General features: G+C 32.1%; 3 protein-coding genes across 3 annotated transcripts; all 3 read left to right on the top strand.

The window, feature by feature from the left end:
- The first annotated feature begins 17,612 nt into the window (after nt 1-17,612).
- On the top strand, nt 17,613-20,526 carry LOC131614090 (glucomannan 4-beta-mannosyltransferase 9-like). The gene is made up of 9 exons (XM_058885721.1): nt 17,613-17,926; nt 18,192-18,290; nt 18,383-18,635; nt 18,733-18,843; nt 18,942-19,078; nt 19,364-19,477; nt 19,553-19,752; nt 19,838-20,032; nt 20,124-20,526. Exons 1-9 carry the CDS (start codon nt 17,618-17,620, stop codon nt 20,284-20,286), a joined length of 1,581 nt encoding a protein of 526 aa, XP_058741704.1. The 5' UTR covers nt 17,613-17,617; the 3' UTR covers nt 20,287-20,526.
- A 2,669-nt stretch (nt 20,527-23,195) lies between these two features.
- On the top strand, nt 23,196-25,942 carry LOC131651114 (uncharacterized). The gene is made up of 5 exons (XM_058920785.1): nt 23,196-23,581; nt 23,701-24,103; nt 24,305-24,697; nt 24,803-24,887; nt 25,047-25,942. The coding sequence occupies exons 1-5, from the start codon at nt 23,196-23,198 to the stop codon at nt 25,940-25,942; spliced, it is 2,163 nt and encodes a 720-aa protein (XP_058776768.1).
- A 251-nt stretch (nt 25,943-26,193) lies between these two features.
- LOC131643800 (conserved oligomeric Golgi complex subunit 1-like) lies at nt 26,194-36,235 on the top strand. The gene is made up of 7 exons (XM_058914121.1): nt 26,194-27,028; nt 27,487-28,980; nt 30,324-30,518; nt 31,247-31,527; nt 31,810-31,989; nt 32,445-32,619; nt 35,480-36,235. Exons 1-7 carry the CDS (start codon nt 26,348-26,350, stop codon nt 35,651-35,653), a joined length of 3,180 nt encoding a protein of 1,059 aa, XP_058770104.1. The 5' UTR covers nt 26,194-26,347; the 3' UTR covers nt 35,654-36,235.
- The last annotated feature ends 35,854 nt before the right edge of the window (nt 36,236-72,089 follow it).

Genomic DNA, 72,089 nt, shown 5'->3' on the forward strand with positions numbered 1-72,089 from the left:
GAAAAGCTACCTTGGGGGAGAGTTTGATAGAGAAGTGTGCACAATCTCACTGTTGAACTCCTAGTCAAAGGAGTTTAACCGTCGAGCCATGCGACGTTAAACGAAGCGCTTATTGGGAGGCAACCCAATAGAATGAATCCTGCCAAGAGAGTACGCACCAAGTCCACAAGCTCTGGTCCTAGAGGATCCCGTGCTACCGCAAGCCAAGCTGATAGGTTTTTAGGTCGGGCCCAAGCAGACAGGTTCAAGAATCTAGGTTCCCGCACCATTTTAACTGAGAAAGTGGTTGTCCCCTTAGGACAAGGAGGGGGTCCTTATGCTGCTATGTGGGATTTTCTGGAGAATAGGAACTGGCAGCGTGTATTTGAACCACACACTTCCTATGTGAGAGGAAAAACTGTGGCGTTCGACAGAGAGTCAATCAGTGAATTCTTGGGGGAACCACTCCAATTGTCGGAGAATGAAAGATGCTTCTACCGGCAGAATGTCAACAATTGTGCCAACATGGTGGAGATGATATCTGAAACAATTTGTATCCCAGGGAGAGGACCAGAGCTTAGCCGGCAAGGGAACCCAACCCACTACAACAGGAAGGATCTGAGCATTCATGCAAGGGGCATTTTATCTGTGATCCTGTACAACATCCGGCCAAGGACTCATGTCACCACCATTCCTCTTGATGTGGCTTTCTTAATAACCGCGATCATGACGGAAAATACTGTTGATGTCGCCTTCATTCTCTCGAATGAACTGCGCCGAGCTGCATTGAGTGACACACAGCATGGCATTAATGCCAAATGTGTGCTACCCCTACCCGGTCTGATTATGGGATTATGCAAAGAGGCAGGGGTAGAAATTCCAGGACAGGGACACCATGTGATTAACACTTTCATTGATGATGTTTTTATTGACAGGTTTTGTGCAAAGCCATACTACAGGGATCAAGCATCCGGTCCTCCTCCAGCTGGACCTTCTGTTTCTGCAGCACCCCCTCAAGGTAGTGCAGCCCCTTTTGACCCTCTGGTAGCCCATCATTATTATTCTGCTATGTTTGAAGCAAATCAGAGGTCCCAGATCTTTCTGCACGATGCTATGCAGCAACAATTCAGGAACCTGTCTGTAACCCCTGAAGAGAGAACTTTCCCAACCAGGGAAAGCTATTTCACTTACTGTGGTTGGCCGGAGACCAACCCTTTTCCTGTTGGGGGGGATGCAGGTACAAGTGCAGGTGGTGCTGGGAATAATAACCCAGAGCAAGAGGATGAAGATATTGAGGCTGATATTGATGCCATGTTTGTATGAGGTGATGAGAGGTGATGTAAGAGTCAGTGAAAAATTGTTTTGTGTTGGAAATTGAGGTGATGATAAGACTTCTGCTATTCTGTTTATCTAATCTATACTCTGGTGAACCTTAGGGTCACTATGACTTGTTTATTTCTTTAAAGTATTTGTTAAGTATTGCAATTAGTTTGTTTCTTTTCTATCCATTTCGATTTAGAGTAAGTAGTCCCACAACAGAATGAGAATCTCAAGCAAAGTACCAACAATGGAGCAACATGCGTGAAAGTGGTAGTGAGTGAAATTTTTTTTTGAAAAAAAAAATTAAGTTTTCACTCTCTTTTTCAATAAGTGACAAGGCAGGTATGAATTTTCGAACTCAAACTCCTAATGTGTGCATGAAATTTAGGTTGTTAGTAAATACTTGACAGAAGCTCTTTATGGTACACTATTTTATTGGATCAGCTTAGCCTTAACCATTGTGAGGAAAGCCTTCCAGTGTTTACTATATGCAGGAGACCATCAATTATTTTGACTTGTTTGTATCATGCTAAACCGGTTGTTGCATCGTCTGTGGAAATCTGTGGAAGTGATTTAGGCAATTGTTTGAATTTGAGAGTTCTTTGAGCCGACTCCACCGTAAAAATTATTTTCTTCTGTGAGAGTGTGATCCTTTGCTAACCATTCTTTGAGCCTGAGGTCAAGGTAAGCATCATAATATGCACCAAGGAAAATACCTGGTGAGTTTTGATCTCAATAAAAAGTTTTGTTTTAGACCATCAACCATAAAATTTGGTGATGTGTTTTCTCTTTGACCTTTTTAGAAAGTAGGGGAGCATTCATATAATCTGAATACAGGTTGATCTCCAAGTTGGGGAGAGTCACATTCAAAAGAAGAGTAAGTACTTATGGTAATCGGTGAAAGATAAAAGAAGTCGTAGCTTGAAAAAAAAAAAAAAAAGAAGAGTTTATGGAAAAAGAACAACGTTTGAATATAACGGTTGTTGAAAAAAAAAGAGTGAAAAAGAAAAACCGAGCTACGAATGAGAAAAGATGGACAGGTAAAAGAATTAGAGTTTTAGAGAAAAAGAAATAAGTTATGAATTGGATGCTTCCCTATATTAGGAACAACCCTTGATTATCTTCTTTTCTTTGAATCTAAACCACATTACAACCATAGAAAGACCTTTTGATTCTCAGATTCCACAAGACTTGATGCTAGCAATTTGGTGAACGTATGATATGGATCTTTGTTGATTTAATTGTTTGGATGAGTGTTTAACCCCTCTTTTAGTCATCATACTTTTTGATGAGAGTGATTAGTGCTGATGCAATTACAATTGTGTAGTGTTTTGAACTTCTGGAGGTAATTTGCTTTCAAAATTTGTTTCGTGTGTATGTTCTGACTTTGCAGGAAGAGGAGGAGTATTTTGACTTGGTTACTAAATTGAACCACTTGAGAAATTTTTTTTTTGAAAAACTTGTTGCATGACTGTTGGTATGTTTTATTGGAGGTAAGTGATTTTGTTTAGGGACAAACAAAGCTCTAAGTTGGGGAGAGTTTGTTAGAGTAAATTAATGGTAAATTCATGTGTTAATATAAGTAAATTTTGGTTTAAACTAATGCAAATTGTGATAGATCCATAGGTTTTTATGAAGAATTGAACTGAATAAGTTTAGTTCGTGTATAAAGCAAATCGAATCACTTGTGGGTGTTATTGTTGCAGGTTTAGAGCTGAACTGGAGCTTTAGGAGAACATGAAGAGGAAAAGAAGCTAGAAGTATCAAAGGCAAAGCAAAAAGATGAAGTTTGACAAGGGCGCGCCGCGGGAGTTCTAGCCAGCGCCGCGCCAAAGTTTCTGTTTTGAAGCGCGCCGCGCCAATCCGATGCCGCGCCGCGGCCTCGGCGTTAAAAGCCCAAAACTTCTATTTAAGAAGCCCTAGCTTCCAAGAGAAAAAACAACTTGGTAGAGATCTTTTGTGAGCGAAATTCAGAGAGCAATCCTAATCCAGAACAGCAAACAACATCCGACGGAGAATTCAACATCAATTGAAGATATTCCCTTGATGAAGATGAATCCATCCATGAAACCTTGTGTGTTCTTCATGTCTATGGAGAGCTAAATCCCTCTTGTTGAGTTTAAGGTAGTAGTTAACCTATGAATATACAACACCATTGATTCTTTCCTATGAACAATTGTTTGAATTTTATTATCAATAAGAAACCTTGCTTTTAATTTACATCATTGTTGAATCCTTGATCGAAAGAGAGGATTTTTACTTTTGCCCTAGGTTACTATATTGATTCAATTGCAATTTGCAGAGATGGAATTGTGATTGGGTTTTCATAATTATCGTTCCTAATTACTATTATCGTTATTGATATTTGGAGAGATCGAATCTCATACCAGTAAAAGTTATCTAATTTGGTTTGCAGACATGGAATCATATTTGAGGATAAGTGAAGATAATAGTTCAAATGATTGTTCAATTGTGAATTAATCCATAAGTTGTATAGGAATAGGTTGATGAACCCTAAAGCTCAACATATTTCCTTAATCGTTAACAAATTCTCATTATTTGCATTCTTATTGTTATTTATATTTTACAATATTAGAATCATAACACAAATCCAATTACTTTTTCTAACTCAAAATAATTAACTATAGAACGGCAGTGATATTAACCAATCCCTGTGGATACGATATATTACCGAAAATATTTACCCACAAATACTTTCAACAGTCCCCCCTTACCTTAGACAAATTCTTGATTCTTGGTCTCTCCCTCTACCGTTCTCCTTCACGTTCCTCGTTCCTCAGATTTCTGTTCTTTCACGTTCTTTCTTTCTTCCCAATTCCAATTATTTTATGAAAAATAATAATAATATTAGTAAAGGGCCTTCTTATCTCACACCCCCCTTTTACTATTTCTCACATGGCCCAAATGCCATAAACCATTATTTACTTATTATTTTCACAAAATTCTTAATAATTCTAATTATTAATTCAATATTCTTGATTAAATTAATATTAAAATTATACGGGCGTTACAACTCTCCCCCACTAAAAGAGTTTTCGTCCTCGAAAACATACCTCAGGCAAAGAGCTCTGGATACGAATCCTTCATCTGGCTCTCTAGCTCCCAGGTAACATTTCCATCAGCTGGTCCTCCCCAGGCTACTTTTACTAAAGCTATTTCCTTGCCCCGCAATTGCTTCAGTCTTCTATCTTCAATCCTCACAGGTAACGTTTCAGCCGTTAAGTTGTCTTTCACCTGTAGATCATCCACTTGGATCACGTGGGACGGATCCGAAATGTATTTCCTCAATTGAGACACATGAAATACATCATGCAAGTTTTCAAGCATCGGCGGTAAAGCGACACGATATGCCACTTCTCCCACTCTTTCAGAAATTTGGAATGGTCCAATAAAACGCGGAGTCAGCTTCTTTGACTTCAATGCCTGCCCAATACCTGTCATAGGAGTAACTCTCATAAACACATGGTCTCCCTCTTGAAACTCAAGTGTTTTCCTCCTCTTGTCATGATAACTTTTCTGACGACTCTGAGAAGCTTTCATCTTCTCTTGAATCATCTTAATCTTCTTCGTAGTCTGTTGTACAATTTCTGGTCCAATCACAGCACTCTCACCAGCTTCGTACCAACACAATGGAGTTCTACACCTCCTACCATACAAAGCCTCAAACGGAGCCATACCAATACTCGAATGATAACTGTTGTTGTAGGTAAATTCAATCAAAGGCAGATAACTATCCCAAGTACCTCCTTTTTCCAACACACAAGCACGTAACAAATCTTCTAACGACTGAATCGTCCTCTCCGTCTGTCCATCAGTCTGCGGATGATAAGCAGAACTCAATCTCAGCTTAGTACCCAAACCCTTTTGCAAACCTTCCCAGAACTTAGACGTAAATCTCAGATCTCTGTCTGACACGATACTTGAAGGAATACCATGAAGGCTAACTATCTTCTCAATATATAATTGAGCCAGCTTCTCCATCGGATAATCCATTCTCACCGGTATAAAATGTGCAGACTTCGTCAACCTATCTACTACGACCCAGATAGCTTCACAATTCTTGACAGTTCTCGGCAAACCCGACACAAAATCCATTGATATGCTATCCCACTTCCACTCAGGAATAAACATCGGTTGCATTAACCCAGACGGTTTCTGATGCTCAATCTTTGACTTCTGACAAATCAAACAAGAGTACACAAACTCAGCAATTTCCCTCTTCATTCCCGGCCACCAAAACAACTTTTTCAAGTCATGATACATTTTGGTAGCACCAGGATGAATACTCAATCTACTACGGTGTCCTTATTCTAAAATACGTTTTCGGAGTTCAGCAATATCAGGGACACAAACTCGGTCACCAAACCTCAGTATACCATTCTCATCAATTCTGAATTCACCACTCATGCCTTGGGTAATCAGAGTCAACTTATCTATCAACTCAACATCATCTTTCTGACCCTCTCTGATCTCTTCAAGAATGCCACTAGTCAGCTTCAACATACCCAATTTAACACTAGTAGGAGTACCTTCGCATACCAAACTCAAGTCTCTGAATTGTTCAATCAAATTCAATTCCTTCACCATTAGCATAGACATGTGCAAGGTTTTCCTACTCAATGCATCAACCACAACGTTTGCTTTACCCGGATGGTAATTCAAACCAAAATCATAATCTTTCAGAAATTCTAACCATCTTCTCTGCCTCATATTCAACTCTTTCTGGTCAAAGAGATACTTCAGACTCTTATGATCACTGAATACCTCAAATCTCGAACCATACAAATAGTGTCGCCACAACTTTAAAACAAAGACTACAGCTGCCAGCTCCAAATCATGAGTCGGATAATTCCTCTCATGCACTTTAAGTTGTCTCGACGCATAAGCGACTACTTGTTGATTTTGCATCAATACACCACCTAAGCCCATCAGTGATGCATCACAATAAACCACAAATGATTCTGTCGGATTCGGCAAAATCAAGATAGGAGCACTAGTCAACCTCCTCTTCAACTCTTGGAATCCCTCTTCACATTTTGCATCCCAAATAAAAGCTTGTCCCTTCCTGGTTAGTTTAGTTAACGGCAATGCTAACTTTGCAAATCCTTCAATAAACTTTCTGTAGTAACTTGCAAGACCAAGAAAACTACGAATCTCTGACACTGACTTCATAGCTTCCCACTGAGACACAACTTCTATCTTTGTAGGATCAACAACAATACCATTCTTAGAAATCACATGTCCCAGAAAACTAACTTCCTCTAACCAGAATTCACACTTCGACAGTTTGGCAAAAAGTTGCTTCTCTTTCAACAGCTCTAACACAGTTCTGAGGTGTTCAGCATGTTCTTCCTCATTCTTAGAATATATCAGGATATCGTCTATAAATACCACCACAAACTTGTCGAGATAAGGATGAAATATCCTGTTCATATACTCCATAAAAACACCAGGTGCATTAGTAACTCCAAATGGCATTACAGAATACTCATAATGTCCATACCTGTTCTAAAAGCAGTCTTCTGAATGTTATCATCTTTCACACGTATCTGATGATACCCAGACCTCAGATCAATTTTACTAAATACCCGCGCTCCAACCAACTGATCCATCAAATCATCAATCCTCGGTAATGGATACCGATTCTTGATAGTAACCTTGTTCAATTGTCTGTAATCTACGCACAGCCTCATCGAATCCTCTTTCTTCTTTACTAGTAACACAGGCGCACCCCAAGGAGAAACACTAGGACGAATGAATTTCTTCTCCAGCAATTATTCTAACTGCTTCTTCAGCTCAGCCAACTCAGACGGCGACATACGATATGGTGCCATCGACACTGGACTAGTTCCCGGAATTAAATCAATAGAAAACTCCACTTCTCTTTCCGGCGGTAATTCATTCACATCTTCTGGAAAAACTTCTGGAAATTCACACACCACAGGTAATTCGCTACTCGCCACTTTTTCTTTCACATTCATCAATGCGAACAACATAAATACTGTTGCACCATCTCCGATAGCCTCATTCACCTGTCTAGCTGTCATCTCCAGATTATCAGTACTAACCTCTTCAGGAAAAATTACCGTCTTCGCAAAACAGTTGATATGAACACGGTTGAATTCCAACCAGTTCATTCCCAGGATTACATCAAGTTGTTTCAATGGAAGGCACACTAAGTCCATCCCGAATTCTCTGCCAAAAATGTCAACCAGACAATTCAAGCATGCAGACGAAGTAGTTACTGAAACCGACGCAGGAGTGTCAATAACCATACTTCCATTTATGTCAGATATCTCAAGATTTAACCTCGTAGCACAGTCCAAAGAAATAAAAGAATGAGTTGCTCCAGTATCAATAATCGCAACTAAAGGTGTGCCATGAATGAAACACGTACCTTTGATCAATCTGTCCTCTGGAGTAGTCTCTGACCCGGTCAAAGCAAAAACCTTTCCTCCCGATTGGTTCTTCTTTGGCTTGGGACAATTAGGACTGATGTGACCCTCTTCACCACAGTTGTAGCAAGTTACAACCCTCTTCTTGCAGTCAGCAGCAATATGGCCCACTTGGTCACACTTGTAACACTTCTTCTGATCAAGCTTGCACTCGTTCCTACGATGCCCAATCTCTCCACAGTTATAGCATCTGATGCGAGCACTGGAATCTCCACCACTGGGTTTCTTCCAATCAACAGGTTTACCTCTACCATATGGTTTACCTTTGTCCATAGGCTTCTTACCCTTTCTGTCAACTAACTCGCGAGAGTGAGATGACTTCAGCTTGATGCTATCTTCCTCAAAAATCCTGCTACAATCCACTAATTCAACGAACCTCCGAATCCTCTGGTACCTAATACCCTGCTTGATCTCATCACGAAGACCATTCTCAAACTTGACACATTTTGAGAATTCACTGGCTTCGTCGTTGTTGTAGTGCACATAGTACTTTGCCAATTCCCCAAACTTGGCAGCATACTCTGGTACAGTCATGTTACCTTGAACCAACTCCAAAAATTCCACTTCCTTTCTGCCCCTGACATCCTCAGGAAAATACCTCCTCAGGAATTCCCTTTTGAATATAGCCCAAGTAACAGCTATACCACCGGCATCCAGTTCAGCTTTGGTTGTCAACCACCAGTCATCCGCCTCTTCAGACAACATGTGAGTACCATATCTCACCTTCAGATCCTCAGCGCAATCGATGACTCTGAAGATTCTCTCGATCTCCTTAAGCCACTTCTGAGCACCTTCAGGATCATGCGTGCCCTTGAACAATGGAGGATTGTTCCTATGAAAACTGTTCAGCTGCCTGTCAGCACCAATCACAGCTCCATTGGCATTTCCTCCCAGCACACCAGCAATCATGCCCAGAGCCTCAGCGATAGCATCATCGTTTCTTCCTCCTCTTCCAGCCATTGTTCTGCTTAAATCACAACCAATTTAATCAGAACAGAAGTATCGACAGTTAACTCTTACTAGTCGCATACACAGGAAAGCAAAACTGACACTAAGACTCTGGTCATAACGACCGACTATGCTCTGATACCACTATTGTAACACCCCTCTAATAACCCGCGGCAAATAAACAATTATTAAATCAGAGTAACATGTAGAGAGGCATCACAATTCATAAATAATGAAAAACACACGTCAGAATAAGTCATGCATTTACTGAAAACACCTGAAGTCATAACTCATTAATCAAATCCATGTTTTACACAGCGGAAATACTTCATCAAGTCAACATTATGTCGCTAATGTATCAGACTTCAACCAAAACAATTTAAATATAGAGTTACAATCAAAACTCCAAAACAAACGTTCCCAGTGTTACAACTACCAGAGCATGACACCTGACGCTAACTAAAACACTGACTCATGAGCTAATCCTCACCGAGTCAAACAGCCGCTATCCTCAATCTGAAAATGACAACATGTAAGGGTGAGTCTCATCATAATTAACAAATGTTATAAGGTTATAAAGCAATAACACGTCACAGTTGCATCATTCACCCAATTGTTTCATAATCAGATATTCAAAACAAGTTAACCAACAATCAACACATCATTCAACATTTACAACACTAGAATACATCCAATCATGTTATAAATTATGCATATGAATGAACTGACTCTATGCATGTGGTACCAACATCGTCCAATGGGACTAACCCATGACCGATCCAACATCATCCAGATACGGCCCTGCCAGCACAGATTCCACACAATGGGAATCATGCCCTTCACTGATCCAACACCCCTTATGGATACAGTATCATCAATGAATATGAATGAATGCAACATATATAACATACTTATACCATCATCATCATCATCACCAATATCATCATCATCATCAAGTATGTTCATATATATTAACATCATTCAATCACTATTCTATCATCATCACATAGAAAATATACATGTATTTTGCACCAATCATCACAGTCAATAAGGAATAGCACACATGTATTCTCATCATTCTAAAACCAATCATTCATCATCATATAGATTATTCTATAAGGTTCATTTAGCCCGAAACGGCGCATCAAATGGACCAACGGTTAAAAAGTTATGCCTCTTTGAACTTTTAAAAATATCCCAAAAAAAAACACCAACAGCACGCGGCGCCATCACCAGTTCGCGGCGCGAACTGAGCGCCCCAAAATTCATTGGCTCTCTGCCAAGCTGTTCGCGGCGCAAACATCCACACGCGGCGCGAAGCGAGAAAAACTTACGCCTTCGCGGCACGAATACAGGTACGCGGCGCGACCTGAGCGTAATCACAACTTCCTAACATTCTGCCCACCTGTTCGCGGCGCCACCCTGTGCACGCGGCGCGAACCGGTAATTTCTGAAACCCCAACCTGCAGAAAACAACATTCTATGCATTCCAAACACACCTAATTCATACCAGTACGAACCTAGAGAAATAGGATGCACAAACAACACAAAATACGTCTCATAATACACCAATTACACATCAATTGAGACCATAACAACGCAGACATCACGGATTCAAACATAGAAATCAAACATCATATAATTGACTCAACCCCTAAACCTATCATATGACTCAATCGGCCCGAATTCCACACTATTCAGTATTATCAACCCCTAACCCGATAATAGATGATAATCAGATAAGTCCCCCCTTACCTTAGACAAATTCTTGATTCTTGGTCTCTCCCTCTACCGTTCTCCTTCACGTTCCTCGTTCCTCAGATTTCTGTTCTTTCACGTTCTTTCTTTCTTTCCAATTCCAATTATTTTATGAAAAATAATAATAATATTAGTAAAGGGCCTTCTTATCTCACACCCCCCTTTTACTATTTCTCACATGGCCCAAATGCCATAAACCATTATTTACTTATTATTTTCACAAAATTCTTAATAATTCTAATTATTAATTCAATATTCTTGATTAAATTAATATTAAAATTATACGGGCGTTACATATCATGTATTTTACAGTACCATACTATGTATTTTACATATACTACATACTAGATTACTAATATAACTTCAGTTATTCATACTACATACTATATAAAGTTTTTCATACTAATAAACTACATACTAACTAATAAACTACATACTACTTATACAAGCATCAAATAACTTCAGTTCTAAATATTAATACAACATTACATTTTCAGGACTAAATATTATCAGTACTACATATACACCAAATGCTTCTCTAGAATGAGTGAGAGAGAAATCAGAGAATGAAGTTGAAATGTTGAATAGGAAGGAAGAATGAAGGAATAGTGAGTCACGTGACGTGAGTGTACAGTATTGCAATTGGACTGGAAATATAATAAATTAATTATAGAAATTCAAAAGTTTAGTTAAATATGCGGTTCGGTTGGGTTTGGTTCGGTTTTGTAAAATGAAAACCGCAAACCAAACCGAACCGTGCGGTTCAGTCTAAAAATCATCCAAAACTATCCAAACCAAACGCGGTTTTTGCGGTTTTCGGTTAGGATTGGTTCGGTTTGCGGTTTTCCTTTTGGATTGGTTCGGATACGATCACCCCTACTTAAAATAATATCAATTGTATTATTCACATTGGGCTTACTCTTGGCACACCTCCACACTACTAACACTAACTAAACCAGCTCAATTAAATAAAATACTCCAATATAATAATATTATTTCTAATATTATTTATCCGATTAAACCGACTAATTTAATCCGACTTTATACTTAACAGCTCCAATCGACATATTAATCCCATTACGCCTCTTAGAATCACACCGATTAATCCCAACTTCGATAATTTCCAATTAATTAAATCCTTAATTAATTTAATTAACCAATTAATTAAATTCGGGGCGTTACATCTCCAATTCTAAAGAAACCTAAGCTTATTAAATAAATTTCTATGACCAAATTTAAAACTAAGCATGCATGTTCTACTAAGTTTAAATTCAAGAGTAAGGGATGGAGAGATGACATCGAGATTTATAGTGGTTTGACTCCGTCGTCCGCGCATGAGCCTACATCCACTTTAATAGTTTTTCCTTTTATTTTGAAAAATATCTTGAGAGTATATACAATTACCAATCCAAAATAACGCTGAAGAAAAATAACGAATAGAATCTTCAATTTGGATCTTGTCTTGTATATGGATTAATGCCAAACCTTTCTATATAATCTTTACTGGATCAACTCTTCAAATCTTCCAATATCATCATTTCTTCTCCAAGCCTTCACGTGTATAAATCAACCCCTTGATCGCACTGATTCCTAGAGTGGTGAAATGTCTAAAGATGTAAAAAGAACTCTGTCTTATTTATAACCTTCCACACACTCACTACTAAGGTAATTTTGGAGAGAATACCTTCTTCTTTTCACTGGAATTTGTCAGCATCAATGACAACAACCCTAACATTACAAGAACATGGAAATCTTTTACCAAATATATAAGGACAATTAGTTTCAAGAGAGCGTCACCCTTAATCAATTATCAATCACGGGTGATTAAGATATGAAATTGAAACTAAGGTTGAAGATGAAAGAAATTTAATGAAAGGGTTTCAAAAGAGGTAGTTTATTTTTCACCTAAGTTCACAAAATGATTATAAAAATATTACATGAAAAAATGTTGACAAAAGGTTTTATAAGTGCTTGAGATAAAGCACAAAAAGAGTGAAAAAAGTTAGTTAGATTCAAATCAAAGAAATTTCAGTTTTGAGTCAAGTGAGCAATTGAAGTGGAATAAAAGAAAATCAGATTTTGACCAATTTTTTAGTTGATTTAAATTGAGCACAAAGTGTGATTTGAATCATGGACCCTGTCATTCAAATCATGTTCAGAATTTGATTCGAATCAAATCAAACTGTCCCAACTAGAAAATGCAGAAAAGTATCTGATTCGAATCATGTTTAAAATTTGATTCAAATCAAATTGAGCACAAGGTCATAGGAAGAGTGTGATTGGAATCATGTTGAAAATTTGATTCAAATCAAGCAGCTAAAAAATTATTGGAAATCTTCTGTCCAATGTAATTCAAATCAGAAATTATGTTTAAATCTCATGATTCGAATCAAACGTGTAAAATCCTAAATTTTCAAGTTTTCAAAAGGCTTCTGAGGTTTTACATTTCACTTTCTTCAAATAAAAAACACATAATGTTTTTATTCCATCAACTCATGCAAATGACCAAGAACCTTATGTTCAAGTTCGAAAAAAACCAAATATTTATGCATGCTAAAAAGATTTATGAATCCATTGCAAACTTGATTCACGGTGTGCAGTTTATGAGGCAAATTCAATAAAAGATAATAAACGAAAACGATAAGACAAAAAACACAATAACCGCATTGGGGGGGGGGGGGTGCTCCCCTGCATATGATAAGGACATGCAACCAACTCCTCATAGGGGTGTGTAGCTACACAACACAGTACTAGTCAGCTTCAGCATACCCAACCTCACACTCTGAGGCGTACCTCACACACTAACTAAGATATCTGAAATGCTTAATCAAATCCAACTCTCGAACCATAAGTGCCGACATATGTAGGGACTTCCTATTCAAAGCATATGCTACCATATTCGCTTTACCCGGATGGTAATTTAACCCAAAATCATAGTCCTTCAGAAATTTAAACATCTCATCTACCTCATATTCAGCTCCTTCTAATCAAAGAGATACTTCAAGCTCTTATGATCAATGAAAACCTCGAACCTATATCCATACAAATAATGTCTCCAAAATTTAAGCACAAACATTATAGCTGCGAACTCCAAATCATGGGTAGGATAATTCTTCTCATGACTCTTCAACTATCTCGACGCATAAACCATAACTGACCATTCTGCATAAGTATACCACCAAAGTCCATCTTCGATGCATCATGATACATAATGAAATATTCTTTCGTATTTCGTAAAACCGAAATTGGCGCCGACGTCTACTTCATATTCATCTCTTGAAAACTTTCCTCGCACCGAACACTCCACACAAAAGCTTGATCCTTTCAAGTCAAAGGCAACTCTAATTTTGAAAATCCTTTGATAAACCTCCTATAGTAACCAACCGAACCCGGAAACTTTTGATCGCAATAACCGACTTTAGAGTCTCTCATTGCAACAATGCGTCTACCTTAGACGGATCAATTGCTATACCACCACTGGAAATCACATGACCAAGGAAACTCACTTCTCATAACTAGAACTCACATTGGAAAATTTGGCATATAGTTGTTTCTCTCGCAAAACTTCTAGCACAACTCGCAGATGTCCCACATGCTCTTTGTGTGTTTTAGAAGATACCAAAATATCATCGATGAACACAACCACAAACTTATCCGAGTACGAATGGAAGATCCTATTCATATACTCCATAAACACACCTGGCACATTAGACACACTGAATGACATCACTGAATACTCATAATAACCATATCAAGTTCTAAACACAATTATAGTGGAGGGCATAAACCGCTTTCAAACTTCACTCTCTTCGACCCTTCAGCTTCTACATCAGCTCCTCAAAATTAGCTGTATAGTCAACCACAATCATATTTCCTTGATTCAGCTGCAAGAACTCAATCTCTTTCTTACTGTGAACATCATTTAGAAAGTACTTTTATTTAAACTCTTGAAGTTTTCCTAAGTGATCTCAGTACCCTCCTCTTCCAGACTCTGACGAGCATTACGCTGTCAATACTCATCTTCCTTAGATATCATGTGTGTCCCAAACTATAGTTTTTTCTCATCAGTTCAAACCATAACCCAAAAGTTCTTCTCAATCTCCTGAAGCCAACTTTGAGCGCCTTCGGGATCGTACCTTCCCTTGAACATAGGCAAATTGTTTCTTTGAAACTTACCCAACCCACATAATGGACCATCTCCATCATTGTGGTTTTCCTGATTATATTCTGATTCACCTGCAATGCCTTATTTGCTTGCACCATCACTTGAGCTAGTGCTCCTAGAGTATCAGCAATCACTTCATTGTTTCTACCTCCAACCATTTATTTGCACACCTACAATAGCCACTAGGAGAAACATCCATCAACAATGTTTATACACATGCCGCATACTAGGGAACATATAAAATCACAAAAACCAGGCCGGATGAAACGACCTACTCTAACACTGACTATGTAACACCATAAATCCCGACTCATAATTTCAAAAAGATAAATGAATAATTATCACACATAAGGTGTTACAAATACTCGGCACAACACCTCATTCCAATTTATTTAGAAAATAAACAACGAAATCATCTAGTATAACATACTTCAAAATAGTTCAACAAAATAATGTGTCTGAAATAATACATCATTTAGAAAAACATTAACTCAACAAAATAATAATGATCGACTTGTATCTCAGTGTTACAGATCAGAGTAACGAAACTAAATGCATAAAATAATAAACAGATGAAGTAAAGTCTCTATTCCTCCTTCTAACTCACAACAGTTACACGACGTACATCAACGCACAAACAAAACAACAAAAAGGTGAGAATACACTCATATATGTTAGTGGTGCATAATATCATAAAGGGTAGCATAACAACAACAACATTCATCAAACAGGTAATTCATTCGCACAATAATCATCAACCACACAATCAATTTACAATAGTACAACTCAACAATCAACTCACATAGCCTTTATGTATGCAATGTGACTCACGTCTCGACTCTATGCATATGATACCAATTATGGACATCAGAGGTTTTTTCTGATCTCGTCCACTCAATGATGGTCCCTCTTCGAACCAGATCCCTCTTCGAACCCGAAACTCATCACTGATCACCTCTTCTGAATCAGCAACTCTACGTCACAACAAAGAAATATATGATGCAATGAATATGCAACCACAATATTCAGGTATAACAATCACCATTGGTTCCACCTCAAACCGTACACAACCCACTTCAACAACTCACCCATCCACAGACACTTCTCCATGAAAAACAACATTAATTATTAAAATCACCATAAAATAATTAATAATACATCAATCAACATGAAATAGTACTCAACACTAATAATCAATACTCAACAAAATCAAACCATCACATCAACATGACTCCGCCGAGCCAAGATAAAACAGTAAAGAATCCGTCCACGAAGCACAAACATCTTTTGACTTTTGACTCATGATGGATACGGTTTTTCTCTAAGCATAGGGAAAGAGAAATATAAAAGGAAATGAAATAGCAAGGAAATAGGAAAGACACCTCAAAGAAATGAGAAACCAACTCTTCAAAAATCACGTGATGTCATAATAGACCTTATCAAGGCCTTAAGTCACTTACACGCAACAGTTAAGTGTTTCGATTCTCATGGGTCATTATGAGGGTACCTTCAAAAAAACATTTGAAGCGTGACACATTAAAGACGCAAGTTCTCAAGAAATGGTAATGCCTTCTCTTGACCTTCCCGAGCAGCTTGAAAGAATGATCGAAAGACGAGGCAGATACGACAAATTCTTGCACTCCTATACAAAAACAAGGGCTTCGGGGAAATTGTTCCGAACTGGCCGTAATGGCCATCGTTCGACCACTCAGAGAGAATTCCAATTCGTATAGAATATTCGCAACGCAGGAGAATTACTCTACGGGAGAATGCAGGCGATCCAAGTCCAAGATACATCCAACTACTCCTCGCAATACACGCCTAGCAAATAGCGGATTGTTATAACCTCTCCATTATATAAAGAAAAAACACGTCAGTTTTAGGTACACAATTTCAAATTCAATTTCTGTCCATTCTTCTCTCTCACATACTGACTTGACCGTTGAATGCTAATCTTACAGATCAGTCTCCTTTCCACCGCACTGATAGCTCTGATCCTCCGTTGTCCATCGCAACTATGGATTCACCAATCAATTCTAATTCCGTACACTGATTCCATGTTAAATGAACTTGAATTTAAAGCAGTTTAAAAGATAAGGTTGTCCAAACACATTTATAAATCAACAGCCCGTAATCATAAGTAATGTGGGGCTCCACGAGACAAATCCAACTTCTACATATTTGACCTATATAACCATAAGAGCATTAAGTAGTGGCCATCAATACTTAAATTTTTGCCATTAACAGAATCACACAATCACATGTCGGCAAATGAGTAAAACTAAATACACTTCTACAAACTACATCTATTACTCATGTTCTCATCATTCTTACTCATAAAAACAACTTTTAATGTCGGTTAATAGAATAACTTGATTTTATCTTTCTTTAAATAACCAAAAAATATATGTCTTCAAGGTCCAAAACACCTCATATTACACCAAATCTCAAACATAGATGATAGCAAATAATGACACTTTTATAGGATATCTTAATTTAGACATTAGAGATTTCTGTCTTTCTTTCCCTTAATACAAACTTTCCAACTTTACACTTTATTACCAAACACTTCACACGTTGGACTTAAGAACAAACAGTATAGAAGAAGAAAAACCAGACAAAGATTTCTTGAAAAGCATTGCAATATACGTTTTCTCCATCTTGCATAACAATCATTGGCAACTAAATCAGTCACATGGAGCATACATAACTTAAACTACTTCAAGTGTGTATGCATTTTCACCACAGTGCTGCTATGTGCCCACTCACTCTACCTTTTTTTCCTTCTTGCCTTGAAGTAACTCCTAAGACACACTCAATCAATTACCAAAAGTGGATATAAACTACAAAACTATTCGTGTTCTTTTCGCAAAGACACCAAACAAAGTGTTACTAGTTACTACATTCTCTTATATATATAGTACTTAGTTTTTTTTTTCAATGAAAACTAACCAAGAAAGCTTTCTCAGAGATGGATAGCCTTTCATTTGAAGGTGTTCATTATGGTATTGTGAGTCAAATGAGTTTCATTTGGCAACAAACTAGGGTGCCTCTTGTTGTTCCAATGCTGAAAATATTAGTCTTTTTGTGTTTGGCTATGTCAATTATGCTTTTTGTGGAGAGAGTTTATATGGGTATAGTCATTGTTTTTCTTAAGCTGTTTGGTCATAAACCAGAGAAACATTACAAATGGGAGCCACTTATGGATCGTGATATTGAGCTTGGAAACTCTTGTTTTCCTATGGTTTTGGTTCAAATCCCAATGTATAATGAAAAAGAGGTATATATACATCACTATAAAAAGTAGTATAAATAAATAAAATGTTATTTTGACGGATATAAATTTCTCTGTAGCACCGACACCTTTGAAAAAAGACGTGTCTCTGTCTGAAACTGACACTGACAATTGTGATTACATTTAATTTATTTATTTTTCAAATTATTACTGGTGTCCACGTGTCAGTGTCGGTGTCGTGTTTCTAGTGTCCGTGCTTTGTATTAAATTTTTCTATGGTATTTTGTGGTTACTGTTCCATTGGTTGCAGGTGTATCAGTTATCAATTGGAGCTGCATGCGGGTTATCATGGCCATCTGATAGAATTATTATTCAAGTTCTTGATGATTCAACAGATCCAATAATTAAGGTTTTGAAATCATTACAATGCTGATAATATAAAAAAAATATGTTACTAACTAATTAAGATTTTTTTTGTTTGTTTTTATGAAAATGCAATAGAATATGGTGGAGGTGGAATGTGAGAGATGGAGAAGGAAAGGCTTAAACATAAAGTATGAGATAAGAGAAAACAGAAACGGTTACAAAGCTGGTGCACTCAAAGAAGGAATGAAGCATAGTTATGTTAAACTTTGTGACTATGTTGCCATCTTTGATGCTGATTTTCAACCTGAGTCTAACTTCCTTTGGCGCACCATTCCGTTCCTCGATCAAAATCCACAAGTTGGATTAGTCCAAGCTCGATGGAAATTCGGTAATTTCACTCGTCGCTTCTAATATTTAATTAATTGTGATGCACTGATAGTGACGGTGTAAAGATATTTTCAATATGCATCAAATCATGTTTGCAGTTAATGCTGATGAATGCTTGATGACAAGAATGCAAGAGATGTCTTTGGACTATCATTTCCTTGTGGAGCAAGAAGTTGGATCCTTAACTCATGCTTTCTTTGGTTTCAATGGTAATACCGCTCGGAAGATCTAGTAAACTGCATTAGAAGAATCAGTCATGTAAGATTAGTAGATGATAATGTTGATGATTATGATATTGTGCATGCAGGCACAGCTGGTGTTTGGAGAATTTCAGCACTAAATGAAGCCGGTGGATGGAAGGATCGTACGACAGTCGAAGATATGGACTTGGCAGTAAGAGCTAGTCTCAAAGGATGGAAATTTGTGTACCTTAGTGACCTCAAGGTATCTTCCATTATAATCCATAACTTTAACATTTTTTATAACCTTGAACACATGCCGTCTTTAAGGACCTGCAAGGCAGACAACTGCACATGATCTAAAATTTGTCACGATTAAACCGAACTAAACAGAATCTCATAAATGTTTGTCAAATTTAAAACGTGGTTAAATAGGGTCTATATCTGTTTTGTCACGATTAAGCTGCATCTCTAAAAACTTAAAATGACTCTGCTTGAACCTGTAACTAGTTAATCATTTACCTACAATGAGATTTGTTTGAACATGTAGGTGAAAAGTGAATTGCCAAGTACCTTCAAAGCCTACCGTTATCAGCAACATAGATGGTCATGTGGTCCAGCTAATCTTTTCAGAAAAATGGCGATGGAAATCATAAGAAACAAGGTATGCAATTTTCTCTAGCTAATCAGATCATTATTATTATTGGTATTCTAATTCAATTCTTACCATATGATGCAGAAAGTCACCATGTGGAAGAAATTTTATGTGGTTTATAGTTTTTTCTTTGTGAGAAAGATCATAGCTCATGTAGTCACATTTACATTCTACTGCGTCATTTTGCCTGCAACTGTTTTAGTTCCAGAAGTAGAAGTTCCAAAATGGGGTGCTGTCTATATACCTTCAATCATCACACTTCTTAATGCTGTTGGAACACCAAGGTAAAATTAATTAATTAAGCATTTCACTACTGTTGAGAAAATTTTGTTTAAGTAACTTAATAATTTTCATGCAACTCTTTTGTAGGTCATTCCACTTGATAATATTGTGGATACTTTTTGAAAATGTCATGTCAATGCATAGAACAAAGGCAACACTTATAGGTTTGTTTGAGGCAGGTAGAGTAAATGAATGGGTTGTTACCGAGAAATTAGGCGATGCTCTTAAAACAAAATCGGGCGGCAAAGCGGCCAAAAAGCCTCAAATCAGGTTCAATGGAAGGTAATGTTTTCTACTCTAAAAACGAGAATAGTTTATATCTGGGTTGGAGTATTCCTTATACTTACGAGTTAATATGCTCTTATTTTTCTAGGCTTCATTTCCTCGAACTTGGCGTCGGAGCTTACCTATTTTTGTGTGGATGCTATGATCTTGCCTTTGGGAAGAATCACTTTTTCATATATCTTTTTCTGCAATCTATTGCCTTCTTTGTTGTGGGGATTGGCTATGTTGGCATCTATGTTCCCAGTTCTTAAAGGAACTCACTCTTGAATGCGCGCATCGTGTGTGAGTGTTGTAAACTTCATAATATTGAGTTTGGTTCTTACTGATGAAAAACGAAACGTCTCAAAGTCTGTGATTTGGCGTCGCAATCGACTATACAAAGGAACATAATGTAGTAATAGTAGTAGTAGCTTCTTCTGCTTCAGCTACCATTGTTTTAATATCTTAAATTATTTTACAGCAATTATTTGTAATATTTTATCAAAGAAATAGACAAGAAATACAAAAGAAACAAAAGTAGTTTGTTTGTTCGTTGCTTGCTTGAAATGGCTTAGAAAGAAACATTACTAATCAAATTGGAAAATTGGAATAGAAGCAAGATGAAATAGCTTATGCTTCCCTCCTTCCCTACTATGCTAAGAAAGTTAGAAAAATGAATTTCAATTAAAAGAAAAACAAGGAATTGATGGAAGATTCATATTATGACATTTCATTAGGATCATTACTGGAAAATTATATGAATTGTTAAAGAGTATGATTGTTTGGAGTTAAATGTGTTTGAATTTCAACCTAAAAGCTATTTCAAAAAATGAGGTAGTCCAAACACTTTCGTACATCCAAGAGCCATGAACTTCAGCAATGTGGGACTCGAACACAACTTCAACAACACAAATACAACTTTAACATCCACCGTCACACTTAGCGTAAGTGTAAGTCTAATTTCCACCTTGCAATCTTTAATCCAATATGATATCATATTAAATGAGTTTAGATCTCATTTCAAAAGGTAGCTCAAATGATAAGGTTTGTCCAAACAAATTTATACATTCAACTATCTGAGAACTCCAAACAGCTTCAGTACCACTGTCATGCTTAGCGCGAGTCTTGTGCTCAATTCCTTCATTTGCATTCATTAACTCAGATCTAATATCATATTAAATGAGTTTGAATCTTATCCCTAAAGTTACTTCAAAAGATGAAGTGTTCAAATATATTTATATATATTCAACAATCTAGAAACTCCAAACAACTTTAAAATCCACCTTCATTCGCGTGAGTCCTAGGTCCAATTCCTACATTGTAATTCTTAATCTAATTAAAATACCATGTAAAAATGCGCTTGAATATCATCTCACAATATAGCTAAAAGGATGAGGTGACCAAATACATTTCTATATCCAACAATCTTGAAACTCCAAACAATTTCAATAGTTGGCCTCGATGCAATTTTGAATATGGGTAAAAACGAGTCAACGGGTGCATATAATAGAGCTTCCATATTCACACGAGAAAATTACGCATATTGAAAAAATTGTATGTACGTGCATCTTATGTCAATAGATAAATTACTTTGGGTTGCTATCGAAGATGATACTTTTATTTCTAAAAATATGGTCGATGGAATTTCTATTAAGAAAGCTCCCAAGGATGAAAATGATGAAGAAACTAAAATGGTGTCTTACAATATGAAAGAAAGGAATATACTGATATCCGCCTCGAGCGCTAAGATAAAATTTTCAATTTTGCATAGTAAAATATCTAAAAAATGTGGGATGTACTTCAGGTTCTCCATGATGGAGATGAGATGAAGATGTTAAAAAAAACACTTTAATGGAGCATGAGTTCGTCCGTATATAATCCGGAAAATATTTGACTTCTATGCACATGTGTTTCTCTCATATATTCAACTAGCTAGAAAATTTAGGTAAGACTGTCTAATTAAAATTGTGATAGTAAAATCCTAAGATCTAGTGAAGGAATTTAAGAAGGGTTTTTAAAAAATTTATCCTTTTAACCAAACAATTTCGACGAATAGATTTTAATTAAATTATTAATCACAAATCAAACATTGAGATTATCAAAATTTGGCTAAGTTTGATTCAAAAATAATCATTTGTCTCCATTTGCTAAGTACTAGTATTATATTTGAAGACATCTAGATTTTTCACACTTAGCCTTTCTTTTCCTTTGGGATAAGCACACTTTTTTTTTCCTGGTCAGCCAGCATATCTTATTCTTCCCATGTCTTCCACCCCCTATATAAGATCTTTAGTTGAATTTGTGAATTATATTAACAATTTAACACATTGTTTAGCCTTGTAAAAAGAGTAAAAGGAAATTTGTAAGCTATTAAAAACTGAACTAGTGAGAATCATTTGTCTACCATTTTATAAATATTTTTCTTTCTACCACGAAAGTTCTTCTTGACCGAATCAATAATTAGCTTTCAAGTAGATGATCTTCTAAATTTGGCTCTTACCGATTATTCTAAAAGCAAAATAAATTTTTATCAATAATGAATGGATAATGTTCGATGCCGCTTTAAAAAAAGTTTATTTAAATTTCTAAATTATTTTTCAAAATATATATTTTTAATTCCAAAATCAACTCAAAATTTCTCAAGATGATTTTGATGTTTTATAAATTCTCTCTATTTTTTTTAGTAAAACTTGTAACGAAGTACATTAATATTTCTCCTTCTATGACTGATTCTTCTAATTTCTAATACAGTTTACTCGATCTTCGAAATTGTATTACCATTGAAACCAAAGAAAGCATGAGTTAGTGATCCAACTTCTTGCTCCACAAGGAAATAATAGTCTAATGACATATCTTGCATTCTTGTCATTAAGCATTCATCAACATTAATTGTTATGCACGCAAAACAATTAAATTAATATCAGAAGTGACCAGTCAAATTATATAACTTCCATCGAGCTTGGACTAATCCAAGCTGTGGATTTTGATCCTGGAACAAAATAGTGCATCAAAGAAAAATAAGTTAGTTTTGCAATTTATCTTTCCTTTACTATTATAATTTACAATTAAGCCATTTGAACATATGTTTGTACTAGATCAAAATATTTTGCTTAACTAGTAGACTTTTCTTATTGTAAAATTTTTTATCTATTTTTGTATACACATTTTATTAGTTCATCTAATGGTCAACATTGATGCCACATCTCCAGAACAACGGGGTTTTATCCATGGTAGACATATCCATGACTACAATGCTTTGGCATCGGAGGCTTTCAATATGCTTGACTCTAAAGTTTGGTGTGGGAATTTGGCTTTCAAGGTGGACATAACAAAGGCTTTCGATACGTTTGATTGGCGCTTCTTGTTGAAAGTCCTCCAAAAGTTTGGTTTTAATAGCAAATTTTGTGAGTGGATTAACATTATCCTCAATTCTGCAAATCTGTCTATCAACATCAATGGTGCTCTTAGTGCTTTTTCAAGTGCTCCCGCGGTGTTCGACAGGGCGATCCGCTGTCCCCGTTACTTTTTTGTCTCGCAGAAGAGGTTCTTAGCAGACTGCTCAATCAAGTAGTTTCTTCTCATAAGCTGGAATTAATCAAGGGGCCTAACAACTCTCTGGTGCCGTCTCACATCTTGTACGCGGACGACATTCTCATTTTTTGTAAAGGTAAAATTTCAAATGTCAGAACTCTCATCTCCACTTTTCAGGCATATGCTGCAGTCTCGGGACAAGTGGTTAATTGTGACAAATCCTTCATTTTTGGAGGTGCTATGTCTAGTTCCAAGCTTAATATCATGGCTGATCTATCGGGTTTCAAGATAGGTTCTCAGCCTTTTTCCTACCTTGGCGTCCCGATTTTTAAAGGTAAACCGAGAGCTGTGTTTTTACAACCTATAGCAGACAAAATCATAAATAAACTGTCTTCATGGAAAGGTTCTCTGCTGTCCTTTGCTGGTAGGGTGGAATTAGTGAAGTCCTCTATTCAAGGGATGTTATCTGATAGCATGTTCATTTATTCGTGGCCGATTTCTCTTATTCGTCGTCTGGAGCGTGCGGTTAAGTGTTTTATTTGGAGTGGTGCAGGGGCGGTTCTAGAGCCCAGCTAGCCCGGGCACGCGCCCGGGCTTTATCCCGGGCTCAACCCCTATTTTCTTTGTACTCCTCTAACTTAATAGTCGATTTTTAGAGAAAACTATAGGCAAAATTAATAAAAAAATAGGGTGTAAAAATTAAAATAGATGAATAATTAGTAGGGTAAATCTTTTGCCCAGGCTGTCTAAAATTCCTAGCTCCGCCACTGGAGTGGTGATTCCAATAAAACCAAAGTGGTTACCGTGGCTTGGAGTGATATGTGTCTTCCTACTGATGAAGGCGGCCTCGGGCTGCGATCTTTAGTTAAGCTTAATGAAGCTTCGAATCTTAAGCTGGCTTGGGATCTTCTTTCTTCTTCGGATTCCTGGGCCATCCTTATGAGGCAGAGAGTTATGAGAAAACACAAGATCATTAATCATCATATCTTCTCTTCCATTTGGTCTAGCGTCAAATCGGAGATGCCCTCTGTTCTTGCTAACTCTTCTTGGTGCCTGGGCAACGGTAAGGATATTAGCTTATGGTATGCTAATTGGTGTGGTGCGCCGCTGTTTAGTAGCTTCACTGACCCGACGTCGATTAAGGATCAAAAGGTAAGCAGTATCATTGTTAATGGCAATTGGGACTTTTCTAAAGCTGACACTATCATTCCTCCTTATATGCAAGTGCAAATCTCTAAATGTCACATTCCTATATAGCCCTTGCAGGATAGGCGTGTTTGGTCTCACTCTCAGTTTGGTGATTTATCTGCAAAGCTTGCGTATGAGTTTAAGCGGCTTAACGGTAATCGGAAGGAGTGGTGGCGGTGGATTTAGGCCAAATCTATACCTCCGTCAAAATCTTGTTTGGTTTGGAGACTTTTGCATCGGAAGGTGCCAACGGATGAGCAATGGAGACGTCGGAATTTCTCTATGGTTTCCAAATGTGGCTTGTGTTGTGCAGCAGAAGAAACCGATCAACACCTTTTTTTCGATTGTGAATATGCCTCTTGCCTTTGGAAATGGCTGCAAAACATTCTCAACCTTCCCTTTCCTATCTCCGGATGGCCCGACATTTGGAGCATTTGTAGAAGGTCGTTTTCTGCCCAATGCAAAACGCTCTCGACAGCGGCTTTCATTTTCATCTTCAATGCAATTTGGATGGCTAGGAACAAGGTTAGATTCCATAACATGTTCTGTTCTATTTCTTCCTCCATTTCTTATATTCTTGACGATGTCTCCTTAGCGGGGAATTGTTCCTCTGTTAGTTCTTATATCAACATGGAAGATTTTATGATTATCAAGAGTTTCGATGTCTCTATCCGTCCGCCTAGAGCTCCGAATATATTGGAGGTTATTTGGAAGCCCCCTCCTAATGATTGGTTCAAAATTTATTGTGACGGGGCTGCCACTTTATCGGGTCTATCTGGTTGTGGTGGGATAGCTAGAAACAGTGATGGTGTTTTTTTGGGAGCATTCGCATCTTGTTTGGATGGAGCCAATTCTCTCACGGCCGAACTCTATGGTGCTATCCTAGCAATTGAATTCGCCTTTGTGAGAAATTGGAATAATATTTGGTTAGAGACGGACTCAACCGCAGTTGTCAAAGCTTTCAATTCTCCGCATAAGGTTCCTTGGCAAGTTAGAAATAGATGGTTGAATTGCATCAATATTGTTACTAATTGGAATTTTTTGGTTTCTCATATTTTTAGGGAAGGGAATAGTTGTGCGGATGCCCTTGTCAATCATGAGCTAACTTTACCTGATTATACCTTTTTTTCTTCCATTCCTTCCTTCTTAAGGGCGGATTTTGTTAAGAACAGGCTCGGTATGCCGTTCTTTAGATTTGTGTCGTTTTGATAGGGTTTTGACTTGGCTCCCCTATCTTTTTGTAACAGCTTCTTTTTATTAATATACCCTCATTTAAAAAAAAAAAACATTGCCCCTCATCAACACCTTACCCTATAATTCAACATTTTTACCGCATTCCAATTTCTAAAATATAAGTACAATCCAAATTCAATAAAATTTTAATTTTTAAAGCAATTTTAAAATATAATTTATAATAAATACCAAAATTAATGTTTTGTAAAAATACACAGCATTATTTGGATAATTTCGTATGAATGAACTAAATAAACTTGATTCACATTTCGATCCTCTTTTCCTCTACCCCAGTGATTCTTCCCCTCTTTAATTCTTCAATGTCGAACCAATAACAATAAATTAAGTATAAACCCCAACCACCGTTCACCGCCACCGACCATGAGAGTCTCATCTCCTCCGGCGGCGTCGCCTCATCTCGACGACCACCGCATTTCCACCACCGGCTACCGCGATGCCGAGTCTCTCTTCCGCTCTAAGCCCATTGCCGAGATCCGAAACACCGAATCCGCCACTCGTAAACAGATCGACGATAAAAAAGAGGAGCTTCGTCAACTCGTCGGTAACCGTTACCGTGATCTCATAGACTCCGCCGACTCCATCGTCAACATGAAATCTTCATGCAATGCGATTTCCGCCAACATCACCGCAGTTCACGATCACATCCGTTCGCTTTCTCAATCTCAATCGCAATCGCAAACCAAACTCCATTCGCAGTCCCGAGCCTGGACATACGGAATTGCTTGCCGTGTGAAGTACCTTGTTGATACGCCGGAGAATATTTGGGGTTGCCTTGATGAAGGTATGTTCCTTGAGGCTGCTTCGCGTTACTCGCGCGCGAAGCACGTGCATCAACGCTTGTATAATGATTCTGATGAGCATAAGAACAAGATCTTGTCCAATTTTCCTCTTCTTCAGCATCAGTGGCAGATCGTCGAGAGTTTTAGGGCTCAGATCTCACAGCGTAGCCGTGACCGCTTGCTGGATCGTGGTCTCCCCATTGATGCTTATGCTGATGCCCTTGCTGCTGTAGCTGTTATTGACGAGTTTCAGCCGGAGAAGGTAATTTTGCTATTTATTATCAGTCTTAATTGGGATTTTGGGTTGGGGATGGGGCGTTAGAGTGTGTTTAGTTGTTTAGAACTTGTGAATTTATGTGATTAGAGCAATGTTGTCACTTGTTATAGTTAAGGGGAATTGAAATAGATTGCCATTGTTTAGCTGTAATATTGCGAAGTGTTATTTTCCCCGATCTTCGATTGAACCACTGGGTTTGAGGCCTGTTTAGTTTGTTAGGTGCATAGGTTTTAGTTTGATGGGTATACTCCTTAGTCTGATTTGTTGACGGAAAACAGGTATAGTTGTGGAGTTATTTTGGGGTTGGATTTGAGGATTTGGTTGGAGATGGTGTGCCTATTGGCAGTTTTCTTAGATTTTAGATATTGTGAATTTTCAATGTCGGCAGTTGCTTAATTCTTCTTCGTTTGGTGGGTATAAACTGTTTTGTTGATGAAAAACAGGTGTTGGATTTGTTTCTAGAATCAAGGAAGTCGTGGATATCACAAGTTTTGGGTAATGCTGGTGCCGGTGATGATTCCTCTTTGGTGGTTTCTGTCTTGTGTGATGTGTTGGGAATAATTCAGGTCAGCGTGGGTCAGGTGGGTGAGTTGTTTTTGCAAGTGTTGAATGATATGCCCCTTTTCTACAAAGTCATTCTGGGATCTCCCCCTGCTTCACAATTGTTTGGTGGGATTCCAAATCCTGATGAGGAAGTTAAGCTTTGGAAGTCATTTAGAGATAAGCTGGAATCGGTTATGGTAATGCTTGACAAACGTTACATTGCTGATACTTGTTTTGCTTGGTTGAAGGAATGTGTAAATAAGATAAGTGGAAGAAATTTGATTGATGCCATTGGCAGTGGCCAGGAGCTTGCCTCTGCTGAGAAATCAATAAGGGAGACAATGGAAAGTAAACAAGTTCTACAGGGGAGTTTGGAATGGCTGAAAAGTGTTTTCGGATCTGAGATTGAGTTGCCTTGGAGTAGGATTCGGGAACTCGTTTTGGAAGATGATTCTGATCTTTGGGATGAGATATTCGAGGACGCTTTTCTTGGTAGAATGAAAGCAATCATTGACTTGAGATTCAGGGAGCTAACTGGCACTGTTGACGTGGTGAACACAATTTCTGCAGTAGTTGACTCTTTCACCAAACAGATTGATGGTCAGCTGTACTTGACCAGACCTTATACAGCGGGTGGTGTTTGGTTTCTAGAATCCAATGCCAAAAAAACTGGAGTTGCTTCTGGGTTCAAAGTCCACCCTGAAGAGAACGAATTTATGTCTTGTCTTAATGCCTATTTTGGTCCTGAAGTAAGCCGAATCAGGGATGCAGTTGACATTTCATGTCAGAGCATCCTGGAGGATCTATTAAGTTTCTTAGAATCTCCGAAGGCCTCCCAAAGATTAAAGGATCTAGCACCATATCTGCAAAGTAAATGTTATGAAAGTGTGTCTTCTATATTGATGGCATTGCAAAAAGAACTTGACAGTTTATATGGCTCAATGGAAAGTGGTGACAAGGAGGTATCAACAACTGTTACTGTTGAAAAATCCCTTTTCATTGGGAGGTTATTGTTTGCATTCCAAAACCATTCTAAACATATACCCTTGATACTTGGTTCTCCCAGATTTTGGGCCAGTGGGAATGCATCTACAGTTGGGAAATTACCATCTCTGGTGAAACATTCTCGTTTTGGATCTGATTCTGCTATCTGTGATAGTCCAGGAAGACAAACAAGCCTTGGCTCTAAAAGGCAAAATTCTTCTGCCACAGCTGCCTTGTTTGGAGCAAGAGAAGGTGCAAGCCCTGAATTAGAAGAACTGAATAAGACTATAGGGGATCTTTGCATAAGAGCCTACAACTTGTGGATACTATGGATGTCAGATGAGCTTGCTGTTATTGTCTCTCAGGATCTTAAACAAGATGATGCCTTAACTTTGAGCACGCCTGGGAGGGTAAGTTTTGTTTTCCCTGTTGTTTTATTCATTTTTCCATGAATTTTTCTTATGATTATATCTCATTATTAGTTTTCCTCTAACCGATCTTTAGTTTTTGGAGAACCGTTATCTTCTAATTCTAAGAACTTGTTTGTTGCTTTTTAATATTATTTAATAATAAAATAGACCAAAGCAGACTGATCCGTTTCAATATTCTTTTTCTCAGCCATCATGAAAACTGACCAAATCTCAATCCTATTACTGTCACCATCTTTGAGAATCATGATAAGGAATTGAGCAAGCATCATATCCAAATATTTAGACTTTTATTGTAAAGATTGTTTTGAATCAGTTGAGAATAATTGCATTATTTATACAACATGCTATTCAATCAGTTTCCTTTCAGAACCATATTTTTGGAAAATATATATTTTTTTGGCTTTACCGTTCTTTCAAGCTTTCATTGCTCTCAAACCATACAGTGAAGTGGAGAACCTTCCTTAAGTTTAGTGGTGTTACTTGGCAATGGAAAGAGCTACCACTGAAATACCAATTAGATAAGTGATATATACATATTTATATGAGAAGGGATCAACTTAGTCCAGCATAGAGTTACTCTGCTTAATAACTTGTGATAAACATTATATTTTATCAATCCAACTGTTGATTTAAAAGTTTTTAGTGAGTAGATCACGTCCACAAATTTTTCCAAATTTCGCTTGATTTAATTTATTCTAGCAGTTAGAAATTTGCTGAGATTAGTCACGTTAAGATCAGAACAATTGAAATGAATTGAAAACTTGTTAAGAAAGTACATGTTCCCTTTGATACTCTGCTTTATGATTTATAAACTATGAATGTTATGGGTTTTGAATCTTTAACCTTCATCCCGTGTTTCTTTTGGAAAAGATATTAGATATTAAGATGATATTGAAAACTTTGCTTTCAAGGGATTTATTGGAAATTTAGTTTTTGTTAGAGCTCAATAGCATTAGTTTGTGCTTCTAGCAAACCATATATTCTAGGATAAGTCCTGGCTGTTATAAAGCTTTAGTGATGCCAACTTAGTTATCATTATAGTTCTTTATTGCCAGTGTCGACATCATCATTTCTTTCTCTATATGGAAACTTACCTTACTCCTTCTAAAACTCATGGGCTTTCAATATTGAAGTAGATATTTTGTTTACCTTTTGAAAGGGTAGTAGGTGCCATTAAAGTGTAATGTTATTATCATTGCTAATGTGTTTGCTACTACTACTACTACTATTCATTTATCGACTACTCTGTCGGTGATATAAAAAACCAAGATCTTATAGCCTTTTTAATGTAGAAGTTTTTCACGTTTTTGTTTACTGAACAGGGATGGGAGGATATTGCAGTCAAGCAAGATCAGTCTGATGAGAACCAATCGGAGATGAAAATATCTCTTCCATCTATGCCTTCTCTATATATAATCTCATTTCTATTTAGAGCATGTGAAGAAGTTCACCGAGTTGGAGGTCACGTACTTGACAAGAAGATTTTGCATAAACTTGCATCAAGATTATTGGAAAAGGTAGATTTTCTGTGGATGTGTTAGTTCATTTGATCTTCATGTCCACCAGCGTGGCTGTGTTTTATCCCCAGCCTTTCCTTTTGGTTACGATTATTTTCTAGAAAATGAATTATCATTGAAGAAAAAGGAGTAAACGATGGAGGGGATTATATCGTAAAATTAATAGAATACAAAAAACACAATAATGAAAAGTGAACTAAGAATGCAGCAATGGCCGCATAATCACTACGATTTTTCTTTCTGTTACCCTACTGTTGTTATCTTACCTTCTGGTGGTTTGAACAGTCATGTTTGCCCCATTAAACTGATATGATATTTGAATGTCTTTGTAATTGTGGATCCCCAAGTTAAGAATATATAGAATGGAAATAATTTTTAAATCTTTGATCAATTTCTGGTAGAAAATATAGTTGATGATCTTGGATTAACACATCCATCGTCAAGTTTTAGAACTACTCTGGAATTGTGATCCGTGATGCTGAGATTTCAGAGTAATGGAGATACTCATAATGTTCTCAAAGTCATATTGTTCCCCCTTATTAAGATCAATGTAAATGAGCTATTGAAGCACTTGAATGAATTATGAGTAAGTGGCAAAAATAACTGCAAAATAAAAAGATTCAGTTTCAATGAGGCCCTCTATGCAGCAAACGAGGGATTATCAAGTAAATGTCTATTTGCTTGACTTCTTGTACATCTGTATATACAATGACTGTTTTATCATGCAGGTGGTTGGAATCTTTGAGGCCTTCCTTTCCACTGAAGTGGCTGATACTCATCAAGTGACAGAAAAAGGAGTCTTGCAGCTTTTGTTAGATGTCAAATTTGTCATTGATGTTCTCTCTGGTGGTGATTCTAATTCGGTTGGGGAATTATCAAGTAACCCAAAGGCAAAGCCATCTCTCAGAAGAAAGCAAGGCCAAAATTTGACAATCTCAGCCATTAGAGAACGGTCGAATCAGTTGTTAAACCGGCTTTCTCAAAGACTGGATCCTATAGACTGGCTTACGTAAGCTTCTAATTTATTCTGTTGGTTTTTCTTTCTTTGTTTATTTAGCAATGACAGTACATCAGAAGGACCATCTGGAGCTCAATTCACGGTGGCTTATAGAATAATAACTAAATTAGGGGAAATGAAGAAAAAAGACTGATTGTAGACTGTAGTGTCTGTTTCTTGCGCAAAATTTTAAAACAGTGCTGGGCGATAGTTTTTCCTTATAGTGATTTTGTGCTGTCATCTCAAGTCTTCCTCTTTTAATCTGACAATGATTTCTTATCTACATGTGTAAAGGTATGAGCCGTATCTTTGGGAGAATGAGAGGCAGTCATATCTACGACATGCTGTCCTTTTTGGTTTCTTTGTGCAACTTAATCGAATGTACACAGATACTGTTCAGAAACTGCCTACTAATTCAGAATCTAATACTCTGAGGTGTTCTACAGTTCCCCGGTTTAAGTACCTCCCCATCAGGTCAGTTTGATCTTGTAATTTATTTTTTTTCTTTGTCCATCTTTCTACAATGCAAAACTTTTTACCTGCCTTTCTTACCATCATTCTATGTATAACTTATTCTAAATCCAATTATTTATTCTGTTGACTGTGAGGCTTTCTATGTTTTTCTTTATTATTTTCCATCTTTTTATCATTTGATATGATATAGTTTCCATAGATAGAGTAGATATACAGCTCAGCTGTAATCCCTCTCAATCCCCATATACTAGGGGTTCCTTTTTTTCCACAGCATATGTATATATACTTTATAATGTATCATTCCTAATTCAATGAGATAAGAAACTCGTCAATTTTAAGTTATTCAATGACTAGTTTTATGGGAGTTTTGTTAAGAAACCTGTTAATGTACAAAAACTAGCAACTAAATGTCTTTTCTTATTTACGAACTTACATCTTAATTTTGGTAAATGCAGTGCTCCAGCATTGTCCTCTAGAGGGCCAAAGAAATCATTCACCCCGTCTTCAAATGAAATCTCTTCTAGAAGTTCATGGAATTCAATTACAAATGGAGAGCTTTCTCAAAAGATAAATTTGGATGACAGCTCAAGTCTTGGGGTGGCAGCACCATTTTTGAAGTCTTTCATGCAAGTAAGTTTCTATTAAATTCTGGTACTATTTTTTGCCTCATTGCAATCTAATGCTGGACACTAATATTTGAATAAAAAAATCACAATATGTTGATACTCTGCAACCTCATGATTTATTAATCATCATATTCATGGCACCACAAAGAACTGTATCGATTTGTGCAGCCATACTAATGTGGACAATTCTTTCTGTCACATGTTGGCTTTATATTTTATACACGTTGGAGTAACTGTTTTACGAAATCTCAATCTGTTAGCCAAATAAATATATGGACTATGAATTGCTCATGATATGAAAAATGCCTCAGTTATTTTATTTGGAGTTTATTGTTGCAATATTCAACATAACTAATAGTAGCCTAGAAAAGATGTACATCAGTAACACCGCCCAATCGACACCTAGTAGCAGTAATATTATTTACTATCAAATTGAATCTGATGTAGAGATAAGAACATTAAAATGTAAGATCACAGAAAGCCTTCAATAAAATGCCATATGAATTTTAGGCTTTGGAGCTATACTGAACTGCCTGTTGAGTTTACAGTTATTGAATTTTGGTTAACCCCACTGGATATAGCATTGAAAATGAAATAGAGAAACGTTTTTGATGCAACCTTGCTATTCTATAGCATTGATATTTGATATAGAGAAAAGTTTTTGATGCAACCTTGCTATTCTATAGCATTGATATTTGATATAGAGAAAAGTATTTGATGCAACCTTGCCATTCCTCCGTTCTCCTCTATACCTCTTCAAAGGCCGCAAAATATTGTTGTCCCATATGAAAGGCAGTAGTACACAAGTAACCTAACTGATTTGAGATTAAATGAAAAAGTAATTAGAGAGAAACCAGTGAAACCTGTGACCCAACCATATAGTGTACCCTTCCACTGCACTATTAAGTAAAAGACGAAATAACACTTTTAGTTTCCGTAATATACTATTCTGATCTCCCAATAAGTTTTCCCAAATTTAAATCTTTAGTTTTGTTTGAATTACAATATTTAACCTTAGAAAATTTGAAGGATTTTATAGAAAGTGAAATTTGAATTTCAGAGGAAAAACGCTTGGAATTTTTAAATTTTAGGTGCAATATGATGTTTTGGTTGGTGGGTCTTGAAACAGAAATTTTGAAGTGTTTTGATCAATTCATACATAATGCTTGAATAGAAAATGAAGATTTTGAGGGTTTAAGATAGAAGAAAATTAACAGAATGCTTGATTGTAACAACTTAAGAAGACAGCTTAAATTTAAGCGAAAACTTTGGGATACCCTAAATCTTTCATCAGCCAGAGTAGAATGCAATTAATTCTAGATAAGAATGTGTCAATTTGAAGATAAGATTCCTCACCCTCTTAACAAACGGAACTTACTATGAGCACTCGTTAATTATTTAATCATCCTTTATGCATCTATTGGATATAGCTTAGCCACCATTAGGCTCTACAGTTTTGATTCTCTTCTGCATGTTTTTATGATACTTGATTCTTTTAATGTTTATTAATATTCAAAGTGCTATAATACTTTTTTTGGCCTCATAGCTGAGGCTGAGCATATGCTTTTAAATTATTTGAAAGCTATCTATTTTGTTCCTGATGTGTTGAGCAAATCTTTCATAGGTTTTAGCAAATTATGAATAACTTTTAATCAGAGTTGTTGATAGAGTTGTTAATCCTGGATAGCGGAGCGGAGCGGCCGACCTCCGGGAATGGGAATAGTGGGAATAGCGGTATCCCAGATAGCGGGATAAATTTTTGTATACTAATAATTATATAAAAACTATAAAACATATGTCATGTAATGCTAAACTAATTTCACAACACTCATAAAATATTTATAAAATCTAATGTCAAACAAAGAACAATGCTTAATCATTCAAAACATATAGATTCAAAACATATAGATTCAAATTCAAACTTAGTACTATGATATGAAAATTCAAGCAAACATAAAAAATCATGTAGCATCATCAAAATATTCCTCAACATCTTCTTCAACATTTTCCTCCAATTCTTCATCTTCAACATCTTCCTCCGATTCTTCATCTTCAACATCTTCTTCAACCTCTTCTACCACCACTTGTTTGTCGTCGTGCCATTAGAAAGAAGAAGAGAGAAGAAGTTTACCAGTAACACCAAGGATGGAAAACGATGGCGGCGGTGAACGATTAGGAGAGAACGACGGAGGCTGGGAAATAGAAATAAAGAGTGAGAGATTAGGGAGAACGACGGCGGCTGGGAAAACGATGGCGGCGGTGAATGTTTACGAGAGTGAGAGATTAGGGCAACGAGATGGAAAATGAGAGTGAGGGAACGAGGATGGAGACGAAGACAAAAACAACGTTTTCTGCTTTTAGAAATTTTAAAATGAGAGGGCAATATAGTAATTTTCCCCAAAAAATTTAAAGAAAAAGAAAGAATGGATCCGGATCCGCTCCGCCCGGGAACGATCCGCGACCCGGTTTCTCGGCTGTAGCGGGCGCTACAGCATCTCCGCCACCGCACCCTGTATCTCGCGCGGGTGGGGGCCGTTCCGCTCCGGAGCGCCGCTATAGCGGCCATAGCGGCCGGGAATGACATCTCTTTTAATTCTAATGCTTTTTGGTTTAGCATTTCATACCTGTCTACTTGACCAAGTAGATGCCACTATGCATTCTTTGCAATTTTAGCTGAAACTCCTAAGCAATACCACCTCACCTGTTACGCAAATGATGTTTATAAAATTGACTGAGTTATTGGTTCCTAAATGCATTTGCATAATGATATTTCACCATTCTTGCGTATATTAAATCTAATTAGAGTGTGCTGTCTAATTGACATGGTTTTGTAGAGACTTGACACAATTTGTTTCTTTTTCTAGGTTGGAAGCAGGTTTGGGGAGAGTACTTTTAAACTGGGATCAATGCTAACAGACGGGCAAGTTGGTATTTTTAAGGATAGATCTGCAGCGGCTATGTCTACATTTGGAGATATTCTACCTGCGCAGGCAGCTGGTCTTCTTTCATCTTTTACAGCTCCTAGATCAGATTCATGATATTGATAACCCAATGATTGAAAAGTACCCCCAGTTGCTCTCTTGCCAAGTCTTATCAGAATGTGTGACGTCTAATATTAAGTTTTCAACACTCCGCTGCTCATACACGGCACTACTGTAATTAGAGAAACATTGAATCATATTTGAAGCTCCGAATATTCAAAATATGCAAAGCAAGTGGATACATATGAGCTGGTGATGAGAATTATTAATAATGTTGACTGCCATGGTTAACATCATTTGGCTTGAAAGAGGCTGTAAGATAAATGTCGGAACTGTAAGCACGAGGAAACTTGAGTACAGTTTGAAGAGAAAAACTAGTGTTTATGGTATAAGCTATATATTCCTATGTTATTTGGTTCAAGGAAGTTGAAATAGGTCATGCTATTGTTAGAGTTGAGAGTAGCTATAGTTTCGTGGTTATAGGTGAGTTATTCTAAGTTTTGGTCTCTCTGTTTATAGTTGATCAAGTTATCATGTATTAGATTTTATATTTCTCAACAAAGGATTTGATTACAGTGTAACTTTGTATTGTAAGCTATTCATTCATTGGACTGAGTTCATATAGGTTTTTTTTTACAAGACTGGTATCGTTCATTTCTAATAATATATAAACGAACTGTGGTTAATGAATTGACAAGACTGAATTCAGAATACAAGTTTTTCTCCACAACTACATGTGGGATTTTTTGGTATTCAGGGCTCACTTACTATATATTAGCTTTTTCATTTTAATTTGTGTGAATAGTTGGAATGATATTTAATAAAAAATTTAAAATTGTTAGAGAGTATGAAAGTTAATTAGAGTGGATGTATTTGTGAAAATAATATTTTGAAAAATTTCAGAAATTTTACAAATGAAATGGGAAACCTAAATGAAAGGGAATTTTTTTAATGCACCCTTTGAATTACTAGGGCACAAGTCAAATACTTTCGGTTTACATTTTTGGATAAATTTTATGCACACACAATTCATTTGTTTTTTAGTTATGCCTCAATTTTGACTTATTTTAGTCTGGAAATGTATTTAGAGTCTCTGAAAATGTACTTCAGAAACTCGTACATGGGAAACATTGGCTTCAAATTCTCGTGTCATCATCTTCTACCTCGCGAACTAGTTTGTACAATTCCATTTATCTCCTAAAATTTTTTACACATTTGATTGCCATAGTTGGAGAAGCAAAATCTCATAAAAGTTTGAGAGAATTTCTTTTCCTGACCCCTACCTTTTTGGTCACCCGTGACGAAACCTAAAAAATATCCCTATTTTAGAAATGCATTTTCAAAGTAATTTTTTTTTTTTTCAAAATTTTCCCAGAATTCGGAAATGCACTTTCGAAAACATCAAATGGGGTGTTTTCGCATTTCCGAAAACTCAAAAATATCCCTACTTCAAAAATGAATTTTCGAAGTAATTTTTTTTTCCAAAATTTTCCCAGAATTCAGAAATGCACTTTCGAAAACATCAAATAGGGGTATTTTCGGAGATTCATTTCCGAAAACACCTATTTTTAGAGGTTTCGAAAGTATACTTTCGAAAAAAGACATGGTGAATTACTGTAACTGCATTCAGAAACTTGGAAGAGCCTTGCTATAAACATTTTTTTGACTTTTCTAACTGCATTCAGAAACTTGGAAGAGCATTGCTATAAACATTTTTTTGACTTTTCAACACATACACTGTGTCTTTCTTAATTTTTAATTCACACATGTTTCCAATCTCTCACTTAATTCACAAAAATAATTCGGGGATGTATGCATACTAAAAGAATTAAAAGAATTTACACTAGGGAGATAAATTTTTTTTTCCATCTTTCTCTTGTATCGTTGGTGTTGGAGTAAAAATATGCATCATTAATTTCAAAAGTTATCAGTAAAACCACAACATCATGAAACTGAAGCTGCAAAAATCATATGAAAACGTTTTTTCAGAACCAAACTCAACATATCCCAAATCAAATAATAACGACAATTTAATACTTTGAACAATTTATCAAGATCCATTCACAACATTGACAAATAAAAAAAAAAAAAAAAACAGAATTACATAGGGGAATTTTTAATTATAACAGTATCTTGTTCCTCTTCTTTATAGTGTGCCAAATTATTCTTTCCTTCACCATGTCTTTCTTCGGAAGTATACTTCCGAATCCTAAAAAATGAGTGTTTTCAGAGATGCATCTCCCTAAAAAAATTTTAAAAAAAAAAATTACTTCAAAAATGTATTTTCGAAATAGGGGTATGTTTGAAAAAAAGTCCTCAAGTTTAATTATTTTACCGTGCAAATGAATAATGAAATAGAAATTTAGTTATCCAATTGGTTGAATTGTAATGGGTCCATAAAAATTCTTGTACAATATATTCAAGCTTTTGTCCATGATTCTTATCCTTTTATTTTTTATTATTGAAATTAGGATCATTTGGAAGTTTCAAATTGCTTGCTTGAAGAGTAGAGACTTTAGTTCTTCTTCTATTAATGTTAGGTACATTCCTATGCCCGTTTCCAAAAAAAAATTATCCGAAGATATTTCCGAAATGTATTTTTAGACTAAATTTAATTATAAATTTGGAACGTGTTTCATAAACAAATGACTTGTGTGCAAAAAAAAAAAGTGTGTCCGAAAATGTAGTTTTGAAAATTAATGAGCATTTTTTATTTTTCATAGAATTCTTTTCTACTTTATAGAATGACTAAGAAATTTCCAAATGAAATAAGTAAGACAAAAATGAATATGTATTTAATTTTCTTATGGAAATTTTTTGTACACCCTTTAATTTTTTTAGGAGTCTCTTGACTAAATTTCAAATTTATTCTCGGAATTTGGAGATGCATTTCAACGCATCACATTTTAAATTTTTAGGAGTGTTTTCGGAGATACATATCCGAAACACTTTTTTTGTCAAGATCAAAGGTGTTGCGGAGATGCATCTCTAAATAAATCCATATTTTTTCGAAGATAAATCTACGAAGTAGGGTTTATACATTTAAATTCACGACAAAAACCCCTTATTCTGTTTTATTGTCAAACTCAACCACCCAAACACCCCAAAACTCCGAAATCTCTACTTTCAAAACTCATTTCAACTAATTTCTATTAATTTCTACTAATTGAAACTAATTTCAACTCCTTATTTCAACAACTCTCAAGGCTCCAAATTTGAGCAAGTTTCTAATAATTCCTTGTTTTACTCTGCATGTGTATAGTAAGTTGTTTAGAATCATTTAAATTTAATAGATTGAAGTGTAACTTGTAAAATGTGGTTGTTTGACTCATAAATTGTGTAAAATTTACAATTTTTGGTGATTTAGGTTGAAGTTTCCAAAAAGTGTCGCAGGTGTTTTCGGAAGTGCATATCCGAAAACACATCTAAGGAGTTTCAGATAAGAACTTCCAAAATTATGTCTGAGATGTTTTTTTTCTTCAAATTTATTCTTATGACTTCCCATACTAGTGAGGATGGTTGGGGAGGCAGCAAGTGCACTAGGATACAAGAGGAAGTAAAGGGGTCAGGGGTGAGGATTAAACATACGCGGTAGGATATGATTTTTTATTCTAGAACAATTTATATATTGTTTTTTATTATTTCAGAACAATTTATTGTGTTTATTATTGTTTATATTTTTTATCATTTTTCGTTTGTGTTTTATTATCATTTTAATCTAATTATATATCAAAACTTTGAAGACTTTTAAAAAAAATCCGAGTCCAAAATTTTGAAATATATATATGCGAAACACCTTTTCTCATGTATTAAAGGTGCTTTTAAAAATCATATTTGAAATAAATACTTTTGTAGTAAGTTTGAATATACATTCCCAAACAGTATTTTGAGATTTTTATAAGTTTATTTCATATATATATATATATATATATATATATATATATATATATATATATATATATATATATATATATATATATATATATATATATATATATATATATATATATATATATATATGAGGAGGGATCAAATTACACCCGAAGAGTTACACCACGAGTTACACTTGTTCAATAACTACATCTCGAAATAATATTTTTTAAATTCAACCGTTGGATTGAAACATAATATCATATAGATCATTCCTATAAAGTTTGAGCTTAATCTATAATGATTTACTATGTCATTGAATAACATCAAAATTAACGTTATATGAAAGCTCATTTTGACGTTAATCTTTGGATATCTTGATGATATAGTAAATCATTATAGATTAAGCTCAAACTTTATAGGTATGATCTATATGATATTATGTTTCAATCCAACGGTTGAATTTAAAAAATATTATTTCGAGATGTAGTTATTGAACGAGTGTAACTCGTGGTGTAACTCTTCGGGTGTAATTTGATCCCTCCTATATATATATATATATATATATATATATATATATATATATATATATATATATATATATATATATATATATATATATATATATATATATATATATATATATAAAGAAATTCCCTTTTCTTACTCATTTTCCTAAAAAATTGGTGAACCAGCTTTTCTTCCAACAAAACAAAATTACTGGTAGTTGTTTACTTGTGCACTTTTTAATTGATCTATGTACCATAATATTGTAAATTGTAATCGGTAGGTATGACAACGGGGCAGAGTGGGGACTGTTCTTACTTTCTCAAACTCAAATTTGAATTTCCAAATAATTTCTGTTTCCTGCCCCAAACTCAAATGGGGATGAAGAATTAAAACTCAAATCTGTCTCAAACGGATTCGGGTTGGGTTCGAGTATCCCCGCCCGTCACCTTTCATTTAGCAAAATTAATTCTTTTTAATTGAAATATTTATTTTTTCCAAAATTAAATTAATTATAAATAATAAAATAATAAAATAATTTTAAAATATTCTATAAATATATTTCAAATATTTTAAATAATAAGAGTTTAAAGGTAGTGCACTGACGGTGTAAACAAATTTTACACATACAACCAATCAAAATCCTTACACTTGCCATGTCATATTAGTTTTTTAAAATTAAAATTGTGTTTTAATTGGATACATGGTTGTGATTGGTTGACAGTGTAAAAAAACTTTACACTGTCAGTGCATATCCCTTTTTCTCAAATAATAAATATAAATCAAATTATTAAAACATTTGCCACATATTTAATATTCTAATTTATCAAAAATAAATAATAATATATATAATAAAATAAATGGGGCAGATTCGGGGACAGGTTCGGGTGAATACTAATGTCTTCATTATCCGACTCATCCCCATATTTTGTAATCGAAGAAAACTCAAATCCAAATCTAAACTCAGTCAAAACGAATTTTTCTCGTCAACTTCGGGACGAGTTCAAGTGGATATATGCACGAGTTTTGTTGCCATATATATACATTTGCCTTTCATGTGTCACGTGTCTTAGAGTCGTGCAAGTAACTTATGCAGTGTGCATCCTACTAATATTCCGTGATAATCAACCCTTTCAGTACCGTAGCAGTAGTAGTAGTCATCATTTAGAAAATGTACATAATTTAGTGTACAATATTCACTATAATAGCCTTTTTGTAAGATATGCTTAGACTCTACTAAAACATCTTATATCTTTATGATAATGTTTCGTATTGACTTAAATTCAATTTTAATCTCTTAAAAATTTTCAATTATTTAATTTTAACTCTTCAAATTTCAATTGTTTGATTTTGATCTTTAAAATTTATCCACCTTTATGTTGATAGTCCTTTGATGATATATTATAGATTAATCTTTAGTTATATGGTATTTATAAAATTAAACCACCGCAGTGATAAAAAAAAAATAAAGTGGTGATGTGATAAAAAACTGGCAATGCAAAAGACAATTAGCACGTGAATGTCATGATGCAGAATGAAAAAAAAGTAATTATTTTTATAATATTTCAAAATTGTAATAAATTTTATGATGTTCCTTTTTTATTTATCAATTTTTTTTTTAAATGGAAAAGCATATCGATTTTTTTTCTTTTTTTTTTTATACTTTTTCTTTTAATTTTTTTCTACAATAATATTTTTCTTCTCTTTTTTAATTAGTTAAACTTTAAACATAATATCTTAAAATTTTTAAATATTTTCTTCGGTTTAATGAAAAAATGTTTTGAGAAAAAAAAAGTTAAATCACTATAATATACTTTATTTATCAAATTTCACATATATCAAATGGCTAAAACAACAATAAAAAAAGTTTAAAAAGCTATGACAAAAGCAATTCAACATCTACTTTTAATATAATAAAGTAGAATACATATCAAATCCTATTATTATCCCTCTAATCATCAATTTGAGGGTGATAATTGGGGACATAACGGTAATTGCATTTCCCTAAATATTTTAATTAAGAAATAAATATTATAATTATGACATTACTTCATACCCCACCTAAATCAATTAATTACGCTTTGAAAATCTCAATCTGTAGTCACCTTTTTTAAAAAACTACCTTGAAACTCAACAATTTTATTGTGGAGCCTTTCACTCTTCATCCTCTTGAAATCCTACAAAATCTTTCAAATGTCATCATCATTGTTCTTTACTCCTCTCATAACTCTATAAATTATGGCATTTGATGTCCACCAAGTCTCAAATCGTCCTCAACCAAACCTTCATAACATTAATGTTTATCTTCATCTTCAACGTGTTTCATACGAAATTTCTAGAAAATTATCCGACACCGCATTCCAATCGATCTTCTCCTTCTTAACTTTTTCGCCACCTGCATAACAAAATTTCCATTTAATCCTCCTCCATCTCTTATGCTTACTCTTAAACCATATTATCTTTCAACGAATCCAAGCTTTTACATTTATGGATGAAACCGTCGATGCCGACTCCATCACCATCGAAGTTAATCCCAATCAGATCGAAGTCAAGTTATTCAAGATCTTCGTGTCTTCTATTGAACTCTTTCTCCATTTCGAGTTTATGTTGAGTTTATGTTGATATTTGAGTTCTGTATATTTGCTAAAAAATCACACATATTTGTCTTTTCATTCCAGTATTAATTTATCTTACAAATCTTTGAGATTCTTACAGATCTTTGAGATTTTATGTTACAGCTCTAGAATAAATTGATTTTAGTAGGATCGTTGTTTCAAATGCAGGATTTGATATTAGAGAAGTGATATTAAATACTATTGTAAACAATGATTTAATGATATCATAGAAGTAATATTGGATGTTTCCTTTTAATACCATTTATTTTATGTTTTTCAACCCCATTTATTTTATTTTAATTAAATGTTTTCATATTAATTGAATTTAAATTTAAATTCAGAATGTCCCAAATCATACTTTATGACATTTTATTATTAAGTTAAATCATTATATATTAATCCTTTAAAAAATTTCCAGAAAAGAAATAGCCATCAATGTAAAAAATCTCCGAAAAAAAAATAGCCATCAATATATTAATCCTTTAATGACCACTTAAATAGTGTATTTTAATCTGAAGATTTTGGTGTTATTTTGGAAGGTTGGTTTACCCAATATTTTGTTTCACGCGTGAAATATTGGGTTTATACAAAACATCAGTTTCCAATGCTTCTATATTCCTTTAGTCTAAGAAAACGTGAAGTCTCTCTTTTGTCATTGCACATCATTTGTATTATTGGTAGACCTTTTTATTAGACTTTTGCTCTTCTATTTCCAATTTTTATTAGACTTTTGAATATATGATCTATGTATAATTTATAATTATTATTATTTAAAATTTAAATATTATAAATAATTTTGATATGTGTTTAATAAATTTTAAAATATTCCTTTACATATTTTTTTAAGTAATAAATATAATAACTACATTAAAATATGATAATTAAGTAAATCATTTTAAATTATGAAAACTTAAATTAATTTTTGAAATTACAAATATATTATCAAAAATTATGTTTTTATTTTTAAAGGTTTTTAGAAGTTTACATAATAGCTCCATTACTTCGATTTTTAATTTTTTTTTATTTTTAATTAAGAATTATCAGGCTAATTAACTCTCTCAATCCTAATTAATATGAGCAAGATTCTTACATTCTCAAGGTTCTAAATCACCATTTTAAAAATATTTGTATTAAATTGTGTAATAAAGGATAATAATGATTATTAACATTACTTTTAAATATTTGTATTTAAAAAAAAGGATAGTTATTCTTATATTTATATTATAATAATAACAATATAACAATAATAATAATTATAATACTTCCTATAAAAAATAAATATTAATATTAATAATAATTATAATAATAATTTATTAGAATTGTAAATGGTGAATATCTATAAAATTTATTTTAGATATTTATTACATATTAAATATTATAAAAAAAATTCTTAACTTGGATAAATTTACACGTATTAAATTGTTAGTAATATTTAATAAAAAAATACTAAATTTGTATTTTTAAAAAAATTAAATTTAAAAAAATTACTTTTTTTATAATTAAATTAATTACTTTTTTATAATTATATATCTATATATATAATTCTAAAAGTAAAGAGATTCAATTTAAAAAAATAATTTTAAAGAAATTTCACAAATTAAAATTAAGTGTAATATTTAAAATAGTATTTATTTTTAAATTAATGATAACATATTGTATTAAAACAATATTAATGCTATACTTTTTTTATTGGCTACAAAGCTATAGCATTTCTGAACCATGATTTTAAAGAATTAAAAGATATAAGTATTCGCCAACGATAAAAAGATTTTTTTTTTTGGCTTTATAACATTTCTAAGATTATAAAATCGTATCATTTGAATTCATTAAAAATGAGTAAAATCAGATTAAATAATAATAAATGTTCTATGTTTTTGTTACAATTTATTTTTAAAAATTGAAAAAAAAAATCAAATGAATCAATAATAAATCTTTATATTTGTATGTATTTCGGTTTAAAACCAATTAACATAGATCAATTTAAGACAATGTACAAATATATAAAAAAAAGTTTATGTGTGTTTATATTAAGAGAGCATACTGCATATTTTAAAACCGTATTCTTAATTCTAAAATAATTGTTTTATTTGTAAAAGTACCACATAATTTGAAATAATCTCATAATTTGTTATTAACTATATTATTATTTTTTATCAGATAACGAATTAATTATTGCATATTTACTATCATGATGTTTTGCCCACTTTATTATCTCAAAATACCCCTTTGTAGTCTCATTTGTTAATATTTTCGCTTTTTAACTGTCCAATCATGTTCATGGTAATAATGATGAAATTAAATTGCATAAGAAAATAGGTTTGCAATAAATTTTTCCATTTCATTGCACGTTATTCCACTCAGCCATTATCCATGGTAATGATGGCCTATAGCGTGCATATGTCACTAGGTTGGTAATAAACTCTTCCTACAATGTTTAACTCTTCGTTTTTCTACCCATTAAATAAAGTTACTTCTTTGTTTTTTTTTATTTTATTTAATGTAAAAAACTTCTCTAAATATAATTTGAGTTGAGTATGTGGGCTAAACCGCCGTGTTTCAACACAACTCTCTAAATTATAAAACAACAACATTTTGAGATTATGGTATAATCACATCGATCATCAATAATAATAATAACTAATAAATTATAAAACAGTATTTTGTAATTTGACATAATGAATATTTTTTTAAGATTGAAAATGCATAATTGCACCATGAAACAAATCAAATGGGTGTGGAAGAATATGCAAGAGATTATGTGATATCTAATGGTTTGTTCAAAAACATTATAATACAAACATCTGAATTGTGTTTATATGATAGATGATTTTTTTAATCTTATTTAAAAAAAATTAAATGAATTACCTTTTTATAATTATACATACATATATAATTCTAAAACTAAAGAGATTCAATTTAAAAAAATAATTTTAAAGAAATTTCACAAATTAAAATTAAGTGTAATATTTAAAATAGTATTTATTTTTAAATTAATGATAACATATTGTATTAAAATAATATTAATGCTATAGTTTTTTCTTGGCTACAAAGCTATAGCATTTTTGAACCATGATTTTAAAGAATTAAAAAATCAAAAGTATTCGCCAAAGATAGAAATAATTTATTTTGACGGTAACATTTTTAAGATTATAAAATCGTATCATTTGAATCATTAAAAATGTGTAAAATCATATTAAATAATAATAAATGTTCTATGTTTTTGTGACAATTTAGTTTTAAAAATGAAAAAAAATCAAATGATCAACAATAAATCTTCATATTTGTATGTATTTCGGTTTAAAACCATTTAACATAGATCGATTTAAGACAATGTATAAATATATAAAAAAGTTTATGTTTGTGTATATTAAGAGAGCATATTGCATATTTTAAAACCGTATTCTTAATTCTAAAATAATTTTCTTATTTGTAAAAGTACGTCTTCACATTTGAATTGGTCCCTTAAAATGATTTGATTCCATAATTTATATTTTAAAATAATCCATTTAAAATTGGATAAAAGTACATGTTAGAGTAGATATTTTGTTATTCACATAATTTGAAATAATCTCATAATTTGATCCATTAATTTGTTATTAACAATATTATTATTTTTTATCAGATAACGAATTAATTATTGCATATTTACTGTCATGATATTTTGCCCACTTTATTATCTCAAAATACCTCTTTTGTAGTCTAATTTGTTAATATCTTTCGCTTTTTAATTGTCCAATCATGCTCAGGGTAATAATGATGAAATTAAATTGCATAAGAAAATAGGTTGCAATAAATTCTTCCTTTTTCATTGCAAGTTATTCCACTAAGCCATTATCTATAGTAACTATCGCTATCCATACCATAGTAATGATGACCTATAGTTTGCATGTGTCACTAGGGTGGTAATAAACTCTTCATACAATGTTTAACTCTTTGTTTTTCTTCCCATTAAATAAAACTATTTCTTTGTTTATTTTATTTCATATAAAAAATTTATCTAAATATAGTTTGAGTTGAGTATGTGGGCGAAACCGCCCTGTTTAACTCGGTCCACATAAATCCATAAATTAATCGAATTTAGCTTTATTTATCTGCAATTATTAACGTTTTCTAAGTAGCAATTAAAAAAATAGGAGAAATTTGCCTATAACGCAATACAAAATATTTATTCTACTTCTCTAATTATAATGGATTAATTATGATAAATGCTAACTTTTTTTTGACAAGGATAAATAAATGCTAACTATAATAATACTCCCTCTGGTCTCATTTATAAGCAAAAATTTAATTTTTAGATTCATTCAACAATCAATGTATTTAGTCTATTATTAGACTAAATACATTGATTGTTGAATGAATCTAAAAATTAAATGTTTGCTTATAATTGAGACCGGAGGGAGTAATATTTAATTTTAAAAATTATTTTATTATTTTAGTTTAACTTGAATAATAATTACAGCTAAGTATTCAAACCAACCCGTCCGTTTAACTCGATCTGCATAAATCCGCAAATTAAACGGTACAAATTAATATGTTCATAATTATTAACAAGTGTTGATACGCGATAACATTTCAAAAAAATAGAATAAAATGTTCAACATAAAATATTTATTCAAATTCTTTAACTATAATGGATTAATTACAATAAATACTAATTATAATAATCGTGTTATAATTAATATTATAAAGTTAGAGATAAAACTGTATATTTCTTTATTCCTAAACTCCACATTCAAATACAAAAACAAAAAGCTAATAATTTCAAACAAAAAATAAACCACATTGTGCGACGTGCGAACGTGTGAAATATAAAGTATTTAATTATCTAGGTTTTATAGTCTTTTTAACAATTGAAAATTGAAATAAATGTGTGAGATATTGATTAAATATTATTATTGGTTTCTTTTATATGTTTTTTATTATGAAATTATTTGCTCTTAAGTTTTATATATGATTGTGAGAATAAAATGTATACGATAACAATTAAATTGACTCCTGAATTTTTTTTTCAAGTTCATTTAAACCATTGAGATTTTTTAATCCATATATCAAATTTCTATACTCATGTTGTTATTATATCTATAAAAAAATTAGGAGAATGAAACTGCATTCCAATATTTGTGTTCTAAAATTTATATTCGAAGATTTGATGTGTTTTTTAATCCATATATTTAAAGTTTTGATTTTTCAAAGGTTTATTTTAATTTATTTATAATTCAAAATCAAAATTTAATTAACAAATAACTTTATAAAATAAAATATAAGAATAATAAATCATTAAGGAATATTTAAAAAACATAAGAAATTAATTTATTCAGTAATGTAATATTTAAACATTTTTATAATGAATTTTTTATATATTAATTATAATTAAAGATACTATTAAAGTATAATAAAGGATATTAAAAATTTCAATTATAAAAAATTGTTAGTAATTTTTTATGATAAAATGTTAAAGAAATTGCTACTAATATTTATTTTTTTATAAAAAAAAATGATAAAATTATGATTGATAAATACATAATTTTTTTATGAAAAACATAAAATTTCGACGGGCCGAATTTCTTATAAAATTAAATTTAACATGAGACAATTATGATTGATGAATACATAATTTCTTATATTTGTTTATTATTTATAACATTGTGCTATCCGTGCGAACGCACGGGTAGATGACTAATCATGATAGATTTATAACGATATTGTATGATGCATGCGAACGCACAGATAAATGACTACTTAATTATTATTTATTTTTTTACTAAAGTATATAACTCTAAGTAGATTAAATTAATATTTATATGACAATTATAATTTCAAATGTTTTTTCATTTTAATTTGCATATCTTTTATATATATTTATTAACAATTGTAATATATTTATTTATTATTTATATCGACTTTGTATGACCCGTGCGAACGCACGGGTCCTTTCCTAGTATGTTATATAGTCAAAATCAACAAAAAAAAATTTAGGAACAAAGATAATGACTATGGTTTGTTTCGTTGAAGTTTGAGTGATCATTGTATTTTTGTATTTTTTTCTTCCTCTTTTCATTTATGTTGAACTAACTCTTGGATGCTTAAGAGATTTGTTGTCAAAGTAATTAATTTTTAAGCCTACGTTGAATAAAATATTTAAGATTTTCAAAATATTATGTTTAGGGGTGACAAAATAGATGAATTAGAAGAATATGTATTGAATTGTTAAAGGATTGATCAAAGCAATTTATTAGTCTATTAATACACTTTAGATGGCGGAAAAACACCTTAAGAAAATTCAAAAATGTCATTTAAATTTCAGAAATGTATTTTCAAACGCATTAAGAATACACCAAATATATGCATAAGTGAATCACACCTTCGTTTGATAAAAAAATAGTTCAAAAATATACTTCCGGAGTCAGAAATTATTTTTGAAATATTTTTTTCATTACTCTAACTCAATTGTCGGTGCTCTAACTAAGCTTTGTAGCAACAAATCTTTCTTAAGTCAGCTTCATAGCAACAAATCTTTCTTTCTAATTCTTGTGACTGTTAATAATTTTTCCGACTCTTTCATTCTAATTGTTGTGGTTGTTACAATTTTTCAAAGATCTTTCTTTCAAACCAACATATGTTTAGTGACTCCATTTTTTATGTGATTCAGTGATTTCGGAGATGCATTTTGAAGATATTTCACAAATGCAATTTCAAAATAAATTTAGTCATAAAATTTGGACCTCTCTAAAATCAAATGAATTGTGTGTATATGGTGTGTTCGAAAATACATTTCTAGACTATAAGAGTATTATTATATTTTCACGGTGTACTAGTAATGGATAGGGTGCATTAAATAATTCCCTATAATCTTTTTTAAAAAAAATCAATCCAATTTACTCACTAACAATATAATTCATCAAATTCATCCATTAACATCTTTTCAATAGATTGATATCCATCTTTTTAATGTAGGGATATTTATCGATCCATAAAATTAATATAATTTATTTTTTATAATAATTTATTTTATTTTATAAATTTATACCAAAAAAAATAATATTTTTTTATAACATTTCTCTTAAGTAAATATTTTGACATTAAACTTTTTTTAAAATTAAATAAGTTTCTCTTTCTATATTTTGACAACTTGTAATGGGTAATTAAATATTTATCAAGAGAAATTTTACTACAACTCGGAGATGTGAGAAAGCTTTGTGTGTGTTTGGTTCCGCGGTGAAAAAAATTATTTTGAAAGAATTGATTTTAATTAAAATTGAGTTTAATATAAAGTGATTTATATTTGGATATATTCACAACAAAAGTGATTTATATGAAAAATGTTATTTGAATATTTTAATCAAAATTGCTTTTAGATGTGTAAATAACGAAAAGGGAAAAAAAGAAAGAAAAAAAAAAGATGTAGGGAGTTATTGATGTTGTTCAATTAAATGGCAAAAAAAAACTGATAGAAAGGAAAAATTGATTTCAAGAAGCTAGAAATTGTAGCTTCACAAAAAATCAATACTAAACCAAAAAAAAACACGGTGGCAGCAGTCTCTTTGAAAATGTCAAACACTCTAGAATTAATTTTAAGGGACTTACTAGAATTGATTTTGATACTTTCTACCGAATAACCAAAGATAGTGCAACCAATTTTTAATTAACATTATAAAGAAGTGCAGAAGATGGAAAAAGTAACGTGTGTTTAATTTACGAAATCAGTTCATAATTATCGTAAACTATCCTGAATTATTGTTTTAATTGACATAATTATCTCTTAAATAAATATTTCGATAAAAAAAAAGTCAATTCCAAAATTTACAATTATTGATTGTAGAATTTTCACTAGTGAGAAAATATTTCAATTATGAAACATCTACTTTTAATATAATAAAGTAGAATACATATGAAATCCTATAATTATCCCTTTAATCACCATTTTGAGGGTGATAAACGGGGACATAGATGTAATTGCATTTCTCTAAATATTTTAATTAATAAATAATTTTTTTAATCATTTTGTAACCTTTCATTATCCCTTTTATCTTTTACCATCATTATTAACGTGAAAAACTTTATTTGGAATTGTGCAATCTTTCTTGGAATACAGCAAAACCACTTTCACGCTTCTCCTCTTTGTAATCATTTTGTTTTGCTTTCAAAACTTTCAATCTTCTCTCTTCCTCACTGCATCATTGCCATTGGTTTGTCTTCTACTATTTCTTATTTCTCTCAGTTCTCTCCCAAACCCTAATTCCTCCATTTTCATTTTTTCTCCTCTGTTTTCATCAGCAATCGGCAGGCATTAAAGGTTGGATTCTAAATCCCTTTTTCATTTTCGTATGAAATCCTAAATAATGAACAACAACCTTATCTATTTAACCTTCTTCACCCTTATATCAAGCAGAGGCTTAATCAAAGGAGAACTTTCAGAGAGAGACATTGAAGGCGATGATGAGCTCCAAAAGCTCCTAAACACAACTACAAAGGGAGTCCGAAAAATAGTGAGTTTTGATTTTCAATTTTAGATTTATTCTAACTTTTTATTTTAGGGTTTGTCATTTTCTATTGAGTTGTAAAATTAGTCTATAGAATTGGGAACATTTGATTCATTCATTGTTTGTTAATATAACATTTGATATAGTTTTTTTTCCTGCAAGGAGTAAGAAGGATAATTACAAGACCTTCAAATATCCATTATCATCTTCAAGGTTTGTACATTCCTTTTTTTAATTCATTTAATAATTTGTCAACATAGTTATGAGATTCTAAACCATCTATTTTTTTTACATAGTTATTGCAGAGTTTGAGATAAAGGAGGTTAGGTTTCTTAGTCTTGCTAAACAGATGCTCCCTGCACTATGTGAAAGTTTCCTATTTGCAACTCAGTGGGGTTTGATTGTATGAAAATATCAATGGAAAATGACTATAAAATTTGATTGTATGAAAATATCAATGGTTTTGTTCATGAATTTTCTATTTTTTTCAATAAATTTTGTTAGTAAAATAGTCCTTTTTATGATATTGATTCTTCTAATACTATTTTTTCTCATCATTTTCAATTAGTGTTCCGTTTCCTCAAATTTTTTATTATCTTCCAATTTATGTTTTTTAATTTCCCCTAATTTCTTTTCTGATTTGCAACACATAAGTATTAATGCTTAGTTGTGCAACTCCTATTTAATTTTTAATTCTTCAAGTTTGTTTTTAACTGACCTTTTAGTTTTAAGTCCTTCATATCCATAGTTAGTGTTTCTTTTTAATTTACAATTTCTACTGTTTATCTCCAATTTGTTTGCTATGGCAGGAAAATGTCTTGAAAATTTGTTGGGATTTTTTATATATGGAATGTTACAATGGATTTAAAGTATTAAGTTTTTAATATTTTAAATATGATTATAATTTTATAATGAATTAAAAGATATTAGATTTTCTATATTCTAAATAGGATTATGTATTAAAAAAATTTAGATTTTATTCAAATATGGTCGCAATATTATAATGGATTCAAATGTATTAAATTCTTTATATTTCAAAACTGATTATATGTATTTAAAGGAATTATAGTTATCCAAATCTAGATTATAATCGTTTCAAAGTATCAAATGTATTAAGTTTTTTTAGGGAGTTTTCAATAGTCCCAATTGTTCTGAGTATTTAATTTTTTTGCAAGGTTGATTAATTTACGTTTTCAATAGTTTTAAATGTCTTTCAAACTTCCAAGACTGTTATTGTATTTTTATTTATGATTTGAATTCAATATTTTATGGATTATATCATTAATGATTAATATTTTTCATAACCATATATAATTGATTTATCTCTTATTTTATTGTGAATTTTCTGCTAAAATCTTTGTACTTTTATATTTTCTGATAATTTATGAAGTTTTCAATAGTCCTAAATGTCTTTCAGACTTTCTGTTATTGTATTTTTATTTATGATTTCAATTCAATATTTTATAGATTTATATGATTAATGTTATTTTCCGTAACCATAAATAATTGATTTATCTCTTATTTTACGACCAATTTGCTGCGCTAATCTACTTTTAATATATGGAGTTTTTCAATTTTCAGGTAAAGAAATTGAAGATTAATTTAGGAAGTTTTCAATATTCCCAATTGTTCTCAATATTGCAAGGGTGATTAGTTTAGAAAATTTTCAATAATTATAATTGTCTTTCAAACTTTTGTTATTGTATTTTATTTATGATTTCAATTTAATATGTTATGGATTTATATAATTAATTGTCATATTTTTTATAACAATATATAATTGATTTAGCTCTTATTTTACTACGAATTTTATGCTAATCTACATCTATTATAAATATATTATAAATATAAGAGATGCTATATAGTACGAAACGAAATACACGGAGGCTAAAAAAATTAGTTACCAAAAAACATAACTTCCACTTTATACTGAACATGAGCGGATTGTTTTAATTCTTGCATTTCTTTTATTTGGACTACGTAACATATATAATTTTCCTAAATATAATAATTAGGGACATAAAGTAATTACATCCCCTAATTATTTTAATTATTAATAACCTTGCATTTCTACCATATTTTTACTACCATCATTACTACCGTTTGGAAAATATCAATTTGCAGCATGTTTTATCACAAACTTCCTTGGAATTGTACAAAAACGATTTCCATTCATCTCCCTCTTAGAATTCTACAAAATCCTTCAAAAGCAAGATGTTAATCTCTTAGAATACATTAGTCTGGATATATGACTTTATTTTTTTACCTGCTAATGTCTTAGAATACATATACAATCAATATCATAAAGTAAAATTGATGGTTACCTCTAAACTTTTCTCTATAAATTATAGGAGGAGCTGCTCCAATTTAGTTTCATGTTTATGAAGGATAAAAAAAAATTGTAATACTACGTACTTACTATACATTTGTTAGGGATTTTTATTCTTTACAACAAATTTTCATTAAAAATAATTTAATTTAGTTTTATATCTCACTCAATCTTATTGAATAGGTCTATATTAAAACGGGTTTTAGTTTATAACTTAAAGACCACTTAATATTTATGATATATTTTAATTAATGTTAAGAATATGTAAATTGAAATTACACATACTTCTTTAATTCTAAAGTTCATTTTTCTTATATTGCAACAAGCCATAAGACATGTCAATTGAGTACACCAATAAAATACAATCACATATAAAAAAAAATACTTAACTCCTTCTAATAAGAATTTCTGATGATTAATTTTGATTTCAAACTAATAGATAAAAAATATTTATTTAATTTTTGATGTAAATTATCTTAAAATAATTGGAATATTCTTACATTACCAAAATATAATATGGTATAATAATTTGCGATGTAAATTATCTCAAATTTGTTTTTGATTTAGAGTGTCAATTTTATAGGCAACAATAATTTGCTTCTATAAAAATTGTTTCAATCAATTAAGTATGATTTCTTTTATAAATTTTTTAAGCAAAAATATCATATACCTGATAAAAAATGATATATATTATTATTACATGATACAAATAAAAATAAAATTGACATGAAAAAATGTTAGTATTTATTTATGATAAGATGTTAACATTTATTCTAAAAGTTGATACATATATTTGTTTTTATTAAAAAACATGAGAAAATTATGATTGATGAATAAACAAATTTTTGTATGAAAGACACAAATTTAAAACAAAAGGCCAAGATATCAACTATTATATATTTATTTACTATTTATTAAAATATTATATATAAGTAGTGTACATCCTCATATTTAATTCTTTAAATAATGAGATTTAAATGTGTTGCATTGAATTATAATACGTCATTTCATTATTTTTTGTTTCTTGACTTATATAGATGTTATAATTTTTTTTGCAATTTTTTATTTTGATAATTTGAATTTGCAAATTGAATCATGCTCATAAAAAGGCGGGTAGACATACTAGGGGTGGGAGCCTATAAAAATTGTTGATAATGTGCGTCTGCGGAAAAAAAAGGCGGGTAGACATACTAGGGGTGGGAGCCCATAAAAATTGTTGATAATGATAGTACATAATAACTACATTATCTCAATTTTTATTTATTTTTTCTTTTTATCAAGAACTATATTTTTTCAGAGTTAAAATTGTAATCAACAATAATAATTAATTATCTCTAATATTATTTTAATTTTTATCCAACATAAATATCATCATTGAAAACAACTACAAATTGATAAATTAAATTAATATTGATATGATAATCATCGTTGAAGAAATTATTTCGCTTAATTAATATATATTTTAATATAATTCTTTAACCATAACCATATTATATTTATTTAATATTTATACCGATTTTACGTGACCCGTGCGGGCGCACGGGTCCTTTACTAGTATGAAATGATAAAATTGTGTAAAAAAATATATAATACATATGGTGTTATCAAAAGATACTTTAATAAATGTACTATATTTTGAAAACATATGTTTTTTTTATTATTTTATGATAAAGGTGATTTATTAAATTTAAATAAAACTTTTTTTTTGAATTTTTAGAATATGTTAGATGGATTAGATCTATCCGTAATTTTGAATGGATAGATTAGATTCAATCAGTTAGTTAACTGATATTTGTACAATAAATGAAATGAATGAATTCTTTAGTGGATGAATTGAATGAATAATTATTTAATAGATTCAATTGTCACTCATAATTATGTTCAAAGTTTAATTAATTAAAAGAAGAAGAAAAACAAAATTATAGAAAAAAATGGAAAAAAAATACAAAAAAGGAAGTAAAAATCAATAAATTTTTGCATTTTAAAAAAAGAAAAATTGATAAAATAAAATGAACATCATAAAAATTATAACTATTTGATAATCAAATATTATAAAAAATTACTTTTTTTTTTTTATATATCTTGCATCATGACATTCACGCGCCAATGTTTTTTGCATTGACAAAAAATTTGTTTTTTATAACATCAACCATTTTATTTATTTTTATGTCTTATTTGCGGTGGTTTAATTTTTTAAATGATACCTAAGTGAAATTTAGTCTACATATCATTGAAAACTATTAAATGTAAAAGAAAGTAAATTTAAGGGACTAAACTAAAGGAAACAAAATCAAACAATTGAAATTTCGAAGAATAAATGCATTTAAGCATACTTCTATTGATTTAAGTTTGATCTCTTTACATTCTCTTTCTTAGATTTTACATCTTTTATTTTGTCATTCAATTCCTTTTAACTCTAAGGGTCCGTTTGGTGCGTAGGATAAGAGACAGGATAGGATATCTGTATCATATCCTATCTTAATCCATTGTTTGCTGACACAACAGGATAGGATAAATTAATCCTGAAACTTATCATATCCTGCCTCATTAGTTCAAATTGTTATCCTGAATATGAGCTGGGTTAGAATCCGGCAGGATAGGATAAGAAAATGATTTACTAATTTACCCCTATAAAATATAATTTAAAATAAAAAATTAAATATTACAAAATATAAATAAAAATTAATTTAATATTAAATTAAAAATATTAATAATTAATTTAATAAAATAAAAAAATTAGAATATTTAAAAATAAAATAATTCTTAAAATTTTAAAAATATGAATTCTAATTTTATTTTTTATCCAATTAAATATATATTCTTGCAAGGGTAATTTTGTCATTTATATATATATATATATATATATATATATATATATATATATATATATATATAGACACACACGAGAATTAATGATCTTTTCAAAAAAAAAAAAATGAAAGTATTTACTCAATAGTATCAATGAATTTTTTTAATTATAATTTATTTTTACCAATTTATAAATTTAAAAATATTTACAAAATAATTTCTAAAAAATATAGTTGTTTTACTAGAGTTTATATATATATATATATATATATATATATATATATATATATATATATATATATATATATATATATATATATATATATATATATATATATATATATATATATATATATATATATATATATATATATATATAAGAGTTACACTACGAGTTACACTCGTTCAAAAACTACATCTCGAATTAATATTTTTTAAATTCAACCGTTGGATTGAAACATAATATCATATAGATCATACCTATAAAGTTTGAGCTTAATCTATAATGATTTACTATGTCATTGAATCACATCAAAATTAACGTTATATGAAAGCTCATTTTAACGTTAATCTTTGGATATCTTGATGATATAGTAAATCATTATAGATTAAGCTCAAACTTTATAGGTATGATCTATATGATATTATATTTCAATCCAACGGTTGAATTTAAAAAATATTAATTCGAGATGTAGTTTTTGAACGAGTGTAACTCTTCGGGTGTAATTTGATCCCTCCTCTATATGTATATATATATATATATATATATATATATATATATATATATATATATATCTGTTATCCTGTGTCAACCAAAGTACCAAACACATGATATGATAAGTCTTATCATATCTGTATTATATCATATCCTTATCCTGCTTGATATCCTATCATGTCTCTATCATCCTGCGCACCAAACGGGCCCTTACATTTTTAAAGTGTGATATCAACACAATAGAGTAGAGTTTAATCTTTTTTTTTTAGCAACAACACTTCAATTTATTGTGTAGGGCGAGTTTATTCTTAAAGTGGCATCCATCAATTATTTAGAAAAAAAATAAGTTTTTTTTATGTGTATTGTTTTATTTGGGTCAAATCCATTTGTCAAGTGGTTAAAAGAGATTTTTTTTTAAATCTCCAGAGGAACACATCAAGAAGCAATTAAACAAATGTTTTAGAGAAAAACATAAATAGAGAAGAAGAAGAAGAAGAGACATAATGGGTATCGTGAGTGAAGAAGATAAAATTGGCTTCGAGTGATAGATGAGTGTGTAGCAAATTTTATCAGTTTGGGCTACATATTTGGCAGTTTGTTTATGACTTAATTATTTATCATTATATTTTTGTTGAGTTGTTTTACCTTTTCTTAAAGTTGTTTCGCTATACCCATAATTTTATGGAGGTGTTGTTTTGAGTGACTGTGTTTCTCACCTTTATTGTTTATTGAGGAATATTGTTATTCTGTAGTGTTACTAGGAAGATTCTTAGTACATCCATTATTTATGTAGTGAAAAGTTTTACGACAATATGTCCTGCAGTTTTATGCTCTCACTTTGAGAGAAGTTTTTCACCTTAAAAGTTTAGTGTCCTTGCTATTAATTTTTTCTCTTATTACTATTGTGCTATGAAATTTGGTTTATTGATGATTTGTTTAAATTGCAAAAGTTTGAGAAAAATATTTTGCTTTAAAGAGATTAGTTATTTGATTGGTTCCTAATAAATTGGTATTAAAGATTTGGTTGGCTTATTTGTATGCATTTTAAATGGAGAAACTCAAGAACTCAATATGATTAAGTTCAACTATACTAATTATACATTTTAGAAGACTCTCATGAATGACATGTTATACATCAAATATGTGTATGATCCATTTTGAGGGGAAAAAGGTAAATCGAGTCATAAATCTGATACCGAATAGAGGTAGATGAATTGAAAGACATATGCTATAATTAGACAATGGTTGTCCTTGAGTGTATATCCATATGTTGAAGTTGAAACTGATATACAAAAAATGCAGAATAAATTAAAAAGAGTTGTATGAGCACAAAAACGTGCAAAATAAAACATGTTTGATCAGGAAGCTAGTTAATATAAAATGCAAGGATGGTGACTCAATGATATAATATATGAGTATTTTCATAATACTATGAATCAATTGACAACTACTAGTATTAATCTGGAGGATGAGCTGTAAGGCTTATTAATGCTTAGTTCCTTGATTGATAATTGAGAAGTTCTTGTTGTGACTCTTAATAATGTGGAACTATGTGCTTGCATGTGTAATCAAGAATTAATTCAAGATGATAAAGTTCATGGATAGCAAGATTGAAGAAGCAACTGCTTATCTTTGATGATGAGATGACTTTGATAATGACAACACTTGAAGTGGTTTTGATGATGATAATGCTTGAAGAGAAAAAACCATTAAAGATAGTATAAGTGGTCAAAGATGCACAAGGTGGTTGATCAAGATCAAGTTATCCTTCTGAATCAAGCCAAAGTTAGCTCAAGTGAAGAATTGGGATTTATGATCACTAGTGATTTAAAACATCTAAGCTGATAACAACTAATTTTGAAACATCTTAAGCCTCATAAAAAACACACAAGGTTCTTGTGTGAAATATTGTAAAAAATAATGCCAAGACTTGAAGCTTCAAAGTGTGAAAGAGAGGAAGTGTGAAAGCTCTTCTTATCGTGTATGTATGAGTGATCAATAAATTATAAAGGCACAAGGGTGTGTTCATAAGTAGTATGAATAAATCAAACACACTTAAAACCTTGAGAAGCCTATTATTTTTTTCATTAAAACAACCATAAAATATTTTTGGAGTCTAGCTAGTTAAATTAGGAGTTGTCAAATTGATTAGGACAACTTTTTTAGTTGTCTAATCGATTAGAATATACACCTAACCAATTAAATGAAGCCTAATCGAGTCCATAATAGATCATAACAATATATTAATGATTTGTAACAACTCTGCATCAAAACATTCCATGTAGAGTACAAATAATCAATTTTTGCAAATACCTAATCGGTTAAGTCATTTAAAAGACGCATGGATTATTTCCTAATTTACACAATTTCCAGGCCTACAAATAGAGAGCTTTTTTTTATCATTTCAAAATATCCAAAAAAAACGTGAAAAACCTCACATTTTGTTTTTTTGTCAACTCTCTCTAAATTATTTCAACTTTTCTCACATATTTAAGGCATAGTACTTTGAGAATGTTTTTGAGTTTAATGAGGCATTTGCTTTGGTACGCGACTTTATTGTAAATTTACCAAGGGTGGTATTTTTTCTAGAGTAAATCATTCTTCCTTATTTTGGTTGATATTTAAACCATTGCAAAAGCTCTTTGTTTGATTTTGCGGTTAGAATAATTATATGTTTGGTTCCCGAGCTCCGCCATTACAGAAAAGCTCTATTTTAGTTTTGTGAAGAATAATCAATTTAAAATATTCACAATGGTTCTTAAGCTTACATCAGTTAAATGCTCTATTGGTTTAAGATCATCCTGTTGTAAAATTTCACTTGGTTTATGAGTTCAGCTAGTGTAAAAGTACACTAGGTTAGAGGTAAGCCCGGTAAAAATCTTGATTCATTTCGTGGTCACCCTTGTAAAACTTCGGTTCAGTTTTGAGGATATCCAACTTAAAATTCCATCTTGGTCCGAGATCATCCTATGCAAAATCTCTGATTGGTAAGAAGACTAACTGCTTTAAGCCTATTTGGTATTTGGTGAGAAGACTAAGTGCTTCAAGTATGTTTGCTGTTTGGTTCAAAATTAGTCTGAAACTTCATTTCTTTGTATAAGGGGAATCACAGGCTTAACTTTCAAAAGCTCTCAAGCATTAGTGAATACTCTCAAGACCAATTGTCTGAGAGGGTAGGTCATTTCTTTAAGACCGTTTTAAATCTCTAATGTTATCTCTCTCCCCTTATCTCTGTTACTTTTAACTTATTTTCTTTACTTAGATTATCGTTACATATTCAAACATTTTTTATAAAATGTTTTGAAACTCTGAATTCCAAAATGATTATGATTTTGATAAAACATTTTCAAACTTTGACAATTCACCCCCATCTCGTGTATAGAGTAACATGTTTAACAAGTGATATCAAAGCCTAACTCATGTTTAAGGACTAACTGTCTCTGGAGGAAGATGGCTTCCAACATTGTTTTTAACAAGATAACTTTCCTAAACACACCTCCACCGATTAATAGATATATGTTTGAACTGTGGAAAGCTAGACATAATATATTCATTCAAAGTTTTGATCTTGAATTGTGGAAAACTATAATAAATGGCCCATTTATTCCTACTCATTGTGTTATGGTGAAGTAATAAATAAACCATATTTTCTTTGGACCGAAAAAGAAAAGAGAAATTTTGAAATTGAATTAAAAACCAAAAATTTCTAGTTATGTCTTTAGATGAAAATATATTCTTCTATGTCCATACTTGTAATTGTACCAAGGAAATGTGGGATACTTTAGAAATGACATATATAGTTTTTCCAAGTATCGAACAAGAGGGAAAGAACACACGAGGAAAAGAAGATGAATACATCTCTCATAAATGTTTGTTTACATTTATAAATTTTGGAAATAATGTTATAAATTTTATCGATAACAAATATCTAAGAATTAAGAATCATAATAAAAAACCTGGTCCAAAGTTGGAAATAATGTTAGAACTTTTGTCGCCAACAAAGTTGCTTCTTGAAAAAAGATTACACAAGTTTAAATGCAATCAAATAACACAAAATTATTAAGCAAATATGGAACAAAATATCACTTGTTGCAAGTTAACGAACAAAAGTTCACTTGCTTACAAAACTATACAAAGAAATAATCAAAAATTTGTGCAGCGTTTCAGTGTAGTTTTGTAGTGTTTTTCGACTTCTTCTTCAGTATTCTAAGTCATCATTTTATAGCCAAAAAGAAGTTCGTTGAAGGTTAGAATTGGAATCTTTAATTCCAACTATTTTGTTTCAACGGTCAGTGAAGGAGTGGTCGACAATATAGTATAGTAGTACTGTCATTGTGTCACCATATTCGGGTAGTGGAAACATATGTACCTCGTACTATTTCCTTACATAAACCAAATTTGAAATTTATCTTTTAACCTTCATATACTTCTGATAGTAGATGTTGAAGCATGTTTAGAAGGGCCAAAACTTGAGTCACCAGAACCTAAGTCTTCAAAGTATTCAGAACTTGTTTAAACAGAACCCTGTCTTCAGAGTCTTCAGCACTTGGTCTTTGAATCTTCAGAGACTAAATCTTCAAAGTCTTCAGAACTTGTTTGTCCATAAACTTATCTTCAGAATCTTCAGCACTTGGTTTTCATAATCTTTTGTTTTCAGAATCTTCAGAATTTGTTCTTCTAGAACCTTGTCTTTAGAATCTTCAGAACTTGGAAAAAAGAATCTCAAATAAAGAGGAGTCCCTAGAAGCTCTTTCACGAGAGTCACGATAAAAAGCTCTATCACTAACGTTCATCAGAACCACTGTTATAGAAACATTCTAGAACTTAAATCTTTGTAAACACGGTTGGTTTCTTCAAGAGTCAGAGTGTCTTGAGTTCAAAATTTGATAACGTCACATGCCTTTTCTTCAGAGTCAGAATTTGTTTGCAAAAGTTACACACTAGACAGAAACTATTAGAGTACTAAATTATTCTCTAAGATACCATGTAATGTTATCATCAAAATATAAGGCCAAATGCAGAACTAAATTTTGTTCTTACATGTGACACCCTTTATGATAAAAATTACTTAGAATATTTTACAAATTGCATGTTGGTGTTTAGGGTGTTACATAGTTGGTATTAGAGTATGTCGGTCCCTTCGGCCTATATTTTATGAACTTGTCTATACCCTGGTGTGCGACATATGTGTGAACATTGTCAATGCTTGTTTTTGTTAATTTCTTTTCTTCCTAATATGATTAGTCAACTTGTCTTGGATGGTTGTGCAGAAAGAAATGGCAGGAGGTAGAAATGATCAAGTGATTGTAAAGGCTCTTGGAGCGATAACTCAGGTGATAACGTAGACAAATGCAACTTTGCAGGTGAATCATAATAATAATTAGAATGGTGGAGTTGATGTGTTTTTAGAGTTTGGCGGGCACTGATGTGCATAAGGTGTTCGGAACATATATATTGTCCAAGGAAGTAAAATATTGGTGGGAGAAAACCCACCAGAGGATGGATGCTGCTAATGAGGAAATTAGTTGGACTAATTTCAAGAAAGAGTTTGTGGAGAAATATTTTTCAATTGATGTTCGTAGCCGCAAGGAGATAGAGTTTTGGAAACTAAAGCAAGGGAATATGACTGTGACTAACTATGTCGTTAAGTTTAAGGAATTGTCAAGATTTTGTCCTTACTGTAGTGGTGTGGAGTCTGGAGGATATAAGTGCATAGAGTTTGAGAGTGACTTACATTCGGAGATTAAGTAGTTCATTAGTTATCAAAATATTTGTGGTTTCTCAGTGTTGGTGAACAAATGTAGAATTTATTATGAAGATAATAGAGCCAGACCTGTTGACTACAAGAGTGTGAGTGAGAAAAAGAATGGGAGTAAAGCCAGACCTGCTCACTACAAGTGTGTGAGTGAGAAGAATAATAGGAACCAGAATCGTGGTAGGCCGTATGTGACTCCAGTGGATGAGGGAAAACAAAAATATCAGTAGAAGACCATATGTGGAAAAGAAATAAGTGGGGGATATACTCCTACTTCTATGAAGTGTTTCAGATGTGGAGAGTTAGGTCATCATGTTGCAGAGTGCTTGAACATGAAGTGTTTCAAGTGTGGATAATTGGGACATCGTGTTGTTGAATGCAAGAGTATAGTTGTGACTTGTTTCAATTATGGAGAACCAGATCATATCAGTACCAAATGTCATAAGCACAAGGAAGCACTAGATCCCTCAAAAACTAGTGGAAAGGTCATTGCTCTTAGTGGTGAGAAGACCTCTAGACATGATGATTGGATATGAGGCATGTGTCGTATAAGTGACATGTCTTTAGTTGTATTCATCGTTGGGGATAGCATGACGAGGGGGTTAAAAAACATGATCAGAGAGTATTATCTAGAGTTGTTTCCTTTAGGTAATTTTAGAGAGCAAAAATTCTTTAAATAGGGGAGATTTGTAACATCCTAGTTTTAATTTTAATAATATTAATATTATTTAGTATTTATTTTGAGTTTTAGAGTGTTTTTAGTTAATTAATTGAGGATTATTTGATTTATTGTGTGGTGGATAATTATTAGAAATTAGAGTAGTATTTTATTAGAATTATTATTGAATTAAATTAATTTGAATAATTGAGAATAAAGATGAATTGTGAGTTTTAGGTGAGAAATAGAATTTTAATAAAATTGAAGTAAAGAGGAAAAATTAGTGAGAATGTTGGGCATTATTATATTTAATTAAAATAAAATAGAGTTAGGTTTATATTTAAGTAGATTAGAGGAGTGAGAATGAACGATAAGTGTTTTGGAGAAAAGAGAAAGAGAGTGGAAAGAGGCATAAAACCTAGGAAAGCTTTTGGAAAGGAAAACGTCGTTGCCAAAACTTCAACTTTGTTGCAAATTCAAGGTAAGGGGGATTGTTCATATTTGGGTGTTTTAAGTAGATGGATAGCGAGAGTTCATTACTCTCCTTCCTTCTTCCTTTGCTTTTTCTTTGATAATATTTAAGTCCAAAGAAGGTTTATGTAAAGTCTTCTAAGGTGGTTGATATAGTTTGATTTTCTGTATGTATTAAGGTAGTCATTATAATTTAATTTTCTTGCTATACCCTGTTGATTATAGTTTTGGAACTGATAATATATATTTTTGACGCCTTGCGATAAGGTGAATGTTGAATTGAGATTTTTATTGATGTCTTATGATAAGGCGATAATTGAATTAATTATGTTGTATCCTTATGATAAGGCGAGAGTTAAATTTTTAAACTGCGTTGATGCATGGTGTGAAGACGAGATCTGATTGGCGAAATATGTTGATGATTTTCATGGTGGAATTTTTTGAGTGTTTTGGGGGTGGTTGGGATTGAAATAGGCGAGTTTTGAATATGCTAAATAGATATAAAAATGCAAAAAATTGCAGATAAATTTAAAAGGGGATTGATTGTCTTGTTTCATATGTAACTTAAGTTTTGTAAGTCCGTTTGAGGTACCACCAGTTGCGTTAGAAAGCTAATGCAAAAGTATTTTTTTGAAGTAGAAAAATTGGTTCTGGAAGTGCTACAATAGTAGCAGCGATCTGGTTTTATATCAGAAGCATAGTTAAATTTCATTCTTGCATTGGTTGTCTTATTTCAAGCATAACTTGATTTTTCGTAAATCCTTTAAGAGTAAACTTTATATCATAAGAATATATAATAAATTCCTACATATTAGACTTAATAAGTATCTCATTTCATAAAGTTTATTAGGAGAAATACTAGTTATAAGTATGATGAAACATATACCCGGTGTCGGTACCAGTTTTCGTTGTTCGATTAAACTGTATCAATTGTGACCTTAAGTCCAAAAATAAAAATTATAGTATTAAAATAAACATTATATATAAGATTTCCAAAATATATTCATTTACTTGATTTTGACTCCGTTTGATATTTTAAAGATTTATTCAAACTTGAGGTATGACTAGTAGCAAACATTATGTCCAGTGTTTGTAACAGTTCCTATTGTTTGATTAAAATGTAATTATTGAGATCTCAGGTCTTAAAATAAAAGGCTTAAATAGTGATTTCGTCCCTGTAAGTTAGCATGTTTTTGGTTTTAGTCCTTGAATCTTTTTTTTGGTCCAAGTCCCCATATGTCCTATTCGCTCTGGCTTCAATCCTCATGTCAAAGGAACGTTAAAAAAAGGATTAGGCGGAAAACGGTACTGACATGGATAACTTTGTTTCATTTTATTTTATTTTTCATTACACATGTGGACATCTTCTCTTTGCAGTATATTAAATAGGGACCAAATGGAAAAAATATAACATTTGTTCTTCTTCTCATTCAAGGTCATCAACTCCAAAATCCCTCATCTTCTTCGTTGCACCTTTTCATTCCCTTCTGCCATGACTTCCAATTCGTCTGCTAACTCTCATCACATTGAAGCACTGGTTTGCGGTTGCAATAGAAGAATGAAAATATTTATGTCAAACTCCATTGAAAACCCTAAAAGGAGGTTTTGGAAGTGTCAAAATGCAGGGTTAATGTCTGGTTGCAAGTTATTCCTTTGGGATGATGAGCTTGAACGAAATCCAATTAACGATGTTAGAAGTGCATGTGTGTGCAACTGCTCTAAAACGTTGAAGGATTTAGGGTCCGTTGTTACGGACATTGAGATTGGCAAAAAGGCAAAGATGAAGATTACGTTGGAGAAGGAGAAGAGGAAGGTGACTCTGTTGAAGTTGTTGTTAGTTGGGTCATGGGGGTTCTTCGTTGATTGTCATAAATGGTGTTGAACCCAGTTGTTTACTTTTGTTTATTGTTTTTTTTAGTTCAGTCCCTGTAACATAAATGTATTTTTGGAAATGCCTTAGAGAAGTTCTCTATATATCGTCTTCCTCCACTTTCACTGAGTTTTCATTGAGCAACTCTCTAAGTAAGTATAAACCCTAATTGACAGGGACTAAATACCAAAAGTTGAGTGACTTTTCATTTACATAATTTGGGAATTAAATGTTATATCCACGTGTGTTACAGAAAATAATAAAACAATGTTTAAGGAGTATGTCAAGTCACCAACGCCTGCCACATAAGCTTTTTTTTAACGTCTCACTAACAGCAGGGACTAACGCCAAAGTGAATTGGACATATGGGGACTTGGACCCAAAAAAAAAGAATATAGGGACCAAAATCAAAAACTCGCTAACTTACAGGGACGAAATCACTATTTAAGCCAAATAAAAATCATGGTCTTAAAATAGACACTCTAAGCTATCTGAAATATATTCATTTACTTGATTCCTACTCCATTTGATATTTTAAATATTTATTCGAATATGTTATATGACTAGCAGGAAATATTGTGATATGGCTGAATTGAAACGAATAGAACTGGGGTTTCATAAATCAGATCAAGATGTGATCAATTGCATTTGAAAAAGGGTTTAAATAAATTTTAAGCTAGAGAGTTTCATAATTTTATGATATGTCTATAATTTTTTGTGCTATTGTGAAGTTAGATCTTTTTAGAGTTAAATCTAGAGTTTTGGGAAACCCTTTGGCAATTTAAGGAATTGAATATATTTATAAATAATTTTAATTTGAGTCATTTGATGTATTAGAGTTGATTTTATATGTTTAAAGTTGTATTGAATTAAGAGAGTTGATTTTGATATGTTTTAGAGATTTCTAGTTCTTCTTGCAAACATTTGATCTTTGTTTGAGTTAAGACGCGAAATGTGGGAAAACCTTAGAGTGATTTAAGAAGTTTTGAGCTATTTAATATATTATAGTTATGTTTAAAAATCAAATGAGTTGTTGAGGTAGTTAGAGTTAAAATTGACATGTTTAAAGTTAGAGTTGAAGGAATATGACACTTTAGAGTTGAGTTTGAGTTATGTATAGTTAAAAGAGTTAAACTTTGAGTTATTCAATATATTAGAATTATCTTGAAAATCAAGTGAGTTGAATTTGAGTTATTGAGTTGTTTAGAATTAAAATTGATATGTTTTGAGTTAAGTGGGGAGTTATCTGACAGGTTAGAGTTGAGTTGATTTTTTGTTAGAGTTGTGATGAGTTAAGGGTAGAGTACGCCTTATAACTCTTTAATTTATTAAATAAAAATTGAAAGAGTTATTTGAGTTATGAGCCAGACCTGTTGAAGATTGATGGCCGTATAATGCTATTTTTACCTTGTTGGTGATTATTGTTGTGTAATTATATTATTATAAATATTATTTAGCTGCAATTATATATCATGTTTAATTATATTGAGTTACCTAGTTAAGAGAGGAATTATTGTGGTAACCTTATATTGGTGATATTTATGTTGAGATATGTAGTTCAAAGAGGAACTAAGATGAGCCTTATATTGGCGATGTTGTGGATTGAGAGAGGAACCAATGATAATTATTATATTATTATTGTTTATTGCATTTAATGCATCATGTATATCAGAGACAGGTAGGACTTCGGTCCCGTGACAAGTTACAATTTTAAAGAGGAACCGTTGGTTCAAAGAGGAACCAGAGATGATGGATTAATTAGTAACATAACTCTAACATCCAAACCTTGGTACCACATGAATTTGAAGGAGAAGAGGAGAATTACATTGCATTACATAACTGCATTTGTGATTGTTTGTTATTGTCAATAAATCTATGTGATTGTAGAATTATTTTATTAAGCTATCCTCGCTATTTTATGTACCATTAACATTTATGAATGTATTCTCACCCCAGTTTTCTTAAATGTGTTGTCTTTACACCTGTGATGCAGATACTTAGATAAGAGCTTTATATGATGTTTTGTTGTAGTATGGTATAGATGTCTTACTATTTTTTATAGCTATGATTTATTTATATTTTTTGTGTGTCACTCTTATAATGTAACACTAGGATGTGTTATACTCCGTTTTGTGTTTCGTGAAAGTTGTTGGACTAACTTCTATATGTTTGAAATTTAGTTGTTTTAATTATGAGATAATAAAGTAAGCATATTTTTTTTGGATTTCCGTTGCTTTATTATTTATAATTTGAGGAAGATGTTTTATTTTGAAAAAAAATGTCACACCTATTTTGAGAAAAATTACTCTGATTATTTTATAAATTGCATGTTGGGGTTTAAGGTGTTACAGATTCCATTCTTCGTCATCATTTAATAAAAGGGCTTCGAAAGAGTCAAATTGAGAAGCTCATTCATTAAAAGAGTTCCCAGATACCCTTTTTCGAATCAAAATTGTTAGATAAGAATATAACTTCTTAGCCCATACAGTTGTGGGTAATTAACATGACAATTAAGTGATACCCCTATTCTCACAATAGAAGAAGTATCTCTCAGAATCACTCACTAGGTGAAAATTATTATCACTAATCTTGGCTAGAAAACAAGAAATGTTGAAGGGAAAAGCTTGAGTTGGTAAGGGTACTTGGTTAGATGATATTGATGAAGCGAGGTAAATGAATAAAGGAAGAGACCTTAATCAAAAGACTACAATTGCTGATGAGCACTTTCAAGAAAGAAGAGAAAAAGATGTTTGCAGATAAGAGCAAGTATGAATGATCTTGAATGTCAAAAAGAACGAAAATTTCCCTCACGACTCAACTTTCTCTATTTATAAAAAGTGATGATTGAACGATCCAGATCAGAAGTGGAAAGGAGGTATGGAATCTATAGTTAACTTTCATCTACGGAACATGAGTAAACTTAAGTGCATTATAAATAGTGCCATACCCTAACTAGTCATGTCAATCCATGCGTCTAAACGGAATAGCAAAACGTCTTACTGATGTAAATGCATTTAATGTGCTTGTTCTCCACTACTTTTTCAATTGACTCCGATTATTTTGCTTCTAGTTCATATTGAACAATATCCTTGAAAACCGGTCAAAATCACTAAAGGCTTTCCCCGACTCTCTCAATGCTCGAAAAATCCTTGAGGATAATTGGCTGGGACGGCCAAAGGCCTAAAAAGCCTAGGCTTATTTCATCTTAAACCCACCCCACTTGATCCAAGGTATAAAAGTTAGTTTGAATGGAAAACAAGGTACACACTTTCTGATCTCCATTTTTTACTATAATCATCCTGGATCTTGAACTGAAGTGGATGTTGGAGTGCTAACCTTACAGGTCCACTCTGTGCCACCGTATCAGAGATAATCACATCTATTTAAGATCCTTAGTCCTTCAATTGTATCTAATTCTAGTTCCAACATAAATAAATAAATAAAAAACAAAATTCACTTTTACTAAAACATATGCAATTGAATATTTCCTCTTTCTAGAAGTAACATCAACAAAACCATGCACCAATAGACAATATATGTTGGTTTTACATTTTTATTACATAAAAAACACAACATGTGTTAATAAATTCGATAGATTGTAGATGGATCTATAAAATATATTGGATGATTTCAAAATCACTAACCCATTCAATTTTCTTACACATACTTATCATCAACTAGAAATTTGTTGTATTCTTAGTCTTTAATTTTGTATATACTTGTTATATTTTTGACGTACATTATAAATATATGAGAAATGCTAGCAACACTCTCTTTTCAACACTCTCTCTGACACTCACTTTTTTATTGGTTGAAACATGTGCGGGTCCTACCACTTTATGTGGGATCCATTTCCAAAATGAGGGACCCGCACATATTTCAACCAATAAGAAAGTGAGTGTTGGAGAGAGTGTTGAAAAGAGAGTGTTGCTAACACTCCTCTAAATATATTTAGTAGTAGTCACATTATTAGTCTCTAACACACAAGTTTAATGGCTTCAAAAAATATACTTGTTTTTGACATATAGACATTCCACTAGAACTTGGAGCTCATCAAAAGGAAACATTTTTAACTAAAATTTCCTCAATAGACATAGTAGATACCTGAGGAGAGAACATGATTCACCCTTATATGGCTTAATTATCAAATGTAATTGATTCAAAGAGTATTAGAAAATTCTTAGGGTTTTGTGTTATTGTCTTTATCTGAATACCATAATTACTACAAAGTAATCATGAGTTTTCTTTTCAACCTTCATTTTATCATTACACTATTTCTTCATAACTTCAAGATTTTCCATAGTACATTTACCTATACCATATAAATGTTTCTATTCTTAAATTAGCATCCATCGTTTCACTATTTTCCTTTATCTTCACTCAGATCCTGTCACTCATCCATAAAAGAAAGTTATTTTGATAAAAAAATTCTTTTGATATATCTTCCGAGTTAAGAGAAATTATGGACTATCAAAAGAGAAATAATTATGAAGAAACTTCCTCTTTAGAGAATAATATTTCTCATTTTTCGGAACCTTGTGACAAACTAGATGTACTTCATCTCAAGCTATTAAGGATCAAAAGCTCGACTTAAAATATTTATTTTTTATTTGTATGAATCTTTTAATGAAATAGATAGAAATATACCCTATTGTAATACGGTGAACTGACTTTATCGAAATGTACGGTAAGCAAGAGTCGCCACCGACTTTTATTTTATCCAAATTAACAGAAAGGCTAAAAGAACAGGAAAAACCTTTTAAAAAGAAAACTGAGTTCGGGGGGGGGGGGGGTAATTTATACAAAGGGAAGGTGTAAGGCACCCTTTGTATCCATGGTTATCCATGGGCTCTTAATTGCTTTGCTCTTTGAAACCAAAAGTTTAGAAATGTAGAAGAAGAAAAATAAGGACTTTAGCTCGTAAATGAGCGTGGCCTTATTGAAGTTTTTTAAGAAGAAGTGTAATAAAAAGATTTTTAAACCAGAGCAAAGCAATTAGGGGCAAATTACCTGGTTAGATGAAAGATGTTCTTTTAGCCTTTCAGGGCTATCCATACCATAGGAGGGTAGGGAAGTCCTTTTATTTGGAGGTTGAAGGGTCATCGAATTATCGTTCGCCACAAGACTGTCCCTGTCGTAGAGGGGCAGGTAGTCAAAAGGAAGGATCAGAATAGCCATTTACTTTTAGGCAACCGGAGGATACCTCAGCACTTCGTAGGCAACTTCGAGGGACGAGATCATATTAGCGAATCGAAGGCAGCATCATTGGGACTTATGATCTTAAGAATGAACCGAGGGCAACATTGCTGAGGTATCCTCGTATTCGAGGGACTTGGCTATTCTGAAAAACACAAGGCAACAGGCAACAAGCAACAAGAGAGGTACCATAAAAGGTGCGTGGGTGCAACAATCACGTGATCAAATTCAGTTATATTATCTTGTAATTAGGTGATTCTAGATTTCGTTCGAGGTTATCACTCCCTAGGATTACTAACCACACAGTTTATATATACAGTGTTAAGTGCCTTCAAGGCCAAGCAATACAAACCAGAAGCAGTTACATGATAAACCATGGGGAAGGGGAAAAAAGCAATAATAAAACCCCAATAGAGCAGTAGGCCTAACATAAGTAATAATTTAAAGAAGGAATTAAAATAAGTTAGGTTTTAGGGTTACCGAACATTTAAGCTTTGACCGGTTGGTTAACCCTGAAAAATGGAAAAGGAAAAAATAAACAGCAAAGGGTGAGTGTAGGAGGAATTCGTTGACATTTGAAAGAATAAACCCTAATTTTATTTTATAAGGCAATACATAAATAAATAAATGAAGAGTCAGGACTTAGCTTCTTGATCGGCGTGGCGCGTAGTCGGAGGAACCCTGATGGTAACCCTGAAGAACTGCACAAAGAAAAAAGGGAAAAAATTTCAGTGTAGGAATGATCCTCGTAAACTCTGATTAGGGTACAAGTTAACCATGGTTAATAGAATAAATAAAATCAGATTTAATTAATTATTGGTTTTCAACCTAATTAATTAAATCGGCAAAAAAAAGTTTTCGATTAAATTATTTATCCTAAGTAAGTATTTTAATTAATTAACAAAGAACTTGATAAATAATTAAACAATTAATTTAAACATTTTAATTATTTAAATAAAAAAATAAAAATAAAAAATATTATTAACAACTAAATAAATATTTTTATTTTTAGTATTTTTTTATGAAAAAAAAGAAAATTTTACAAGAAGTTTTAATTAAAAAGGATTTTTGAAAAGAATTATATAAAATAAAACAAATACATAATATAGCAAAATAATACTTGAATAAATAAAAATAAAAAAAAAATTGAGGGACTTAGTTGTGGATCCAGTGTGATGCATCCTTGAGTGTCCATGATGGTCTTGGAAGACTGTGGGCG

Source organism: Vicia villosa, linkage group LG1 (genome assembly GCF_029867415.1).
Source record: "Vicia villosa cultivar HV-30 ecotype Madison, WI linkage group LG1, Vvil1.0, whole genome shotgun sequence".
Lineage (NCBI taxonomy): Eukaryota > Viridiplantae > Streptophyta > Magnoliopsida > Fabales > Fabaceae > Vicia > Vicia villosa.

Bases quoted from the DNA above. Each gene is read 5' to 3' on its own strand.
- LOC131614090 (XM_058885721.1), top strand. From the start codon at position 17,618: ATGGATAGCCTTTCATTTGAAGGTGTTCATTATGGTATTGTGAGTCAA. The intron at 18,636-18,732 runs GTAATTTCACTC...TCATGTTTGCAG, and splicing joins CCAAGCTCGATGGAAATTCG to TTAATGCTGATGAATGCTTG. The intron at 20,033-20,123 runs GTAATGTTTTCT...TTATTTTTCTAG, and splicing joins CAAATCAGGTTCAATGGAAG to GCTTCATTTCCTCGAACTTG.
- LOC131651114 (XM_058920785.1), top strand. From the start codon at position 23,196: ATGGTCAACATTGATGCCACATCTCCAGAACAACGGGGTTTTATCCAT. The intron at 24,104-24,304 runs GTTCTAGAGCCC...TAAAATTCCTAG, and splicing joins TTTGGAGTGGTGCAGGGGCG to CTCCGCCACTGGAGTGGTGA. The intron at 24,888-25,046 runs GTAATCGGAAGG...TGTGTTGTGCAG, and splicing joins TGAGTTTAAGCGGCTTAACG to CAGAAGAAACCGATCAACAC.
- LOC131643800 (XM_058914121.1), top strand. From the start codon at position 26,348: ATGAGAGTCTCATCTCCTCCGGCGGCGTCGCCTCATCTCGACGACCAC. The intron at 28,981-30,323 runs GTAAGTTTTGTT...TTTACTGAACAG, and splicing joins CTTTGAGCACGCCTGGGAGG to GGATGGGAGGATATTGCAGT. The intron at 32,620-35,479 runs GTAAGTTTCTAT...TTCTTTTTCTAG, and splicing joins TTTTGAAGTCTTTCATGCAA to GTTGGAAGCAGGTTTGGGGA.